At 38.8% G+C, this 72,089-nt stretch overlaps 2 protein-coding genes across 5 annotated transcripts; one reads left to right on the top strand and one right to left on the bottom strand.

Annotated features, from left to right (window-relative positions):
* The first annotated feature begins 1,248 nt into the window (after positions 1 to 1,248).
* On the top strand, positions 1,249 to 17,050 carry dgke (diacylglycerol kinase, epsilon). Its single transcript, XM_036571404.1, has 11 exons — positions 1,249 to 2,567; positions 5,499 to 5,658; positions 7,563 to 7,682; positions 8,469 to 8,612; positions 9,715 to 9,872; positions 10,468 to 10,516; positions 10,605 to 10,718; positions 11,710 to 11,781; positions 12,859 to 12,986; positions 14,204 to 14,315; positions 15,047 to 17,050. Exons 1-11 carry the CDS (start codon positions 2,146 to 2,148, stop codon positions 15,272 to 15,274), a joined length of 1,707 nt encoding a protein of 568 aa, XP_036427297.1. The 5' UTR covers positions 1,249 to 2,145; the 3' UTR covers positions 15,275 to 17,050.
* Positions 17,051 to 26,236: 9,186 nt separating this feature from the next.
* trim25 (tripartite motif containing 25) lies at positions 26,237 to 38,373 on the bottom strand. Of its 4 annotated transcripts, XM_036571405.1 has the most exons (12): positions 38,291 to 38,373; positions 36,084 to 36,792; positions 35,285 to 35,380; positions 34,911 to 35,144; positions 33,946 to 34,114; positions 31,990 to 32,016; positions 31,695 to 31,736; positions 29,948 to 30,031; positions 29,639 to 29,755; positions 29,215 to 29,343; positions 28,908 to 28,955; positions 26,238 to 27,345 (listed from the first exon to the last, which is right to left on the bottom strand). In XM_036571405.1, exons 2-12 carry the CDS (start codon positions 36,702 to 36,704, stop codon positions 26,810 to 26,812), a joined length of 2,103 nt encoding a protein of 700 aa, XP_036427298.1. In that variant the 5' UTR covers positions 36,705 to 36,792; positions 38,291 to 38,373; the 3' UTR covers positions 26,238 to 26,809. The 4 variants fall into 4 exon arrangements, with proteins under 4 accessions (XP_036427299.1, XP_036427300.1, XP_036427301.1 ...); XM_036571406.1 differs by lacking the exon at positions 31,990 to 32,016 and having other exon boundaries at positions 26,237 to 27,345; XM_036571407.1 differs by lacking the exon at positions 31,695 to 31,736 and having other exon boundaries at positions 26,237 to 27,345.
* Between the last annotated feature and the right edge of the window lie 33,716 nt (positions 38,374 to 72,089).

A 72,089-nucleotide genomic window follows, 5' to 3' on the forward strand; every position in this document is an offset into this window, starting at 1 on the left:
GGGTTCCTTTTAACAGGCAGTGTTCTCTTTAACAGACAGGGTTCCCTTTGACAGCAGTGTTCTCTTTAACAGACCATGTTCCCTTTAACAGTCAGGGTTCTCTTTAACTGACAGGGTTCTCTTTTACAGTCAGGGTTCCCTTTGACAGCAGTGTTCTCTTTAACAGATCGTGTTCCCTTTAACAGTCAGGGTTCTCTTTAACTGACAGTGTTCTCTTTAACAGTCAGGGTTCCTTTTAACAGGCAGTGTTCTCTTTAACAGTCAGGGTTCCCTTTAACAGCAGCGTTCCCTTCAACAGGCAGTGTTGTCTTTAACAGACAGGGTTCTCTTTAACAGTCAGGGTTCCCTTTAACAGGAAGTGTTCTCTTTAACAGGCAGGGTTCTCTTTAACAGGCAGGGTTCCCTTTAACAGTCAGGGTTCCCTTTAACAGGCAGTGTTCTCTTTAACAGGCAGTGTTCTCTTTAACAGTCAGGGTTCTCTTTAACAGACAGGGTTCTCTTTAACAGACAATGTTCTCTTTAACAGACAGGGTTCTCTTTTACAGTCAGGGTTCTCTTTAACAGACAATGTTCTCTTTAACAGGCAGGGTTTAAAAGACAGAGTTCCCTTTAACAAACAGGGCTCTCTGTAACAGTCAGGGTTCTCTTTAACAGACAGGGTTCTCTGTAACAGTCAGGGTTCTCTTTAACAGACAGGGCTCTCTGTAACAGTCAGGGTTCTCTTTAACAGACAGGGCTCTCTGTAACAGACAGGGTTCCCTTTAACAGACAGGGCTCTCTGTAACAGACAGGGTTCTCTTTAACAGACAGGGTCCTCTTTAACAGACAGGGTTCCCTTTAACAGACAGGGCTCTCTTTAACAGACAGGGTTCTCTTTAACAGACAGGGTTCCCTTTAACAGACAGGGCTCTCTGTAACAGACAGGGTTCTCTTTAACAGACAGGGTTCTCTTTAACAGACAGGGTTCTCTTTAGCAATATAATAGAAATCCATTTGATTGTGAATAAAAGTGTGAAAAGTAAATCAAAACAGTTCAAGCTGCTTCTTAACTGTTGAAGGTAAAAATGCTCATCATCCGCCTCCTCAGACCAGTCAGAACCGATTTTCCTCATTATAATGAACGTACTTGGTCATGAGGGGGTTAATCCTGCATCCTCTGTAGCCACGCCCCTTTCCGGTCTTGTCGGTCCTCATTCGTCAAACTGAAGAGGTTGGTCGGAAGCGCGCTCACGTCGTGCGTCATTTCTTCCGGATCTGAGATCCGATGGAGAAGAGCTGAGTTGAGGAGCTCACAGACGGTTAAAGAACAGCTGCTTAACAGCTTTGTTCAGCGTTTTCCGCGCATATGGTGGTTTATATTGCGGTATCCAGCTCTAAAGGCTTTCTCCTTGGTGTTAAACGTGAACGCAGCCGGCTGTAGAGTTCAGTAGGAGCTCCAGCTGTGGGTCAGAGTGAGGCTGAGGTTTGTTTTGAGATGCTGGAGTTGATGAAGATGTCTGGCTGAAGGGCTACAGGAGGAGGAAGTGGAGTTAAATTGTTTTCCAGATGCAGGTTGGTGTTCTGTTGTGACTTGCATAGATAATATGTTCATAACGTTGACCTTGGGATGGTTTCTGCTCACCAGTGGCTTGGAGAACTTTCATTCATTTTGTCTAAAGGCAGTGTGGAAGCTCTGAGCTCAGATCCCAGCAGATCATGCAGATCATGCAGATGAGCTCATTCCTGATGGTAAGGTACTGAGCCAAGTTGATACAGATGCAGTTTAGGCAGTTTAGTGTTGTGATCTGCAGTTTAGTGTTGTGATCTGCACTTGTAAAATGTTCTAAGCCAGGATGGTTGGAGTTTGATGCATTTTGGTTGATGGCGTGTTCAAATGTAATGATCCATACAGATGATCTGAGCACTCTGGCATGCTTATGTGATCTGTGTGTAACCTGGCGTGGTTGCTGCTGATTTGGAGCTTGGAATTTGATGCATGTTGTTGGACAGCTATCTAGAAGGCTTGTGTAGGCTACAAGCAGTGATCTGATGATATGGGCTCCTTCAGATGTGGTACTTTCAGCTCTTACTGACAAACTGCTCTAAACCGTTTGTTCTGCATTAGTAATTAGTTAGTCAACCCCCTTTCTCCAACCGTCTCCGACCATGGAGGATTCCCGGGAGGACTGGACCCTGCTCCTCTGGACTGGCCTTGCCGTGCTGCTGCCCGTCCTCATCACCCTGTGGTGCAGTTTCCAGCGCCCCAAGCGTAAGGTGCAGCTCAAGGACCTCTTCCGCAGGAGTAAGCATGGCTGGCACTACACAGACCTCTTCAACAAGCCCACCTATTGCTGCGTGTGCACCCAGCCCATCTTGCAGGGGGCCTTCTGCGAGTGCTGCGGGATCTGCTCCGATGAGCTCTGCGTCCGGAGGGCCGATCACACACTGCCCTGTAAAGAGATCATGGCTCCGGTGCAGGCAGACGGCAGCTTCCTTCACCGCTGGGTTCGGGGGAACGTTCCTCTGGCCAGCTACTGCACCGTCTGCAAACAGCAGTGCGGGACGCAGCCTAAACTCTGCGACTACAGGTAGGTACAGAATGTGCCAAGGTAATCTTGCTTTAGTGAAGAACCTAAGGAATCTGTGGCTGAAAATCTCTGATTGATTCTTTAGAAAACTATTCAGTGCATAATTTAGCCTCACAAGACTCTTAGTACACAAACGTGACTGGACAAACAGTTTGCACCAGTGGTCACAAACCCAGTGGAGATCTAGTTTCTGCCACCACCCAGCAGGTGTGACAGATTGTGGTTGGAACTGGGGATGCGTAATATGGTACAAGTGATGTATCACGATATTTCAAAACATTTTCACAACACACAGTTCATGATATGAGATGCATTGTAGGTTTGTGGATAATGACACATTTTCAATATAGAAGTAAAAAATTAGGAGCGTTTTTTTGTTTTTGTGTTTATTTTTTGTTTTTTTTGTTTATCAAAGTCTACGTGCCAAAACAGTGCAGTATCTGGTTCAACTTCAATTAACAGAAACAGAAATTTTTGCATGAGACCAAGACAAATTGATTTTAAAACAAGTGTAAATAGTTAGGTTGCGGCACAGAAGGTTTTCTTTCTTACTAAAATGGAAGGTATAAAGTGGTAATCAATATACGGTGCATGACAGAACAACCCAGTGGAAAAATTAATATTAATATGTGCATCATAACACCCCAATAGCCTCATAGCTGTAACTAAAGAAGCAATCTTTAGACACCAAACATGTCTCTGCTGTTCAAAAATATTTGAAGTAAGAGTGGGAAACTGTAAATGAGATTTTTTTTTGTTAAATAGCTGCACTATATAAGTTTTGGGGATTTGGAGACCTCTTTGGTGGAAATGCGTAATTGCACGCAGCATGCAGAAAAACATTTTGTAACATGGGTTGTGCTTCAATCTCCTTCACTGATGATTGAAAGAGAATTCAAAGAGAACTCGGTCAAAACTTGGTGAAGGACGCATCTTCAGAGGATGTGTGCAAATTATCTATCATTTTCATCATATCTTCATCAGTATAATGTTGATTTTGAGATCATTTGAGACCTAAACATTGAGCTGGACCTTCTTTTCAAGCCTGTCTGTGTGACGTTTATGTGTAAAGACATACGGCGTGGTGGGAAAAACACAACCCTACGCCCTTGACTTTTAAATGATTATTTCAGGCTTTACACAGCGGCTTACAGCAGCACATGTTCACCATAGTTTAGTTTTTATTCTCCTCACTCAGTAATGATACTTTTTTCCCTTTTAACAAAACAAGTCATACATACTGCGGCTTTAAACCTGTCCTAGTAACAAATCTTTGCAATGTCTGTTTTAATGAAGCACACCCTGCAGGCCCAGCATTCTCTAGTCAAACAGAACAGATCCAGTGTTATCAGATCAGCAGTAAAAGCGCATCTGTCCCAGTTTACGTTTAATCTTCTTGCTAATGAGGAGCTGACGCGTAATTTGATTAAAAAGCAGATTTGATCTGTCAGGGGCAGCTGCTCCCTCCAAAACAGTGCAGAGGGTCAGAGCAGCTGTAACAGACAGCGTAAAGCAAAGAGCAGTGCTGCTGAGTCACCTGCTGAGCCTGTGATTGCAGTCGGGACCAGATTGTATGTATGTGAGTCTAAAACAAGATTGTGTCTGCCAAACTGCACTGCTCATCACACTATTTGCTGTGCTGTTATAACAAAGGTTATTTTTAGGGATGCACCAATATGGGCCTATCTGTGATATTTTTCATGTACATTTCTGCTGATTCCAAAACTTACACACTTGTAAAATTTTAAAATTGGGACTAGGGGTGGGGTAATATGATGATATTTTATTGTATCATATATATTACATCCCAGTAAGGCTGGAGAATATGACAGTATTTATCATTATTGGGATAAATTGCATCTCAAGATGCGGTGCGATGGGTAGCGCTGTCTCTTCACAGCAAGAAGGGCCTGGGTTCGATTCCTAGCCAGGCGACCAGGGTCCTTTCTGAGTGGAGTTTGCATGTTCTCCCTGTGTCTGCATGTGTTTCCTCCCACAGTTCAAAGACATGTAGTCTGGCTAGTTGGACGTGCTAAATTGCCCCAGGTGTGATTATGTGTGTGTGAATGTGTGTGTCTGTCTGTCTGCCCTGCGATGGACTGGCGACCCGTCCAGGGTGAATCCTGCCTTCCACCCAATGACAGCTGGGATAGGCTCCAGCACCCCCCCACGACCCAGAAGGATAAGAAGTTTAGATGGTGTGTGTGTATGTGGTTTTGCCATATCACCCACCCCTAATTGGGATCTGCTTGATCAGAGAAATGTAAAATCATTTCTGTAGGGTTACAAATACAGTAGCATGAAAAAAATGCAGAGGTTTGAGTGAATTTAGCTATTTTAAAGGGAATCCCACCAATTTCTCAAACTGTCTGCATAATTAAATGGTTAATATGTAAACAAAGTCATTCAGAGTGGTTTGTTGTGAAATTCATCGTTCTAGAGAAACTTACCAGAGTCAGAATTGTTCATAGTGGTTGTAATAGGAACCAGACATCCACCTCTAAAAGCTCCCTCACAGAAAGTTATTACATTAAATGAATATGCTGTCTGATGTCTGATACACTGTTTCAAGATGGTTTTAGCCTAAAATTTGTTTTTAAAGTCCATTCATGGTGATGGGGCTAGAGGCATGGTGCAAAATGGTCCATAAAGAAGACTTATTATTTCATGTTTTGCACTATTTTCCCATCATCAACCTTTCATATAAAACTCAGAAGACATGTGTATGTTCAATCTTTCACACCAAACCACTCTGAATGATTCTGTTTACGTTCATACTGTTGAATTAAGCAGAACTTTTGAAAAATCATTGGGACTCCTATTGCTGATACAGATGTTCAATAGAATGGGACACTGAAGCAGCTGCACGTGAGCCTGAGGTCAACATGTCCAAATGCAGCACGTAAATGACGTGTGCGGTTGTGTTTGCAGGTGTGTGTGGTGTCAGATCACAGTGCATGATGACTGTAAGTCCGGCCTGAGTGGAGGAGAACAGTGTGATTTGGGAGAGTTTCGGTCCGTCATCATCCCTCCACAGTACCTGTACCAGGTGAACAAACTGAGGCGCAGGCACCCGGACGAGTACTGCAAGGTAATGCAATAGCATCACTAAATACTGATCTGGAATCACCTTTATGAATGTGGTCTGCTTGAAGAGGGGCCATCCACTGATCCAGGACCTGGTTTTAGATCTAGGATTGCAGTAAAGACAGGATGTATCTGCCTTGGGTCTATTTCTGACTTGTGCCTCATGCAGCATGCCAGCAGTTTCTATGCAGAAGGTTTCTTCAACCTAGGGCTGAACAAATTGGGGGCCAATATTGCGATTTAAATGCAGTTATTTTCTATAAATTAATTTTCAGAAATGTTTTTTTGGCCAAGAAGATCAGTATGTCCACTTTTTCTGGAATGAAACTTGCCCGCTGATGGCATCAGACTACCAGTTAGTTGAGATGGTTTTGATGTCACATACAGAATGTGGGTGTTTTGTTGTTTCTGATTGGTCCAACTCATCTACAGGCAGTTCACAGGCTCTGCGTTATTAGGTTAAACTTTCTTTGAAAGTTTATGAAAGACAATGTGAAAGACAACGTTGTTGATAATGTACTCTATAATAAAGATTGCAGTTCTTGCAGTTTAAAAATTGCTATTTCATATTTCAATTTTGATATATAAAAAATGTAATTTTCAGCCCAACTTCAGCACTCAGCCTCACGTCCATACAAGTGATAATTTAGGTAATATAATGATGTAATAATGCTAACCCTAATAACTGATCAGTTTTTCCAAACTGTTGATAAAAGCTCATATTGAAACTCTTTTGGCCCAAAGGTGGTTTAAACCCCCGATAGGTCTGAGTGCTGACATCACAAAAAAGGTGATCAGATGGGTGTGGCCTTTGGTTGTATGCCCACTAATATTGGTGTAAATATTTAGATGTGTGTTATTGTTTTCCTCTAAATAAATCTGCTCTAACACGTTAAACCGATAAGGGGAGTGTGCTTATTTATTGAAAATACACGTCTCCAAATTTATTCGGATGGGATTAGTTTTCCATGAGCAGGTGGTGATGCAAATAATGTAAGACAGGACGTCTGTAATGTTTATGACCAATTCACATGCAATAAGAAATCTCAGTATAAATGACAGAGATAGGATGTTTGCTCTAGTGAAGAGCACAAAACATGTCAAAACATTTAATGTAGCTGTTATGTTGTTTACCCTACACATCTGTATTACTCTCTTAAGTGAATGCAGTGTGTCATTAGCATTCATTAGCATTGGGAATTCACAGCCAACAGTCAACATCACTGCTTAAAATAAAGTATTTTTTCATGTTTTAATGTTCTGAGTGGTTTACTTAGGACAGTACATATCGGTTTGATTGTAGTCACAGAGAACATGATTAAACACTTCTTTGAGCCTCCATACTTAAGAAACTCCTTTTCCACGGAATATGATTCTAAATTCTTACTCAGCACGCACTCAGTACAAATAACTGACAGTGCATTCAGATGGGTCTAAAACCACTGAAAACAGCAGTAATTACCCACACACTCATGGAAAACAAATCCTGTTTGAATAGTGCTTAATGTACTTTTTGATGGAGAAGATCTCAGTAATGATTAGAAATCAGTACATTTCCAATTAGATGTAATAATTTCCAAAAAACATATTGTCACAAAAACATTGTATCTCCATTTTTCCAGCTGCCCTTCACATTGTGTGAAAATTTTGTGATGAACAGTCTAATAGAAATTATCTAAATTTACTTGGAAAAAAATCTTTGTACATTACCTTCATTATGAGCTAAAGTTTTTTCATTTTCCTGTAGTTACTCTTTGGTGATGATTTGCTTCTTTCTATGTAAGTGTCCTGAGTGGCCATGTTCCAGCAGCTGGACTCACTATTTTAATAACAGTAATTAGTGAGAGTTAATTATAGAGATGTACTGTTGATCTGTCTGTTGTCCTGACTGGTGTGTCTTTGCTGCAGCTCGCCGCAGCGTGTGGGAGTGCGTGGAGCCCCCTGCTGGTGCTGGCCAACACGCGCAGTGGAAACAACATGGGAGAAGTGCTGCTGGGGGAGTTTCGCACCCTCCTCAACCCAGTACAGGTATCTGCCTCTGTGCATCAGCAGAAAGATAGATCATAAACTTTAAAATGTCAAAACAAATGCATTAAGAGAAGAAACAAATGCTGAAATATGGTATTGTTGCTTGTGGGTCTGTTTAACTGTTAGTATCCACTACTATATTTACAAAAAGGTGTTAATCTATTAAAGCAACAGTTCACTCAAAAGTCTGATTTACACAGTGTTCCCCCGTACCCCAATATGGTCAGCCAATACATGTTTGGTGCCTGAACTTTGCTTTTTTAGTTTTATCGCTGGATCACACTACAGGATAATCAGGCCAATTTTGAGGCTGATTTGCTCCGTCCAACAATTGCAAAAGGTCTCCAGATATCAGGGTGATCTTAAACAATGATCTTCCCAGATTATCCTGTGCTGTGGAGCATCCATAACCCAATCTTTACTCATCCGATCAGCTCCCAGTCCAGTCTGGGCTCTGATTGTGCATTGTAAATATTAAACATGTTAATATTTACAGCTCAGACCTGGATTCAGCAGGTCTGGCAGCCTGCCTGGGTGTGGCTGGTGAAATTGAACCCAATAGTCAATTGAATTTGGTTAATTCAATGCACCATTAGGGCCCAAGTTATCCAGAATTGGTTTGAGAAGCATTCTGGAGAGTCCCGGTGAATGATGTGGGCTGCACGTTTGCATCAGTCGAGTATTTATGGGATGTGGTAGAGAGGTCCATTTGCACCTCCAAACATATATATATGATGAAGATGCTCCCAGTGCGAAGTGAGTAACTGAACGTGTGGTGTGGTGCAGGTGTTTGATCTGTCAGAGATAGCTCCAGCTAAAGCTCTGCAGCTGTGCACTCTGCTGCCCCCTGGCGCTGTTCGCGTGTTGGTGTGTGGAGGAGACGGTACGGTGGGCTGGGTGCTGGACGCCATCGACACCATGAAACTGAAGGTGCTCACACACAACTTCATTACATCAATACTCAAACCTCAAACTGTAGGTACAACCTGCAGCTGACAAAACCCAACGCCAGCTCCTCAAACTTGTTTAGAGCGCTATAAGATTTTTGACTGTAATTATGTAACTTTATGTAATTACACTGTAATTCTTCTATGGCTGGGCAATATTACAATATATATGTTGTTATTGTGATTTGAAATTAGGCTACATTACAAAGTAGAAAGCTTCATGTATACTGTTTTCTGCATGCATGTTTTATTACAATGAGAGCAAAATTAGTTCTGTTGAACTGGATTTAGTGCATCACAATATGCCAAATATTGAATAAAAATCATTCACAGTTTTTGATAGTATTTTTTTTTAATGTAGCACTACTGGTTCCTTTTTAAGTTACAATCAAATATGCGAAAAAATAAATACTGTCACATCATGTATTGTAAAAATGTCTTGAAGTACCGCAATATTGGATTTTTGCCATATTGGCCACCTCTAAAATTTCTAAAGAATTATATTGTTAATATTTCTGTAATTTGTATTTATAAATTATGGGTTTTTAGTATATATAGAACCATGAACATTTAATAAACCCTTTGCATGATTGAGTGGCTCTTTGCATCATAAAAGGGTTCTTCATATTGATGGAAAATATGCATAAATGTGCTGTAGATGGTTCTATTTAGAACCTTTCTGAAAAGCATTCTATATACCCAAAAGGGTTCTTCTGTTGTTAAAAGCTTGACACCGTAACAATAGAAAAACCTTTTATTTTAATGCACAATTACTGTCTATGTGAGTTTAACATATTGGAAAAAAATAAAACATAAAATGTGATTTGTGCAAAAGTTATGGTACATGTTTTATATTTTATGGTTTATTTTTGTCCAAGATCTTAAACTTGTGCACTAAAATGATCAAATAATATCATATATCAGTCTCTCTAGAGCATGTGTTAACATATTTTCACTTAGAAAATAAACAAAACAAATTTGATCAGGGGGTGTTAAAACGTGCATGTAATATATTTAATGTAGTATTCTCTCTCTCTCTCTCTCTCTCTCTCTCTCTCTCTCTCTCTCTCCCCTGTCTTTCTCAGGGTCAGGATCAGTTTATTCCTCGTGTCACCATCCTGCCGCTGGGGACGGGCAATGATCTGTCTAACTCTCTGGGCTGGGGTTCGGGCTACGCCGGGGAGATTCCCATCGAGCAGGTCATCAGGAGCGTCCTGGAGGCCGAGGTGGTCAAGATGGACAGGTCAGTTTACACTGCTGATCAGTATATAATCTATAATGTAGAATTAAAGCTCTGTAGGTTCATTTTAAGACATAAAATAGCAAAAATCAAATTGAATCTTGACCTCAGAAATGTATCAAACCTGAAAACAGTGTGTCTAGGGATAGGGTCAGCACATTTATAAGTTTTGCTGATAAGTTGATCCCTATATATGATTAAAGGGTTCTTTGCATCGTAAAAGCGTTCTTCAGATTGATGGAGAATGTGCTATAGATGGTTCTATATAGCACCTTTTTGAACATGGTTCTATATAGCAGCAAAAAGGTTCTTCTTTTGTTATGATCTCAAGCTTGTAGGAATAGAAGAACCCTATTTGGTGCTATATAGAAGCCTTTTCAAATAGGTTCTATATAGAACTGTCTATCACATTTATGCACATTTTTCATCAATCTGAAGAACCCGTTCATGATGCAAAGAACCATTTAAGCATGCAGATGGTTGTTTGAGTGTTCATGGTTCTATAGAGAACCATTGTCTTTACTAAAGAACCCTTGAAGAACTGTCTTTTTTAAGGGTGTAGCTAACTCCTGCACTTGTGTTTCTTCTAATCTTCCAGGTGGAAAGTTCAAGTCGCCTCCAAAGGAAACTACTTCCGCAAGCCAAAGGTCAGAGCAGCCACCATTGAGACGAATAGTTTAGGATTTGTTTATTTATTAATTTGAGTTTGTCTGATTTTATTTGATCTCTCTGCAGGTTTTGTCCATGAATAATTATTTCTCTGTGGGTCCAGACGCTCTGATGGCCCTGAACTTCCACGCTCACCGCGAAAAAACGCCATCCTTCTTCTCCAGCCGCATCATCAACAAGGTCTGAGTATGACTGCAAGTCTACTGATATTACAATACAGTATCATAAACAAGATAACACTGTGTAATGATACAGTATTTTAACTGGAGCTGCAGAATTAACGATATTTTTATCGTGTGTCCATGATGAGCACATTTATTAAGGACTGCAATGCTGCAATGACAGACCAGATCAAATTACAGTACATGCATTAGAGTGACACTCGTGGGAATGTACTGTTAGTAGGGAGATTTTTCTTGCTTAAGTGTTTCAAATGTACGAAGCGGTAATGGCTCAACAAACCTGCTGTCACAACAAACCTGCATCACCATAAGGAGCTTTTTACAGAAGAATGCCACCAATTTTTCAAAATTGTTGCACAATTAAATGGTTAAGATGTAAACAGAGTCATTCAGAGTGGTTTGGTGTGAAATGCTCCATTCTAGAGAAGCATACGGACTGTTCAAAGTGGTGGTGATAGGAACTGGACGTCCACCTCTAAAAGCTCCCTCACAGAAGATTATTGCATGAGATGGTTATGAGTACACTGTTTGATTTTAGAGACACTGTTCTGCACAATGGTGAATTTTGTACTTTTGATTAAAAAATTTTAATAATTATTTATTATTAATTAATGAGAAATTGAATCTATCTTTTCTCGTATAGTAGCCACAATATCCAGCAGCTTTAAGGCACATCACGTTTTATGTCCATATAGATCAGCCCTAATTTTAACATATAGTTGTAATATAAAAAAATACATTATCATTACCGTTGTAATGTAATTATTTCAAAATGTCTAAGGTTTGTAATAATTGAAGGGTAAGCCATACCTATGTGATTTATAATGCTTTTAAAAAAATACATAAAAATACAAAACAGCACAGCTCCTTACTGCCAAAGCAATGGACTCTGGACGCAGGTCCACCGCTGTGTGTACATGGTCTTTGTTTATTCTTTTCCCAAAGTTGTGGTTATGTTATTCACTGTGCTGTAATCTGTCGTCCTGCAGGCGGTGTATTTCCTCTACGGTACCAAAGACTGTCTAGTGCAGGAGTGCAAAGACTTGGACAAAAGAATTGAGGTGAATATTTTAACCCTTTTAGCCACCCAGGTTTCAGCTGAAAGACGCAGCCGCTGTTTTGTGACAGCAGTTAACAGCTACCTCTGTTGACCCAGGTTTACATATGACAAAGCTGTGATTATTCTCCTTCACATGCACATGAAAGTGTAGCGTTTATAACAAAGATGAGAAGTCGTCAAGCAGCTGATTTTTTTTTAAGAGGAAAATGTAATTAGGGATGCACCAAAATTTTGTCCACTGTGCGTGGACTATGCACTAATACTATTAGTGACACATTCTGCAGCTACATATTGTTATTATACTGTTGTTATTTACTATCAGCTCAGTTGTCTCTCATTGAGTGTGTTTACATGCACTTAATAATCTGATAACTGGAGAAAACCAGATTTTGCCAGTAAAAGTTTCAGTGTGTTTACATGCATTGAAAGCAGGTTTTATCAGCAATAAAAAGTCTTTCTTTATTACCTCATATGGTTCTTGCTAAAAAATCAAAAGCATAAATAAAACCTTTTTTGGTGTGTTTTGAATTTAGGTGTCGGAGAGCAGTTCAGTTTCAGTCCAGTGGCACAGTGGCAGTGGAGACAGAGCTGTTTTTGAAAAATATTTTTAAATATTTAATAAATATTTTTTTAATTTATTAAATATTTAAAACTGTTTTTTAAAAGCAGCTCTGTCTCCACTGCCACTGTGCTCTTTGGAGTAATCGCTGCTTTTGGTATCTATGTGCTATGATTTCTTTCCTCCAATGAAATGTGATATTTTTCATGCCACAAACGTCACAAAGTAAAAATACTAAGCTGAAAAAGCCCTGAAGGGCCACCTCTGTCAGAGGACTGTCCCTGATTGGTCCAAGAGCTGTTTACGATCCTAAATTACCCGACACTGGACCGGTTTAGGCATGCAGCATATGTGCTGCCATGATAATGTATCCGGGTAAGAAGTGATTAACTGTCAGGAGACTGAAAATCCAGAGTCAGAAGCTCACAGTAACCTGGCTAAGTAAGAGCACCTGCTTTCTGAGACAGACCCTGGACTGCTGTCATACTAAAATGTTTGTGTTGTGTGTCTGTTCTGCAGCTGGAGCTGGATGGCGAGCGGGTGGCTTTGCCCAGTCTAGAGGGAATCATCGTGTGTAACATTGGTTACTGGGGCGGAGGCTGCCGGCTGTGGGAGGGGATGGGGGACGAGCCGTGCCCCCCAACACGGTGAGATACTTAAAGGGTGCATATGGAAAAATTCATTTGTTTTTTTGAAAACAAAACACTCTCAGTGGTAAATAAACATTGTTAACATTGCTTGTGATGTCATGTTTGACTCCTCATTCCTCCAATGCTGCTTCGGCCCCACCCATTTCCATTGAAGTGATGTGTTGTTCTTCAAAATGCATCATCGCAGTCTTTCAAAGGATCCACACATCAAAAATGAGCAGCTGAAATTGCTTTATCTCATCTCTGTGGATTGCAGTCCCATCTTAAGTTTGTTCTACATTCCAGCAACCTGGATTGCTTTTGAACAAAGCACAAAACAGGGCGGCCAATCTGAACATTCACATCATTTACATATATCAGTCTTAAAGACGCAGTATCCAAAACAGCCTGTTTAATACTAAAGGGATGAAGAAATGAGGAATTGGAAAAATGTTAGGAAAATGTAGAGTATGGGTTTTTTAAGGGTCCACAACTTCACTGTGAGTACCCTAAAGGGCCCATGTAGTATTTTTTTTTTTTTTCTCCTGAGGACCACTTATACCATTTTTGTGGTTTAATGTACCAAAAACAGTGCTGATTATTTCTGTGCCTGATGTATAATGATATGTAAATGACTTCTGTTCTGATTCGCTACCCTGTATTGTGCCTTACCCCAGTGTGAATGGGTGGAGCTAACCTACTGAATGCTGAATAGGTGGGTATATGTAAATTAATTGGTTCTTGGGACATCACAGAAACAGTGAAATTCAAAACAGGCAGTGTCATTTCCATGATTGGCATAACTTTAACAACGTTTGCATTTTATTTAAAAAAAAATGTAAAAATGAGGGTAATTTGGTTTTTTACACTTTTAAAGATGGTTCTTCAAAGGTTTTTAGTGAAGAAAATGGTTCTATATAGAACCATGAACACTCAAAGAACTCTTTGCATGGTGAAGTGTTCTTTAGATTGATGGGGAATGTGCTGTAGATTGTTCTATATAGAACCTTTTTGAAAAGGTTCTAACAGTTTTGAAAAGCTAACAGTGGAAACTCATCCCGAGTGCTGTGTTCACAGAGTCGTTTCAGTGTGGAATGCGGTTCAGTGAGTCTTTCAGCTTCATCTGGAGCTTCATCTTAAAAATCTTGTTTTCAGCGTGAAGAGTTACTCCTGCTGTTCTGCTCTCTTTGTAATAATTTAGTCATGTGTGTCTGTTTATCTGTGTGGTTCTCTAGGCTGGACGACGGTCTGCTGGAGGTAGTCGGAGTGTTTGGCTCATTCCACTGCGCTCAGATCCAGGTTAAACTCGCCAACCCTGTCAGACTGGGCCAGGCACACACAGTGAGGGTGAGAAATAACTGAGTGTGTTAGGGGTGGGCGATATGGCAAAAATATAAATTGTGTGATACTTACATTTTCTCGATAAACAATGTGTATTATATTTTTTGAGTCACTGCAGTACTTAGGATACTTACGATAATATTTTATCATTATTCTGATCATTTTTGTTTTTGTGATGCACAGTATGCTTTTCTGAACATATCAATGATTACAGAACACTGACCACCTGCTTGTCTCATTAAAAAGAGGCCATAATTTGCCCTGTTGAATAGGATTGCATGCAGTGTAGTATGTGAAGGGCTGAATAATCATTGTATTCATAGTTTTGATAGCAAGTTTTAAGTGTTACATTGCTAGCACATTTTATTGTGTCTAAAAATGATCATGCGCATCATGTATCGTGATTTTCTGTTTTGCCCACCCACAGCACTAGTAATAATAATAATTATATAATGGATTGTTCAAAGGGCTCGTTTGCATATTGCAGTCCTCTGCCATATCATTATTGCAAAGACCAAAATTACAATTAAATGATTAACAAATGAGATACTGTGCAGCCCTAGTAAGTCAACACACTTTTGATGTGATTCTGGTGATTTTTTTTTTATTATTATTTTTTATTTATTTTTTTTTATTATTGGTAAGTCTTCATTTTGGGTTAAAGTTCCAGCTCTGCTCTGAAAGTTAGCTTTGTAAAGTTATAGTTGTGTCCTTTTTGTCTGTGTGTGGTTCCTCAGCTGGTCCTGAAGAGTTCCCGCATGCCGATGCAGGTTGACGGAGAGCCGTGGGCGCAGGGCCCCTGCACCATCACCATTACCCATAAAACCCAGGCACTCATGCTGTACCACAGCGCTGAGCACACCGACGATGACGATGAAGACTCCAGCGCCTCTGAGGCTGAAGGGCACACAGCTAACCGCACCACAAAGTGCAGTGATACGGAGAAAAGCGCACAGTCACTGTAAGGCTTTAGCTGCACCTCTTTATAATCTGCAGCCATTTACAATTTACACAGCCAGCATGGAGAACAGAAGCCTCTCTCAGAGCTACTGTGGTATTCCCAGTTATAGAGACTCAATATAGTATTGTTTAAGGCTATATAACTGGGGGAACACACACGTGACACAATATTGGGGCTAAATAACTGGATTAAGCCTAGCCTTTGATCAAACTGCATTGCTAAGAGTATTTAAATTCCTTTTAGTCTAGACTTGATCTGTGGAAAGTGGCCCTGTATTAGTGCTGTATGGTTGGGAATAATACATAGCTCTCACCAACTTTTCCACAGCACTTACATTTCTTCAGCTGTCCACAAGGGGTCGCTGGCGTCAAATAACCCTCAAATCTAGGAAAAACAAAGCAGGTTTTCTCAGATAGCCCGATAACTTTAGGCCAAATTGAAGCCTGTCCAACAGGAGGAGAGGTTAAGAGACGTCTGTATTGGACAGTCTTCATTTTGGGCTTATGTTCCAGCCATACTAAGATAAATAGCTTTGTTAACTTACATTTACACCTTCAGCGAATACAAAGCATATTAAAAGCCACAGTGTGTGATTTTAGAGCACCAAATCATACAGTGTGGCTAACTGTGACTGTGACTGTAACTGAATCTAGCACTGAAGGTCTTTTCAGTGGCATGCTGTATGAATGATGAAAATATGCACTGATACTGTGTCCCATTCTGGACCGTCTTATGAAAACTCACTGCAAAATTCTTACTTGAGTTTTGTGCAATAACTTTGTGTTTTTGGCCATAAATCTGTAGGTTAGTTGGGAGGTCGGTCGGATGTATATATTTATTACATATATCCACTTTTCCTTTGTGTTTATGGACGATCCTGACTAATATTTGCTTCTTAAATATGAAGTAGATTGTAGACCTATGCGAATGATGTTCCATTGACTTTGCTTTACCGGCCTCCAGCTTTTCTTGTTCAGATCTTTTTGTTAAAATTTTTGGTCTTGAAGAAGCTAAAGGTGAGATTTGTACACTGAAAAAAAACAATTTTTTTAATGATAAAAATGTTCACAACAGATTTTACACATTATTAAAGGGTCAGTACCCAGCATGTGTGTAACTACACACACAATACATACATTATAAACCTCTATAGAGAGCTCTTCAAGCAAATGCACTATAAACATGTTTACTCTCACCTGCAGCTTCAAATCACAGGACCAAAAAAGCACCTCAGAGTTATTTTCATATCTTTTCCACTTATATTTATTTTGCCTTTTTTCCATTCCTTAATGCACTGGTATTCTGTGTCTTAAGTTACGTCTTATATTTAAAGCCTAGTTCACACTGAATATATTCCTAAACATTGCTTGGTTAAAATGTCTTTCCAGTACATGTGAGGTTGGTTAAACCCAAAGCCCACGACTTGCCAATCCACCACACGTAGTGTTCAGAAAGAGAACTGATGAGCCAAATGTTCCTGTGTGAATGCAGGAGAATATTTTAGAGATTATCGTACAGAAGGGCTGCACGATATGGACAAAATATGATTATTGTGATTATATTGCTACATATTGCAATTGCTATTTGCCTTGTAGTTTATTTAAAACCCACTGATAATTATTAGACTAAAAGGCTTTTCTGGATTGAATCCTGACCTGATCACTTTTGTACTGTTGCAGTTTGTGAACTTCATGATGTCATTTGTTTTAAAAGAGGAAGAAATCCAAGTTTAACATAGACTGAAAACGGTAATGTTTTGAATTCACTTGATTCAGATATGCACAGCACTTTTACATGAAAATGTGTGTGCATATATATATATATGTGTATATATATATATATATATATATATATATATATATATATATATATATATATATAATGTATGTAAATCCACATAGTTGTAAATAGTCTTGTTGTAGTAGTCTTGTAAATTTTGAAACATTTTTTTTGGTCACTGTTCAAATTGAAGCAAATTTGTAAAACTTGATGGTGTAAATTTTTATAACATGCTGTTACAACTAAGACCTTACAAGTAAACAATGACAGAACTCTATATCCCACCATATATATTCATAACTGTTATGTACGTATGGACGTTCTTTTGCACAGATTGATCAAAAGCAAAAAGTAATACAGATATAATGTAAATAAAATATAATCGGTATTCTTTTGCTGATATTTGCTGTTCTACTTTGTGGTCAGGAATAAATTTGCTGGTGTCTAATACAGCTTAATGGTTTATCTTATTAAATATTTTTACAACAAAGAATTGTATTGAATAGTCCTTGCAGTGTTTTACCAGACTTTACAGTGATGGTTACAAACTCGCCCCTCAGTCTGTTACGGTTAACCCCGACTGTGCACTGAAAGAAAAAAAATACAGCTTTTAAAAAATGTAAAAGCTAAGTAAGCAAGTTAATTTGAAATATTGGGGGGAGGGGGGCTGTTGGGGAACTCATTACACATGGAAATGATGTGCACATTTGAATCAAGCAAATTCCATCCATTCCTTCTTTCAATGTAGGAAAAATTGTCTTCCACAGTGTCTTATTCAAAAACACGTTTATTTTCATCAGTTGCCCATTGATATTGCATTGCCAATATTTATATTAATGTTCTGGTTGTATTAAAAAGCAGCTCTAGGTTAAGCCATAGAATTGTCAAGAGATTTTATAACAAAAACTGATGCCTGTTTGTACAGAGAAATACAAGAGATGTTTATTTTAGAAGTCAGGTTGTTTACCAGTGTGACGTGTCAAAACCACTGAGCGGAGCACCATACATCTGCATTTTTCTGTTTTGATTATGTTTCTGTCATGCTTTGCTTTGCTGCCGGGAGAAAACGTCTCTCGATCTGTTTACCGAGCATTGATCCCATAACAAAAATGGAATATATTGAAAATACATTATATTTCATTCATAGATTGTAATATAATGATGATACATTATGATATGTTTCATTTGTGTTGTTACATATTGAAAATACATTACAATAGAGTTTGTTTATGTTGTTACATAATATAATGACAATACATTACAGCGTATTTAATATATATCTCGATATGTAATGTAATGAAAATACAACACATTATATTTAAAATCATGGAGAATTTTTCTCAAAATAGTTTGATGCAAAAACACTTTTTTGAACTCATAGCTTTTATGATGTCACAAAAATCAACTTATTCATATATACACACATATATATATATATATATATGCGCTTATTCAGCCTACAGCAGTTCAGCTCCACCCACTTATGTTGAAGTTATAAAAAGTGTTTCAGCCCAGATTAAGCAGACCACAGGCAGGAAAAATAAAATACATAAAATGTAGAATATGGGCCCTTTAATTTTTATATAAAGTAGTATATTGACAATGCATTACATTTTTTACTTATATGTTGCGATGTAATGATATATTACAGTATATTCTCATATGTTCCATTTTCATATGGGGGGAAAGTGACAGGGCCTCTGAGCTGAATGAATGAATGTATGGACGAGTGAATTTTATGAATTAGAAATGTGGTTAATCTGCCCTGTTATTTTGAATCATTTGTTATGGGGTTTTTGATTTGATTGTGTTCGGTCGTGGGTGCTGTTTGATGTTGAGACTGTGAAAATGATTATATACTGTGTTGTGGCGATTCCATTCATAAAGTCAGTATTTATTATTATAGTTATAGAACCGTTCCATGTAGTAACTCCTACAAAATCTGACTACTGTACAAAAATGGAGGTTGTAAATGAAGTGGTTTTGCTGTTCACAGGTTATATTTATGGTGAAAGGATCATTTGAATGAAATTGCTTCATATTCTCATAATTATTATTACAGAATAAAGGAGAATGTAAAAGCTTATAGAGCTTAAATGAGAATATTGTTTTTAACTGTTAGATGAAGTGAATTTGCTTCTCCAAAGCAACATTTTTCATTAAGCTGGAAAAATAAAGTCAGAAATCAACATTAAATCCTGTCCTGCTTGACTTCTAGGCTTGTGGCTGAGAAATATCAGAAATATCGCAGTTTTGCTTCACAAAACCCCCAAAGCAACCTTAAAATCACTCTTGAATTCACATACGCTTGAAGGCAATCGTTTTCCATGTGCTAAATACTAACTGTGTTGGATATGCCTGAGGAGATGAGTGTGAAATTTTGGTGTGGAAGTGAATGTAAAGCTCAAGTTTTAGAACTGAACCCATAATAAATATTTTTACATACACCTCTGATCTCTGGCTGTGTGATTATAATACACCTCAGACACTTTATTTACAGCGATCAGCCATAACCTTATGACCACCTCCTTGTTTCTACAGTCATTGTCCATTTTATCAGCTCCACTTACTATATAGGTGCACTTTGTAGTTCTACAACTACAGACAGCAGTCCGTTTGTTTCTCTGCATACTTTGTTACCCCCCCTCTCACTGTTCCTCAGTGGTCAGGACCCCCAGAGGACCACCAGAAAGCAGGAATTATTTGGGTGGTGGATCATTCTCAGCACTGTAGTGTTAGTGTGTGTTGTGCTGGTATGAGTGGATCAGACACAGCAGTGCTGCTGGAGTTTTTAAACACCTCAGTGTCACTGCTGGACTGAGAATAGTCCACCAACCAAAAATATCCAGCCAACAGTGTCCTGTGGGCAGCATCCTGTGACCACTGATAAAGGACTAGAGGATGACCAACACAAACTGTGCAGCAACAGATGAGCTATCGTCTCTAACTTTACATCTAGGTGGACCAACAAGGTAGGAGTGTCTAATAGAGTGGACAATGAGTGTTTCAGACCAGACTGCTGTCTGAATGAGGCGCAACACCATCCATCCAATCAGAACTCATTTACATTTATCAGTAGTCAAGGCACAGCAACATAAAGAGATTAATTCTAAGGGATAAGGAGAGGTTGGAAGATTAATTGCGACTACATAAACATCATGAGCAGACCGAAGGCGGGAAGAATAAAACATAAAATGTGGGAAATGGGCCCTTTTATTTTTATATGGTGTAGTATATTGAAAAGACATTACATTTTTCATTTGTATGTTGTGATATGCAACCCCAATTCCAAAAAACACTGTTTTTGGGACGCGGTGTAAAATAAATGTAAATAAAAACAGAATGCAATGATTTGCAAATGACATAGGCCCATATTTAATTCACAATAGAACATAGAACATATATCAGTTGTTGAAAGTGAGACAATTTTACCATTTCATGAAAAACATTACCTCATTTAGAACTTGACGGCAGCAACACATCTCAAAAAAGTTGAGTGAAAAAGAACAGCTGGAAGAGCAATTTGCAACTAACTCACATGGCTGGGTATAAAAAGAGCATTTTAGAGAGGCAGAGTCTTTCAGAAGCAAAGATGGGCAGAGGATCACCAATCTGTGAAAAATTGTGTCTAAAAAATGTGGAACCATTTCAGAAAAATGTTCCTCAACGTAAAATTGCAAAGACTTTGGATATCACACCATCTACAGTACATAAAATCATCAAAATATTCAGAGAATCTGGAGAAATCCCTGTACGCAGCGGACAAGGCAGACCGTCAATATTGCATGCTTGTGATCTTTGGGCCCTCAGACGGCTCTGTATTGAAAATAGGCATGATTCTGTACTGGAAATCACTACACGGTCTCAGGAAACTTCCAGAAATCACTGTCTGTGAACACAGTTCGCCGTGCAATCTACATGCAAGTTGCAAGTTTAAGCTGTATCATGCAAAGAAGAAGCCATATGTCAACACGATCGAGAAACGTCGCCGTCTTCTCTGGGCCAAAGCTCATTTAAAATGGACTGAGGCAAAGTGGAAAACTGTTTTGTGGTCAGATTAATTAAAATTTTAAGTTCTTTTTGGAAACCACAAACACTGTGTCCTGCAGACTCGAGAGGAGAGGGACCATCCAGCTTCTTATCAGTGCACAGTTCAAAAGCCTGCATCTCTGATGGTATGGGTTTGCATTAGTGCTTATGGTGTGGGCAGCTTACACATCTGGAGAGGCACTATCAATGCTGAACAGTATATAGAGGTGTTAGAACAACATATGCTCCCATCCAGACAGCCTCTCTTTCATGGAAGGCCTTGCATATTTCAGCAAGACAATGCTAAACCACATACTGCATCCATCACAACAGCATGGATTTGTAGAAGAAGAGTCCGGGTGCTGAACTGGCCTGCCTACAGTCCAGACCTTTACCCATAGAAAACATTTGGCACATCATGAAACTAAAAATCCAGCAAAGAAGACTCAGGACTGTTGAGCAGCTAGAATCCTACATCAGAGAAGAATGGGGCAACATTCCTCTCCTAAAACTCCAGCAATTGGTCTCCTCACTTCCCAGACATTTACAGATGCTACACAATGGTAGATATTGACCTGTCCAAACTTTTTTGAGATGCGTTGCTGCCATCAAGTTCTAAATGAGTTAATGTTTTTCATGAAATGGTAAAATGTCTCACTTTCAACATCTGATGTGTTCTATGTTCTATTGTGAATAACATATGGGTCTATGAGATTTGCAAAAGATTGCATTCTGTTTTTACTTACATTTATTTACATTTTACACGGGGAGGTGTACAGCGTCCCAACTTTTTTGGAATTGGGGTTGTAATAAAAACATATTACAGTATATTCTAATACGTTCCCTTTCAGTAGCATAAACATTTAGGAAGATTCAGAAAGCAGACACTTTATTTATTGCAGAAAAAATAGGCAAGCATTTTGTAGATGATTTGATTTTGGTTTAATGAAGAATTCATTGACAAAAGTGGGGAAACTATTTTCATTTTGAATGGGCAAAATAGAAAATTAACAACAAACACAAAAAATGAAACTACGTCAGTAAAGCAGAGTATTCCTGATAAAGGCAGTCAAATGTCATTTATCACTATGCAATATTACATTTTACTGAGGGGGAATGTAGATTTATACACTGCGCTGAAGCTTTGCAGTTTAGCTGTTTAACTATCTGAATTTGTTTACAAACCTCAGAAAAACAGAATATTGTGAAACATCAAAAATGTCTTCAGATATCTTCACATTAAATTTTTTGCTGTCACTCACCTCTAATATATACTTGCTATTTTCATGTGCACACAGGAAAATAAGAATAAGAATATAAAGTATTTGACAGTATGTGTTACTTTCAGTTAACAAGTCTGGGAACAAATGACAATCTGATCTGATACAGCCTGCACACGCATTACCTTAAAGCATGAAACACCCAAACAAACCATGTTAGTCAATGAGTTTAGCCTGAGTTCTGCTTCTGAACAGTGCCAGTAGACAAAGCCCCCCTTTTTTATTGATCTGATACCAGTTATCCAGTCTCTCTCATAATATTTGAGATCATTATGTATGTGGAGCTGGTCCTAGATCAGCGTAAAAGGGGTTTGCTCTTATTATCCAGAGTTTAACACATCAGTCGCTGTCCTAAACGGAATTATCAGCCATGTCTGATGTGACGAAGCCGAAGCAAGCCTGGGCTCAAATGAAGTAAAAGTAATTCATTCTTACTTTCATTGCCCAGGGCAGCCAAACAGAGTCCTGACCACTTCCATTTGGGTGTTCTGGCTCTGCATGCACCCTTGAATTGCACCATTATGGTGGACTTCAAATGGATGCCATGGTTATAAATAGCAGGATGTGAGAGGTGGGAGCAAACACGATACGATATAGGATTGCGATACTATGGGTACCGATATACCAAATGACTGATATTTTCTTATTAATATTTTTAACATCTATTAAGCCGACTAAATACCAAATACTAATGTTTTCTTAGTCCACAAGAGGGCGCCAAGGAGTCCCCCCCATATCTAAATGTCATATTGCAATGCTGGTAACACTTTACTATAGGGTGCTGTTCAGACTTCATGACACCAACATAACCTTGTCATGACAAATGACATTACCTGACATAAATGTTTATAAATGCTCACATTTGCCAATTTTGATCAGTTAGCTAAAGTAGCTTTTATGACAGATGATGCCGATAGAAACATTTATAAACATTTATGTAAGGTTATGTCAGTTGTCATGTATCCCTGTGAACACTACAGTAAAATGTTAACAATGCTTAACATATAACAAATCTTTAATAATATCAAGATAATATCATATCATAAAGCCCCACCCCTACTGGATACGCCAGTGAAGTTTTTTTATACACTACGTCTTATTATTGTGACGTCACTCTTTCCCAATCCACTGCTTTGGTATATGAGGTTAATTATGCCTCCAGTGGAAGGAAAGAAAACGGCACAATCCACAAACACTTTCGACTTCAAGGTCCGTTTTTTGCCTCAACATCAAGTTCAAGGCTGTTGTTTCTTTATTTGTTTGAGCAGTGAGATGCCCAACGAGCAAACTGAATATATTTTATATTGCAGTTTAAAAAAGGTATGAAAAACCATGAAAGGCACCTCACTACAGCTTTTCTCACGGGACAAGACGTGATCTCTAGGGACAACCTTGAGCAGTTTTGGGCTAAATGTGGGTGGGAACAAACTAGGTGTGAATTTTTTTATGCTTTGTGAAGGCAGAACACATAGTAGGGGGCGCTGGTGCGCTTGTCATTACAAGACTCCAAAGCCTCCAATTTATCATGCACAGTCATGTGTGCAGTGAACACATTACATACGGCAAAAAAGAACCGAAAACAGTTCCGTTAGCTAATGATTTGACTAGCTAGCTTGTTTAGCTCATGTTATTATTGTGTATCGGGCCCTTAAACAAGCCTGGGCCAGGGAACTGGGGGCAGGTTTTAGAGGGGGCAAAGTCTTGTTTGTGCTGGTTTTCACCAGAATCCAGCACTGATTTTAACAAACTGTCCCGAGACATGTATTGTCGTTACGAGTTCACATCTGGCCACACTACAGGTAGCATAGTGCACTCGGAAAGTTCGTCAGGAGTCGCTTTTATTGGCCTCTCCTCTGGTTAAAATGCTGTGGCTGTGGACTTTGCCCACATTTGCCTACTGGCAGTAAAACCTGTACAAGGTGGAGCTGATAAGTCAACACTCTATAAATAAACAGGAGCTGTTTGTCAGCATGAAACTGCAGGCAATTGACTGATAAAGTAATACTAAGCTAATGCATTCGACTAATGCTTCCTATCTTATTCACAGCTACAAGGCTAATGTTGCTAAAGTAGTGAAAGCTTACACCCCACCAATTAGCATGGAGCTACCTGCATACCAAAATCATTTTTGACACTTGCCTCAAACCATGTGGAGTTGTCAAGTAATCTCTAATAGACTCACAAAAATCAGAAAGCACCTTTCATTTATTTAAATTCAAGTCAAAACAGCCATTAAGTACGTTATTTATTTTTCAGATATTTCTGTTTAAGGAGATTAGATGCAAGATAATCCACTTGCATAAGGAAGGAGAAAGTCAAAGGAAAATAAGTCAGCTTCCAAAACTGGAGCGCGAAAAATCATTAAAAGCTACAGAGAAAACGGGATTCCTAACAACCACCTGGAAGATCTGGTAGACACCAAACCTGCCCCATCAGATGAACTTAAAGCTTTCATCTTTGAAAGAGAGGAGAAAATCAAGCTGCTTCAGATCTGAAAACATCCACGGGTGTTTCTATCCATCCATCCACTGTGAGAAGACAACTCAGTGCTAAGGGTTTGAAAGGATGTGTAGCTGTTCAAGAAGCCTCACTGAGAAAAGGAGACAGACACATCAAACAAAGAAGCTGAACAATGGACTGACCACTCCAGAGCCCAGATCTTAACATCACTGAATGTGTTTGATTACTTCAGAAAACGATCAACCAACGTCTAAGACTGAACTTTGGAGGTGTGTCTGCAGATTTCTATGAGAAACTGAAAGTGAGTCTCCTGAAAACAATGGAAGCTGTAATAAAGTGTGTCGCACTGAACACTGTAAAAAAGCTGATATAAATTAATAACTTGTACTCAGTGGCTGTTTTGACCAGAAAATAAATACATGAAAAGGGTTCTAACGTTTACACAGTAGCAGAAAACAGTAGAAGCAATCTTGAAGCCTGAACGTTATACTTTTCACTGTTCCTTTTGGGTGTGTTACACTTTGGGAGGAGAAGATTAGAGTCACATCACTCCTTTGTGAATAAGAATTTGTCCCCTACCACGTTTCACTCATCAAAATCAGCAAATAATCAAGAACTCATTAGCCTAATAGAACTAATGACACAATATTGCAAATCACTGATATGATTACCACTAAAAAGTTGACGTTTTACTGTATTACACTGCTGTCATGAGAAAACGTGAATTTTTTTTTTTTAAAGCAACTTTTCATGCCAACAATAATAAATAAAGGCATTATTGTTTGTCATATTAAGGCCTTTAGGTCCAAAGCGACTTATTTTCATGAAAAAAATACAAAAGCAGAGACTTTGATTGTGGTAGTTTGACTACTATAAAAAAGTAAAGTGTTCAGAATGGATTATTTGGTTCTTTGGAGTTTTAACTAGAAGGATGTTTTCAACTTATAGAAATTTAATGAATTTGTATCCTATGGTGAATATCATCATAGCTGTCATGTTTTTTTCATGACAACATATATGTTGTGTTGCTTTTAACCCTTGTGTGGTGGTCATGTTTTTGTTACTCAGTGGTCTGGTGGACCCACTGCATTATTGTTTTTTTTATCAATACAATAATTTTTCAATACAGCCATAACAATTTATGTAAAAATGCCAGATGTTTAAAATATCACAAGTAGTCAGCGTAGGGTTCTCCTTTAGTAGCTGTAGCCAGTCAGCAGCCTGTCCATGTTGTCCACCCTCACACACACAAACACACACACACTGACAGCAGGCCATGTAGGAGGAGAAGAGTGAAGGGACACAGCACCTCCACACTTTTATTCCCACAGGTTCACCCAACACCACATGTGTAATATAAATGTGTAGGGGGTGTACAGTGTGAAGTTATTGGAAATGTGTTATTTTATGAAAAATGTTATTTTATGGAAATATGTTATTCACAGAAAATGAGCAAAAGCCAAGGACTCTGGGATTGAAATAATAATAAATAGCATAATTTTTTCTTTTGGTAAACATTGAAAATGGGTCCCACAGACCTGAACACCACACAAGGCTAAATTAACATGAATTTAAGCAAAGAAGACCCCAAAAACATATCATTGCTGTTGGAACACAACCAGTAATTTTGGACCATTTCGGTTGCCACATTCATCATGAAATACTGACACAACATAAAGGACAACAGGCCTTTTCAAATTATTAGAAAAAACTAAGAATGACAAAAATGGAGATAAAACAGTGACAGTATATTGTTGTTGCTTAGCAACCACTAGACAGCAGTCTGGTAATAAAAATAAAGTATTGTTATCAGATATGGCAACATGAGTGGAACAACTCTTGGACAAAAGAGGTTTTCTCAACAACAATTATTAATCATGCAGAAATAAGCTCATAGTTTCTCATGGCAGCAGTGATTTGTTAATGAACTGTATGATAACAGAATCACCTGATCCTCATTATCGCATATGAGTGATCATTTACAAGAGCCATTAATTATTGAGCTTACACAGGGTGACGGAGGACCCAGTGGAGAAGATCCAGAAAGCAGGGTAAACTGGCTCAGAGAAGGGGAAAACGAACGTGTGGAATGCATATGCACGGTCGGCCATCACGTTATAAAGCGTGGCAGATCCCCCACCACAGTCGAGCAGCACCCCCACCCGGCTAGGGTTTGGGTTATTAAGCACCGTCTCGCTGCTGTTGTGCCAGGCGGACAGCTTCACGTTGAACCACTCGACGCACCAGGACTGGGCGTTCCGACCCAAGCGACTGGACGGACCTTTGCGGTCGATGCTGCCGTAGGCCAGGCCGATGCCGCAGAAATTATTGCTGCTCATTTTAACCTCCCAGTAGTGGTAGCCCTGAGAGAAACCCTTGGAGCAGAGCACCTGCGAGCACACAGTGAATCGGGTCGGGAGGTCCGGATAGGCAGACGGCTCATCCGATACGGACGCTTTGGTGTTGTTCTCTGAGAGGACCACCCGTCTGTGGGCCGTCCTCTGGTCAAACATGAGAATTGTGGCATCTAGATAAAAAGAAATATACACGTTTTCAGTCAGGCATGTTCTAAGCAACCAAAAGTATCCACACACCCACTCTTCAAACATTTCTGACAAAATTAAGAGTTTTAGGGAAGGCAAGTTTTCTAAGAGGTCTTTCCACTAGATGTACCAAAGGTGCTCATCAGTTCAGCTCCCTCCAAAGAAGTTCAAAAGAGCTTCATCACTCAAACTCTTGTCTAAGGTGTTAGACACCTAAGTTGTTGAATGGAACTTCATAACTCCAGCTCATTCCAAAGGAGGTCAATGGAGCTTCATCACTCAAACTGATCCATAAGATGTTCAGCAGAGCTTCATCACTCAGATTCATCCAAATGTATTTAATTCAGCTTCGTAACTCTAACACATTGGTGTTCAGCAGTGTGTCGTCACTCCAACTCATCCCAAAGGAGTTCAATGGAGCTTCATCAATCAGACTTATCTAAAAGAGGTACAGCTGAGCTTAATGACTCAAGCTCATCCCAAGGAGTTCAATGAAGCATCATCACTTCAACTCACCCCAAATGTTGTGTTCAATGGAGCTTGATCACACCAACTTTTTCCAATTCTGAGCTCCATCACTCAAATTCACCCTAAAGGCATTTAATGGACCTCTATAACGGCAATGCATCCCAAAGTTCAGTGAAGCTTCCTCACTCTGACTCATCCCAAATGGGTATAGTAGAGCTTCTTCACACTCCCAAAGGTGTTCAAAGGACCTCCATAACTACAACTCAACCCAAAGGTGTTCAATGGAGCTTCATCACACCAACTCATCCCATAGGTGTTCAATGAAGCTTCATCACACCAACTCATCCCAAAGATGTTCAGTGAAGCCTAATTAGACCAACTCATCCCAAAGATGTTCAATGAAGCTTAATTAGACCAACTCATCCCAAAGGTGTTCAACAAAGCTTCATCACACCAACTCATCCCAAAGGTGTTCAAATTGAGCTTCATCACACCAACTCATCCCAAAGGTGTTCAGTGAAGCCTAATTAGACCAACTCATCCCAAAGATGTTCAATGAAGCTTAATTAGACCAACTCATCCCAAAGGTGTTCAACAAAGCTTCATCACACCAACTCATCCCAAAGGTGTTCAAATTGAGCTTCATCACACCAACTCATCCCAAAGGTGTTCAAATTGAGCTTCATCACACCAACTCATCCCAAAGGAGTTCAGTGAAGCATCATCACTTCAACTCATCCCAAAGGCATTCAATGAAGTTTCATTAGACCAACTCATCCCATAGTTGTTCAAAGGACCTTCATAACTGCAACTCATCCCAAATGTGTTCAAAGGACCTTCATAACTGCAACTCATCCCAAAGGTGTTCAATGGAGCTTCATCACCACTAAATGTCCCATTCAACTGCCAATGTTTTTTGATGAAGATTAATTTGTGTGCATTCGGTTTAACACTTGTGCCACCAGTGGGTGCACCAATTTTTGTTCATTAAAAGGGGTGTCTGGATACTTGTGGACATTTAGTATCTCTATGTTCATTAGGAATAACAAGCATGAACTGTTTTTCTAGGATGACTTACACCGCAGGAGATCACTCCTTCTCACAGCTACGCCCATATCAACTGAAGCTGAGCAGAAAAAGACAGAAACAGCGTCAAATCAAAGCATTAATTTTAACACTCATATGGGTCTACATTCAATTCAGGCCTGTGTCTGCTGTCAGATTTTGAGATGGAAATTCTCCTTAGTGTATATTTAACCTTATTTTAACTTAACTGGACCTGCATAACTATTGTTGCAGTGTTGTTTTGGCCTGGCTGAGCATATTATGGTGTGGATTATAATGGTTAATGCAGGAAAAGAGTAGTAAAGTAAAAAATGACCTACCAAAATCAGGAGCATATCCAGCGAAATTCATACCACCAGCGAAATTCATACCACCAGTGAAATTCATACCACCATCCATTCTGTTGGAGAATGGAGGGGCCATTCCTTTGTTAGGAAACTTCTTGGCTCCTGGAAAGAAAGAAAAATGATTGTTATTTAAAATCATAATTATACTACACAGCTACACTGAAAAGTGCTGCAGTAAATCTAAAAGCTGAATAATCTGGTAATTAGAAATTTGACACTTTTCATTTTTTTTAATTTTTTTTCTTTCACAGCATATAGATGACAGCAGACTAGGTTGTTTTTTTCACTCACTACTGGAATCGAGTCATTTGTTTTCTCCATGTAATGATGGAGAAAGTGTGATAATGTGTAAATGTGATAATGTGCAAAGCAAAATAACAGGGTTTTAACGACTTACTCTCTCCTTTGTATTCTTTGCGCTCTTTCTGATCTTTGTTCTCCTTTTTCTCTCCTCTGTTGTCCTTTTTCTCTCCTTTGTTCTCCTTCTTCTCTCCTTTGTTCTCCTTTTTCTCTCCTTTGAAACAGAAACGTTAAACAAATAACATGCTGCAGGAACACAGGATTTCTTTTCAGGCAAAATATACACTATAAAAGTAGGTCTCTATAAAGAAAGATGATTGATACATGAGCTTTTGAGGACTGCTTTATAAATGTCTCTTCCAATAAATGAGTGAGAAAAAGAGTGAAAATGTTCCTTGTGTCTTACGTGGTGGTTTCTTTTTGGTTCCTCCAGGTGCACCTTTAGCCTGAGATGGACTGGTGGGCCTGGGGTCTTCACTGGGGGCAGAACCTGTAATATAAGAGCAAATAGATAAAGATATAGACTGTGGGATGGAGGCATGGATGTATGGATGGATGAATGAATGGAAGGAGGGATGGATGGGTGGATGAATGGAAGAATAGAACAGTGAATAAATGAGTGAATGAATGAATGATTGAATAGATTTACAGGTGGATGGATGGATGGATGGGTAGAGGGATGGAAGAATGGATGGAGGGATGGATGGATGGATGGATGGGTTGACGGAAAGATGGATAAATGGATGAATGAATAAATGATGGATGGATGTATAGATGGATGGAAAGATAGATAGGAAGTTTAAAACAACAAACACAATATAAACTGCAAAAATAGGACTATGATGCAGTTTTTTGTCTTATTATTTAAATTGATTCATCAGTTCATTACCAGGCTCTGCATAAACTGAATGGAAAAATGTGCATATCTATATTGACACACACAGTTATTCTAACAGACTGCATTATAGTACAGGAAGCATAGGCAGCTGAATTGCTTCTACTGTACCATAAAAGAACAACTGTATTATTCTGTATTAATGAGCTAAAAACCACTGTGCTGTGAATGAATGGCTGCTGCTTGCATGGAGCACAGAGTGTATGAATAAATTAATTAAACCTGGTTTTGTTTAAACTGAGAAGCTGAGAACATATTTTCTTAGCAACAAGGCTAAAATATAGCAGTGACCTATTTATTGAACAATTCACTGTGCAACTGAAAAAAGTAAAAATATGTTATTTGAAGGTCTTACACACTTAAACTGTTTATGGTTTATGTCTGCCTTAAGTAACATTAGTATTAAACCCAGAGTGGGAAAACGAATGTGTTAGCTTTAGCTTTAGCATCATTAGCTTGATGCTAAGACAATACAAGAGTCACCAGCATAAATGAGCATTATGATTTTGGTGATAATTTGGTAAGTAAAAACTACTTATAAGGCAAACGCTTCGGTATTAAACACTGAGTGCGTTTTCATGCACTCAATAATCCGATCATAACAGGATTTCTGCAGTTATCCAATCATTAAAATGGTGATGTAAACACCATACTTTGATCTAGAAATCTGATCAAGAAATATGATAAAGAGAACTAGATTTTAGTTCAGTAATCAGGTTTCTCAGTGCATGTAAACTCTTACTTTGATTTCTTTCAGATTTCTCAGTCTGTGCATGCGCGAGAACAGACGGTGGTACCACAAAACACTTTTGGAGCGGCGCTGAAACCAAACACCAAATCACGATATGTTTACGTCACATCTTCTTCTGTGAGTTTATTGGCCAGTTGCAAAGCAGAAATCTGATTACTGCCTGACTCATGTAGATCTGGAGTTTCCCATTATCTGATTACTCGAGTGCATGTAAACGTGTTGATCGAATTACTGACAAAATCTGATTTTCTGCAGTACTGGATTATTAAGTGTATGTCAAAGTACTCATTGCTATGCCATGATATTTTATCATTATATTACACTCACTCACTCAGGACTTCAATATAGGCTACAGTAACGGGAGACTGAATGTTCTTGTCCTCCTTCAGCAGCCCCTGGCTGCTTGGCAACAACAGCATACTGTAAAACTAACTACATTTCTGGGTGGAAGAAAATTTTACTGTGATTTGCTATTAATTATTTTAAATAAGGCATTACAGCACTCACCCTCCCTCGGGTTTGGTAACGTAGTGGGAGCGTTACCAGCACCTAAACAAAGAAGGATTTAGTTTAGCTCAACTGCATCACCTCTGATTACATTAGAATGATTATTAATTATAGGGAAAACAGCCCCATCCACCAGAATGGAGTTAGTGTTAGAAAGCTGTAATCAAAAGCAGATTAACCTCCGTTCAGAAGCCCCTCAGATTCCACTGTTCATTCAAGCTGAGCTGGGTTGAATTAAACCACAAAACCGATTATCTGTGTGTTTGTTTGTTTATCATTTTGTGTTCTGTCTCACCTTCGTTAGCAAGAGGATTTCCCAGTTCTGTAAAAAATTTACGCATACACAGACTTTTCAATTTACTGTAATCACACAACATTTTACACAAGTCCATAGACACATAGTACAAAACTATACTTTAATAAGACTACTGTAGTATGGCCTGTGCTACCCCAGGTGGAGGAAGGACCCTTGAGGCAGGAGAGACGGATGCAGCGTGCATTTTGACCTTATTTTACACTCACAAACAAAATCAGAAATGAAACCTAAAGTTGGCCACACTTCAGTGGCTTCCAAGCTTTCATTAAGGGCAGCATAAGGGCATGAGCCAAGAGAGAAAGAAAGTTTGCTGGCCCTGCCCCCATTCCACAGCGCCCCCTGGGATCAAACATAAGGTCTATTAAAGGGGTCTTGCTGCGGGACTGGAGGCGTTGCCCAGGAGGCCGTCCCCTCAAGTCCTTGCGGTTATCATCCAATCTCGAGGTTCACGCCCTGCCTTCCTGCCGGCTCTCGCCAAGCTAATTTGTGTTTACTGTGAGACCAAATATTCCCTATAGGGTTTAGATCTGGACTTTGACCAGCCCAAAGGCATTAATAAAAAACATTATATTTTGTATGAGAGTGTATACATACACATATTAGTGAACAGTGAAACAGCAGTTAAATTGCTCCTTAGAAACAAAAATCCTAAGAAAAGAATACATTCATTTCAGTTTTTTAAAAAAATATGCACAGCTTCTCTTATCAAAAGCTAACAGGCTCCTCTAATAACACTCACAGTTTCGCTTTAAGTTCAAGTATTTACTAATGGGGTAACTGAAAAACTGCAGTATATAAATTGGAAATATGTCACATGCAGCTCCAAGCTCGAGCCGTGTGGTATTAAACTCAATGTGAAAAAGTGAATGTACACCACCATTAGCTTGGTGCTAACATGTCACTGCAAATGCCATAGAGACTGAATCCCACAGCTAGCTGAAATTAGCATTATCATAGTAGTGGTGATCAGATACATGTAAATATAAAGGATAACCAGCATAAGTTTATTCATTAAATTCTGATGTATAATGACATATATGAATATCACATGCCTCATTATTTTGATAAAGGATAATATCACAATATTAGATAGCTAGCTAGGCTAATGCTAACTAACTTTACCATAAGTTAACTACAAATGTGTTGCATTAACTCTGCTTCACAGATATTAATGCAGCTCAGCAGCTCTGTAACATTTAACGTTTGCTTTTTTAAACATCATTTTTAAGCATATTAACTGCATATTTCTGAGTTTATTGCCTTGATTTTGTGATAACAAATAAAAGCTGAAATCTGAATGGCTGAGATGGTTGTAGCTGCTGTAACAGTGATGAGACAAGCTCTTTCAGAGCACAGTCAGAGCTACAGCTCGCCTGCCAACATGGCGATGTGGTTTTCTTAATGACGCAATCGAATACTATGAATTTCCGTCCACTATGCAGTACTTTAAACAGATTTGCTTCATTGTACTGTAATCTAAACAGTAAAACCAGTGAAATACACCACAGAGTCTATCTGCAGACATACACTCTCAGCCCCAGTGACGTCACGTGCAAATGCACTCTCTGCCACAATGGCAGAAGCGGCCCAACGGCACGGTAACGTTTGTCTGCTTCAGAAGAATCTTAAAACAGTATCACATCATCATATTTTTCTTTTTCTATCTCATTAATTATATCACTTAATCCATTTGCCATACATACACACATTCATAGCTAGAGAATTCCATTTGATGTATTTTTTATGCATTTCAACAGTAGCCTGGTTGCTTTTTCTGCTAATAAACCCAGTATAATGTCTTATCGTAATGTTGTGTGCACTGCAATTAACGCTTTTCCACTGTAGTGACTGCTTTTCAATCTGGCACGAATTCCTTCTCATATGAACAGAAATTACAGAAAAAATATACAGTGTATGTTACATGTATACACCCACCTGGTTTGAGGAAAGAGAGCCTGTTCTCCACTGGCTGCTGCAGGACCTTAGATATCTGCTCCTTCAGATTAACGATGCAGGCGTGGTGCGCTATGACACATTTGGAGTCAAGGTTGATTCGAGGGGCGTATGGGTCAAAGGTCACCACAGAAGGCAAGTCCACAGTTGCCTAGAGGAGGCAAAAAGGACCAGATATCAAAAACAAGCGATTATAGAATTAATTGAAAGAGAATTAAAATATTTACAAAAAGTCAGCATTTACACCAGATTTAAAGGGCCCCATCATGTACAATTTTCAAAATGAAAGTGTTTGTATGTGAAAAAAATTCTAAATATATAATTCCCTCCTTAGTCCGTATATGGAAACTACGCTGCAAGAACAGCCCATTCGGAATTCACTGTTTTTGTGATGTCAAAAAAATCAATGCGTTGTACACACATCCATCTACTCTAGCCTACAGGAGTAAAACTAAACTCCTGTAGGCATGTTTCAGCCTTTGGAATGGAGTTTTCAGCCTTTGGAATGAGGCTCGCTTCAGGGCAGCCAATCAAAACAAGGGGCATTTACATATTTACATACATATAGGCACAGTGACAAAAATAGCCTGTTTAATTCTATAGGATAATTATGAATGTTTTTGGTACATGAACACACACATTTAGCATCTAAGCCACTCCTGGGTCACAAAGGACCCTGGTCGCCTGGCTGGGGAATCAAACCCAGGCCCTTCTTGCTTTGAGGCAGCAGCGTCACTATGCAGCCGTATTGTAGAGGTATTTGTGTGTTAAAAAACAGTCCAGTCCCAGCCCTGAGGTGTGTTTCCCGAAAGCATCATTGAACAGCTACCATCGTTAACTGATGGAGAGACTATCGTGTTGAACACTCTCTCTCCACAGTTACTACGGTGGTTGCTCAACATTGCTTCCAGGAAATGCTGTCCTGGTCAGAGATACCCGCTGTTAACCTGTAAGAAGTCCAGAGAGTGGGACTGGACCAGCAGCCTGTTGATTTCGTCCTTGGTTCCGCTCATCTTCTCAATGTTCTGGTTGAACTTCTTCATGAGTGTGCTGAGTTTGCTCAGGCCGGTCTCCAGGTCCTTTTCCAGAGCCATCATGGCCTCCTTCTCATCCTTCTGCAGCATGTCTCTGAGCTGCTGATACTCGGCCTCCAGAGCACGCTTACGGACCGCCGCTACATCCTGAGGAGGAATGTTAGATCAAGACCAAAACCACAATAAGAGCGGGTCAGTAAAGAGCTACCTTTAAAAACACAACAACACATAAATCACTCACTCTACACACACTTCACCTCTTTATGCACACACAGACACACTCTGACCTTGAGCTTGGCCTGCTGTTCCCTCATCTGGGAGATGACCAACTGGTTCTTTTCAATTTTGCCATCGAGAGTGCCCATCTTTTCCTTCAGTTCAGACTTAAAGCACAAAACATAGTTCATAGAATTCATTAATTATTTAATCTAATAATTTTATTTTAATTTTTATTTGAATTTTACATTTAAAAATTAAACAATAAAGTTATTTTTTTAACTTTTTATTTTCATTTTCGAAATAATTTTTAATTGAAACTTAATTGAATTTAATTGAATTTTTTTTAATCACACAGGCATAGAAAAACGTTATTTTTATTTACTTAGTTTATTTTAAAGAAAATAAAATGAAAAATTATTTAAAATGCTGATTTATTATACAACTTATTTGTACACATGCTGTATTGAAGTTTCAGTTATAACTTTTAAACAATTTAAAATTTGATTTTTTTTGTTTTTACTGATTTTTTAAAGCTATTTTTGATTGTTTGACATTTACATTTATTTACATTTAAAAGATTTTTAAAAAATAAAATAAAATTAAAGTTACATTTTATTTGTTACACATACGCAGCATTTTTTCAATGTCAATTTTACTTTTAAGCTAAATTTAAAATTTGACCCCAAATTCAAATAAATTGACATTTTTTTCATTGTAATTGATTTAAGTTATTTTGACATTTGCATGTATTAAATTTGCATTACATGATTTAATTTATAAAAAATAAGATCAAAATGTAATTAAGTGACATTTTAGTTTTTACACGTAAACCTTTTTATTTCTCTATGTCACACACTGCTCGTGCACCTCTTTCTTCTCGCGCTGCTCGTCCACCGTGTAGAAGCTGCAGCCCCTGTGCTGCTCCTGCAGGCAGCCGCTGCAGATGGAGCGCTCGTGCGGCGCGCAGTAGAACTCTAGCAGCTTCGCGTGCTCGGCGCACAGGCGGTTCTGCAGGTCCGCGAGCGGCGGCTCGACCAGGCGGTGCGCGCGGTATACCGGGTTCTCGCGGTGGGGCCGCACGTGCTCGCTGCAGAAGGAGGCAGCGCACGTCATGCACGTGCTCTCCGCCTTCGCCTGCATGCAGGTGTCGCAGAGCACGGGCTTGGGTTCGGGTCTGGGCTTCGGTTCCTCGCGCTCGCTGCTGCTCGTCCTCCTTCCCGCGCCCTCGCTCGGCGGCGCGCCGGCGTCGCTCGCGAACCTGATGGTGTCCACCACAGCGCTCAGCACGGTGTTCCGCTTCAGTACGGGCCGCACCGCGTAGAGCGTGCGGCAGTGCGGGCAGCTCACGGGCCCCGCGTCCTTCCACGCGGCCTCCAGGCACTGCTGGCAGAAGCTGTGGCCGCACGCGAGGCTCACCGGCCCGTCGAACGGACACAGGCAGATGCTGCACGTGAGGTCCTCCTCCAGGTTCAGCAGTGACGTCGCCATGGTCGCTCGCCCAGAAGGGACTTCAAATTTGCCGCCCAAATGGAGAGAAACGAAACCTAAAGCGCTGCTGAGAAAACGAAATCAGCCCCTGCAGCACAGAGGAAACAGAGCAGGAGGAGGTCAGCAGCAAACTACAGTAAACCTCAATAAACTACACGAAACTACAGTAAACTACAGTAGAGTATAGTAAACTATAGCAAACTACAATAGACTACAGTAACTACAGCAAACAACAGTAAACATCAATAAACTACAGTAGACTGAAGTAAACTACAGCAAAACTACAAGAAAGTACAGTAAACTACAGCAAACTATGGCAGGCTACAGTAAAGCTCAATAAACTACGGTAGACTGTGGCAAATGACAGTAAACTACAAAAAAGTACAGTAAACTACAATAAATGGAACTGATTTTTTGGAACACAGCTAACAGCTAACACACACTCTGTAAAAAGATGGTTCTTCAAGGGTTCTTTGGTAAAGGCAATACTTCTATTTAGAACCGTGAGTTCTATAGAGAACCATTTGCATGCATAAATGGTTCTCTGCATGGTGAAATGGTTCTTTAAATTAATGGAGAATGTGCTGTATATGGTTTGTTCCATATGGCACCAAAAAGTGTTCTTCCAAAGTTACAACCTTGACATCGTAACAATACCAGAACCATTTTGGTGCTATATAGAACTTTTCAATAAGGTTCTGTATAGAACCATAAACACATCATTTGTCAATGTGAAGAACCATTTAATCATGCAAATGGTTCTTTAAGTGTTCATAGTTCTGTGTAGAACCACTGTAATTACTAAGGAACCTCCTGAAGAACCATCTTTTTTAAGAGTGTATGTAGCACCAAAAAGGGTTCTTCTGCTGTTGCAAGTTTGACACCATAACAAAAGAAGAACCCATTTGGAGGCAATACAGAGCCATTTTCAAAAAGGTTCTGTATAGAACCATATACAGCACATTCTCCATCAGTCTGAAGAACCCTTTCATGATGCAAAAAGCCCTTTAATCATACAGAGGGTTCTCTGAGTGTTCACGGTTCTATATAGAACCATTTTCTTTACTGAAGAACTCTTGAAGCACCATCTTTGTAAGAGTGTACACTTAGAATGACATCAGGAAGTAGCCAAAATTCACCAACTGGACTTTCAGCCTCCTAATCAGGTTCACACAGATAAACAGCTAAATCAGTGACCTTATGAAGGCACCATACGTCCGTTATCCTTCTCATAACCTCGTGATAAAAGCTCAGTTCGTGTGTTTGTAGCGGTGGCTGAGAGATTAGCGAGCGTCGGTTTATTGAGAAAACGAAACTAAGACAGCAGCTCCACAGCCCCGCTCCACAGCGCAAATGAGCACAACCTGACAGCTAAATATCGTTTTAAACGATCTTTTAAACAAACTGCTCACTATTTCTTATAACGGCAGACCTATATGGGTAACAGAGAGTTAAACTTTAGTCTTTTAGGTGCGAATCTGTGTCTAAAACTACAAATCGAGGCGTATGATTCGGTGTAAATGCACATAAAAGCACATGACAGTTTACTCAGATCAGGTTAGGGTCGTTAAATTAAGTCTACTTACTGAGTCCACAGGTGTAAATATCCTCTAGATACAGTGCGCCGTCAGACGAGTGCTCGACTACAAGCCCTTCTTCCTCCCACCCGCATTCCGGAAAGCCCCGCCCTCCTGCACTCTGATTGGCTACTGGACCCACTGCCTGTGCTAGGATTGGACGTTGTCTGAATGGGGAAACAAAAACCTCACACCACCCATTTTCAATCAGCTGATGTTATGTTGTTTTTACAGCTTATGGGCCAATGACGAAGAGACAGATAGATTTAGCTTACAACTCATCCTACCAGCCTTTCAGGTCTATTAGGTAACTCCGTATATGATTCAGCTGAGATGAGGATATGTATTATTAATAAATTCAGAGAGTTATGAAGTAAAATATTAATTAATTAAGAGGGTATAGTGTCACTATTGCTTTTTAATAGCATTTCTAAGTTTTCTAAGCTACAAAAATGGCACAATAGAGGTTTAACAGACAGTAGTATTTTCAGTTTGCCACCAGATGGCGCCCAAATACAGGTTTCCTATTTTAAAGAGGCGTTAGGAGACTAATAAATAAGATTAATGTCTGTTTCTTTCACCATACTTTTACTTTTCTAAAAAAAAAGTTTCAAGGACTGTAATTTAAATATTTAAGCACTATGATCATACATCTACAATAATAATAACAATAAATAATAGTAGTAATAATAATAATAATAATAATAGTCTGTAGGTCTAATATCTGTATCAATTATGTATACTTATATAGTTGTTAATGTATATGTGAATTCTAAGGGGAAAGCCATATCTGTGTCCTGAGCACAAAATTATGTAAACAACAAAAACAACAGTCTAAAACAGGAGTTTGTGTCTGTACTGTGGGTTTAAAAGTGTGCAGACCTTTTAACCCAAACTAGAAAGTAGTAATTTATTACAGTGTTTTTCTGTATCTTATTACATTTTATCACATAAAAACATAGTAAAGAATCTAAAATTATCCCTGAATACATTTAAAATGTGTAATTTCTTTCAGTTACTACGGTTTTCACACTTTTAAAGGGCACATATCATCTTGTATTTCTATTTATTTCTTTGTTTATTGTTTAGGTCAACGTGTAACATTTGTGTTGGTTTATGTACCGAAAACAGTAATAATTCATTCTTGCATAGCTATTTTCCAGCCTCTCTTTATCCCATACTCTCTTAAAAATGATGGCTCTTCAGGGTTCTTTAGTAAAGAAAATGGTTCTATATAAAATCATGAACACTCAAAAAACCCTTTGCATGATTAAAGGGTTCTTTGCATCATGAAATGGTTCTTCAGATTGATGAAGAATGTGCTGTAGATGGTTCTATAAAGAAGATTTTTGAAAAGGGTTCTATATAGCACCAAAAAGGGTTTTTCTATTATTACAAGCTAGACATCATCACAATACAACAGAAGAACACTTTTTGATGATATAAAGAACCCTGTAATTATACAAAGAGTTCATTGAGTGTTCATGGTTCTACATAGAACCATTTTCTTTTCTAAAGAACCCTTGAAGAACCATCATTTTAAGAATGTAGAATTAAACAGGCAGGACTTGTTATGGTGCTTTTAAGACTTATAAGACATATCATATGTAAATGACCTCTGTTCTGATTGGCTGCTCAAAAGCAGTCCAGGCAGAAACACTTCAGTGTGAATGGGCGGAGCTAAACCTCTGTAGACTGAATGGGCAGATATGTGTAAATGTGTGTCAGCTTTTGTGACATCACAAAAACAGCATATTTAAATGCAGTTCATGGACTGGGGAGTGAATTTTAGCTGTGTTTACATACCACATCAAAGACGTTTATTTGCAAAAAAAGTGATATTGGCTCTTCAAATTGTGGATTGCCTCAGAATATTGTAGCTAATAAATAGAGAATACGATCAGTTCTCCAGAGTTTGGAGCTCCAGCCTGATTTCCACCTACCCTGGACAGGTGTGTGTTTTTCCTGATTCACCTAATTCAGCTCCTGAAGACCTGATGTTGAAAAGATCACAAACCAGTGCAGGTGGACTACAGAACTGGGCTGTACGACAGAAACTTCTAATGTTTTTGATGTAAGTCTGACAGGTCAAGATAAGATTTTTCACAAATTCGTATCACAAAAGCAGACATTGTAATATCTAATTTAGGAGTCTTATCTTACAGCATCTTAAGTCCAGTAAGGAAATCTTAACCTACTCGATCAAAGTCGACAATCAACTGTCATGTCTGTTACCTAGCAACCGACATTTGTCAACACGTTATCAAAATAATCAAGTTAGTTAGCTAGCCAGCTAACGTTAGCTACTGTTTTTGATGTAAATGATATAAAAAGATCAAACAAAACTAAAGCAGAGCTGCTTTATGAGGAGCCTGGCCACTTCCTATTTCCCCTGTTACAACAAAAACATGACTGCAAAATGGCAGAGGAGCCTGTGAGCAACTCCTCAATGAATGGGAGGAAATAGAGCTAAATGGCTAAAAGCAAAAAGTTAAAATAGTTTCTAATCACTCGCCCAGAACTTTCTTTTAATTTTAGAAAGTAGAAGAATGTATTTCACTAAAAAAGCAAAGAAAACTTACCTGTATGTTTCCTTTTTTCTACAGCAAACAAGTTTTAGGCAGCAGGATGCTAACATTACTGCTACTGAGTGCATTACTGTTACTGAGCGCTGATTGGTTGGTGAGCGGAGCAGCTCATTGGCTGTTTGCGCTCACAGACGTCATGAACGTACATGAGGCGCCCTTTTAAACTTGAGTTTAAAAGCTCTTAAAAATATAACAGCAGTGTTTAAATGTTTTATGCTATTCAGTGTTCAGGAAAAGATTGTAATATTTTACATTAAAAATGTTTAAGCATTTATAAACTATGACTTTTCTCAAATTCTCCATCTTAACCCATTCATTTTGGACTCGCTCCGGAGCGCCCTCTAGAGTTTGAGAAACCTGGAAGACATTACAGAGTGGTAATTCTCCTCTCTACAAGTAATAGCAATAATACTGTGAGAGCGCCCGCTGCTGTTTATCAGAGCGTCGCCGCTCCCCAGTTTCAGTCTCCATTTCCCAAACGCTTTAGCCGAGCGCGCTAACGTTATTCCTCCTAATAAACAGAAACACGTTCAGCTCTGTCTCCTCATTATTCATCACCAAGCAGCATTTTACAGTATAAATATAGAATATAAAATGAAAGGAACGGAAAGACAGAAAGAAAAAAAATGACAAAGAAAAAAGATGGTTTGTGTGCAAGTATTTATTAAATAACTCTAATAACAATCACTTCAAAAAGGAAAGCATACATAAACAAATAAAACTTTGAAATGTGCAGTTTCTTGGGCCGTCCTTTTGGCAACTGCACTGAAATAAACTGAGTAGCTGAAAAAAATAAAATAAAAAATAAAATAAAGTAAAATAAATTTAGTGATCAATACCAAATACAAATCATTTCACTGTTTATGAAATCATTTCACTGTTTAATTTAGTGATCAATGCCAAATACAAATCATTTCACTGTTTATGATGACAGCAAAAGGGTCACATTGCAGAAATGGAAATCTCCACATTACAGCGCCTGTCTTTGCCGCTCCGCATCGACAGGTGGCGACATTGACTAAATGATTGACCTCATCAGAGCAGCCTTCCAGAGCCAAACGCAGCACCTGTGAAATCAACCACCACAGAAACTCTCTGAAACTTGTACTTATTAAATAAAGGCTGGAGCTTTTCTGTCCGTCTCTAAAGCGGGTAAGAATCAAGGCTCAGTTCTGAGACTTTTATTCTATATTTGACAAACACTGTGTTCATTTACATTTACATTCATATCACTGACTAACCTAAACTAAACCTCTCAGCTCTGTTTCCTGATGAAGAAAAACCTGAAAACATGTTTACAAGGGTTTATTTGGAGAGGAGGTTGTTTTATTTTTTGTGACGTTTTGTAATAAATTAATAAATTACTTTCGCTACACAACGAAAACAACAACAAGGACAACAGATACAACAATAAAATACAAACACAAATACAACACAAAAAAGGATGGTTCTTCAAGGATTCTTTAGTAAAACAATGGTTCTATAGGGAACCATGAACACTTAAAGAACCATTTGCATGCTTAAAGGGTTCTTCGCATAGTAAAATGGTTCTTCAGATTGATGGAGAATGTGTTTATGGTTCTATGTAGAACCTTTTTGAAAATGGTTCTGTATGGCACCAAAAAGGGTTCTGCTATTTTTACAAGCTTGGCATTGTCACTTTTAGTGCTACACAGAACCATATACAACACATTCTCCATCAGTCTGAAGAAGCATCTCACAATGCATGCAGATGGTTCCTTGAGTGTTCATATTTGTATATAGAACCACTGTCTTTACTAAAGAACCATTGCAGAACCATCTGTTTTAAGAGTGTACTTTATAGGCAGAATAAAACACTATAAATAATTATAAAACCATTTGAGAATTAGATCAAATAAATTAGCCAAAACATTATAAAGTACAAATTAAGCAGTTGCACTGTGTATTAGAGAGAGTTGGTCAAGTTAGGTTACATTGCACATTATTGAAGGTACTGGTGTCAAAATTTAGAGCTATTAAAAGGACATTCCAGCCTAAAATTAGAGATTAATGTGTTATCTGTCGTGTCATGCAGGTTCCCTCGGCCTCAATTTGGCAAAATTCCTGATTTTAGATCGTTTATATTTCTGTTCATCAGTGTTCTCTCACTACAGCGATCAGTACTCATGATCTAGAGCCTGGTACATATAACCAAGCCAGCATTAGTGTAACTTACACTCTTAAAAAAGATGTTTTTTTTTAAGGGTTCGTTAGGAAGGAAAATGGTTCTGTATAGAACCATGAACACTCAAAGAACCCTTTGCATGATTAAAGAGTCCTTTAAATAGTGCAATGGTTCTTCAGATTGATGGAAAATGTTCATGAATGTGCTATAGAAGGTTCTATATGGACCTTTTGAAAATGATTTTTTACAGCACCCAAAAGCGTTGACATTGTAGCAATAGAAGAACTCTTTTGGGTGCCATATAGAACTATAGAGCTATTGAATGGTTCTTTGCATGGTGAAATTGTTCTTCAGACTGATGGAGAATGTGCTGTATATGGTTCTATATAGCACCTTGTATATACAACCATATACAACACATCCATCTCTGCATCAATCTGAAGAACAATTTTACGATGCAAAGAACCCTTTAATCATGCTAAGGGTTCTATATAGAACCATTTTCTTTACTAAAAAACCCTTGAAGAACTTGTTTGTGTGTACCTCAGTCTTCAAAGAGCAGCTGTATCTTAATTCAAAATTAATTAAGAAATAAAATGCTTTTGGTATATAATTTTAATGAACACTTGGTTTTGGTATAAATTTGGTAATAATTGATCAACTTATTGTACATTTCTTGGTTTGGATTTGCTAACAAATCGTTAGATTTGGAGAAAATTATTATTATTATTATTATTATTATTATTGTTATTGCACCCTTAGATTGTTTCTTTAAAGGTGCCACTAAGTGGCGCTGTTTCTCAATTCTCTGAGCAAATTTTGTTAAGTTGAGTGTATTTCTTGGTCTCCACTGAATTCAGGTTATGTCACAAATCAGGATTTCTCAGTTAGTCAGATAACTTAAACTGGATAAGGGACAATCCTAGTGGCCAGTAACCACTAATATGACCGACTGATATCATTAATAATGATGGCACTTGAACACATTCATGTCCAACAGCTAAATATAGTGTGACAGATGTTATAAAATGTCACAGAACTTGTTCTGATAAGTCTGAAGTGATGGAATTTGTGTAGCTACATCTGTGTGTATCTTGGATGGAAATCTAACAGTGTTGGAATTTTTATTGCATGTAATTTTATTCACAATCAGATTTGGAATTTCTAATATTTTGTTAGTAAACTGTACCCCCAGTGACCCAGAAGACTGAACATAAAACTACTTTTTAACAATATGTTTTGGTCAGAATTAAAAGTTGAGTATTAATTGATTAAGACAAAATTATTCCACATGGAAAATACTGGTCCGTTCATTTACTCAGCATAAGAGGCAAATGATAATAGCTTAGTTTAAATCGACAACATGAATTTCTTCAACTCTAAATTGTTTGCTATTTTATTTTTCTCTTCAGATCTGTGTTCCATGGCCAGCAGGCCCTTTTGAAAAATTCAAGCATGTAATGTGATACACCGCCACTGTGCAGCATTCGGGGAGCTGTAAGGCGATCTCAACACAAACTTTTCAAGTCTTTAGCACAGGCCGTCTGTAACGTTCCCGAAGAAAACTGCTTTCTGAAACATGATCGCTATCTCAGGCCACATCAGAAAGAGCAAAACCACAGAGGTGTACGTTTAAGGTAATTATTTACAGGAACCAATTCAACTTTATTTTTAAAATTCTGATGATTCTTCGTTTTTAGCTCTGTTGACAGATAATGATGAAGTTAATCTGGTTCAGCAGGTTAAAAGGCTGGTAGATGGTGCCTTCAGAATGCTCTTATTACCAAAGCAAAGAAGACAGAGGAGATTATTTTTGGTCTCCGTCCTGATTCAGCAGGTTATATTCTATAGATAGACAGACAGATAGTTAGATAGATAGATAGATAGACAGACAGGCAGGCAGGCAGGCAGGCAGACAGATAGATAGATAGATAGATAGATAGATAGATAGACAGATAGATAGACAGATAGATAGATAGACAGATAGACAGACAGACAGATAGACAGACAGATAGATACACTATATTGCCAAAAGTATTCGCTCGTCTGCTTTCACAAGCATATGAACTTGACTGACATCCCATTTTTAATCCATAGAGTTTAATATGATATCAGCCCACCCTTTGCAGCTATAACAGCCTCAACTCTTCTGGGAAGGCTTTCCACAAGGTTTAGGAAAATTTTTAACCATTCTTCCAGAAGCGCATTTGTGAGGCTGGACACTGATGTTGGACGAGAAGGCCTGGCTCACAGTCTCCACTCTAATTTATCCCAATGTTCTGTCGGGTTGAAGTCAGGACTCTGTGCAGGCCAGTCAAGTTCTTCCACACCAAACTCGCTCATCCATGTCTTTATGGACCTTGCTTTGTGCACTGGTGCGCAGTCATGTTGGAACAGGAAGTGGCCATCCCCAAACTGTTCCCACAAAGTTGTCCAAAATCTCTTGTTCTGCTGAAGCGTTAAGGGGCCGAGCCCAACTCCTGAAAGACAACCCCACACCATAATCCCCCCTCCACCAAAATTTACACTTGGCACAATGCACTCAGACAAGTACCGTTCTCCTGACAACCGCTAAAACCCAGACTCGTCCATCAGATTGCCAGACAGAGAAGCGTGATTCGTCACTCCAGAGAACACCTCTCCACTGCTGTAGAGTCCAGTGGCGGCGCTTTACACCACTGCATTCGACACTTTGCATTGCGCTTCGTGATGTAAGGCTTGGATGCAGCTGCTCGGCCATGGAAACCCATTCCATGAAGCTCTCTACGCTGTTCTTGAGTGAATCTGGAGGCAACATGAAATTTGGAGGTCTGTAGCGATTGACTGCAGAAAGTTGGCGACCTCTTCGCACTATGCGCCTCAGCATCCGCTGACCCTGCTCTGTCATTTTACGAGTCGCTGTTGTTCCCGATCGCTTCCACTTTGTTATAATACCACTGACAGTTGACTGTGGAATATTTAGTACCGAGGAAATTTCATGACTGGACCTGTTGTACAGGTGGCATCCTATCACGGTACCACGCTGGAATTCACTGAGCTCCTGAGAGCGACCCATTCTTTCACAAATGTTTGTAGAAGCAGTCTGCATGCCTAGGTGCTTAGTTTTATACACCTGAGGCCCATGGAAGTGATTGGAACACCTGAATTCAATGATTTAGGATGGGTGAGTGAATACTTTTGGCAATACAGTATGGATAGATGGCTAGATGGCTAGACGGATAGACAGAGACAGATAGATAGATAGATAGATAGATAGATAGATGTGCAATATGCCTGGGTATATAAAGTTGTGGCTGTGTAGTATGCAATATTTATGGATGTATAAACAAAGTGGCAGTGCATAGTAAAGAGTAGAGACATAATATCCAGTTGGTGCTCAATATACTTTGGTGTACATATAGATGCAGCACTATGACATCATTGAATAGTCATAGTGATTATGTCTGCAGTGAGGTACAGCAATGTACTCCTTCACAGGTTAAGATCTTTAGAGGCCAATAATCAGATTTTATTTTTGTTTAATACTACAGTAATTCAGAGTGTGATGTAATACTGTGTATCGGCATGGTGTAGTTGTGATTTGGTGAAATTGAGGACCCAGTTGTTTAGACTGATACAAATTTGTTCAAAGATTGTAGGATGGTGTTACAACAGCTGGTTCACTCTTAAAAAGATGGTTCTTCAAGGGTTCTATAGTAAAGAAAATGATTCTAAATAGAACCATGAACACTCAAAGAACCATCTGCATGATTAAAGCGTTCTTCAGATTGGTGGAGAATGTGCTGTAGATGGTTCTATATAGAACTTTTTTGAAAAAGGGTTCTATATACCACCAAAAAGGGTTCTTCTATGGTAACAAGCTTAATATCGTAACAGTAGAAGAACCCTTTTTTTAGACTGCAGTCCACACTCATAGCTGTCTCTGTTGCAATAATGCAGCTTTAGTTTTCGTGCTTGGTGCCCCTTTGAGGTTTGTGTTGTTGAAACTGCTGAGGCTGAAGAGGAAGAGGTGCGACGCAGTGAATATTCTTCCTGTCTATACGTGATTGCGTTATTTTATTATTGTGTAGACTGACATTGTTGGTTTTGCTGCTGTGGGAATTGTGCCTCGGGTGTTTTAGTTTTCTGGGTGGTGTTTAGGATATAGTCTGATGTTCATCACACTGTGTTTAAAACAAATACAACACAGCATAACATTTATCACATTGTGTATAAAATAAATACAATAAAACCTAATGTTCATCATACTGTGTTAAAATACAATATAGCCTGATGTTCATTATACCGTTTAAAAATACAACAATACTGTTGAAGGCAAAAGCAAGCCTAATGTTTGCCACAATGAGTTTAAAGCAAACACAATGTAATCTAACATTTATCACACTGAGTTTATAGAAAGTTTGATATAATCTTGCGTTTTCACATTGATTTTAAAGAAAACACAATATAGCTTAAAAACAAATGCAGTATAGTCATTTAGCACACTGTGTTTAAACCAAATAAAAAATAGGTTATATCTTATGCTGACTGTTTGCTGAGCCATAAGGCGACATTTGCTATTGAATTAAACTCTAATGAGTGAATCTATGCAAATCTCTGTCAAAAAAGTTTGATTGATCTACAGAATGCAACAGAACACAATGTCAGTGTTAGCCTATTCAAGAAGAGAACTGTATGTATTGAAATTTAAAAGTTGTTTACCACGCTGCAGTACAGAAAAAGCACTGAACATGTGATACTTTGTTCAACACTCTTCTGAACTTCCTCCTCTGCTGAAATGGTTAGTTATAATTTTACAGAGAGAATGGCTTGGGTGGTGTGTGCACTGTGTCTTTAAAGAGCGCTCTCATGCAGGTTGGGTTGCTTAATTTTCTCTGTTTACCTTGTGGAGGAAGTAGCTGAACCAAACAGAATCAGAATGGGAACTTGACCTTCTGCAGTCAGACTTGTTTTATGTTGTTTTTTTTGTCCTGTAGTCTGAGCTGTACTGTGTTTGTTTGTGTGTGTGTGTGTGTGTGTGTGTGTGTGTGTGTTAATGAGTGTCAAGGGATGTACTGGCATACTGGAAAAGTACATGTGCGTGTGTTAATGAGTGTGCAAAAGTATTACTGTCTGTGTATCGATGTATGTGTGATAGATATAGTCCTGATGGTGATAATGATGAAAATAGTGATGGTGATCTGGTTGTGATATTGTTAATGGTTGTAATAATGGTTATGATGGTGATAGTGATGTGATAATGGTGGTGATAGTGGTTGTGATTGTGATCAGGTCGTGATGTTAATAGTGGTTATGATTGTGATAGTGATGTAATAGTGGATATGATGGTGATAGTGATGGTGGTAATGGTAGTGATAATGGCCATCATAGTGATGGTGATAGTGGTTATTATGATGATCAGGTTGTGATGTGATAGTAATCGTTACAGTTGTTATAATGGTGATAATGTGGTAAAGGCGGTGATAGTGATCATAATAGTGTTTATGGTTGTGATAGTGATGTTACTAGCGGTTATGATGGTGAAAGTGATGTGATAATGGTGGTGAAAGTAATCCAAGTAGTGGTTATGATGATGACGACAGTGATGTGATAAAGGTGGTGATAGTGATAGTAATAGTGGTTGTGATGGTGATCAGGTTGTGATATTAATAGTGGTTATGATGGTGGTAATGATAGTGATTATGGTGATAATGGTGGTGGTGATAGTGATGGTAATAGTGGTTATAATAGTGTTTAGGTTGTTAAGTGATAGTGATCCTAATGGTGGTTATGATGGTGATAGTGATGTGATAATAGTGGTGAAAGTGTTCCTAAAAGTGGGAAAGATGGCGATTAGGGGTGGGAATCTCTAGGCACCTCACGATTTGATTCTGACAATAATAAACATAACAGCAGCTGAAAATCAACACTACGCCTGGACTGATGTTCGTGACAGTGACAGTGAAGTGGGACACTGACTTCAGCCCTCATTAAACGGGCCACTGCCCGCTCCGCTCCACCCGACGTCTCTGAACTGTTAGCGCTTCTGTTAGAGGGATGTGCAGCTGACAGAGGGTCTAAACTGCTTTAGAGATAATAAAGATTGTGTTCACCATGCACAGTGAGAGAGACTCTTATCTCACTGCAGAGGCCGCAAGCTTTGATGTTATCTTTTGTGCATAACAGAAGCTGATTAGAACACTGATTAATTTGCATTTTACTTTTACCGACTTTTTGTAAATTCACCTCACATTTGAGAAGCGTTTGAATGTAAACCACGTCAGTGAAACTGGACAGGAGTTTATTTGAATGTAGAACAGCAGCAGGACTGAAAGTTAGTTGAACTTTTAGTGACCGTAGTGTCCTTAACTGTCATAACACTGTGTGTGTGTGTTTACTGGGCAGCCAAGTGACCCCTGACTGTGTAGGGGAGAGTGTAGCGGTCAAACCTGCCAGGAGCATCTGGACACAATCTCTCTTTCTCTCTCTCTGTTTCTTTCTTTCTTTCTCTCTCTCTCTCTCTCTCTCTCTCTCTCTCTTTCTCACTTTCACATTCTCTCATCTCTTTTTTCTTTCTTTCTCTCAACCTCTCTTTCACTCTCTTTTCTAATCTCTCTCTTTCTCTCACTCTCTCTTTTTCTTTCTTTTTTCTCTACCTCCCTCCCTCTTTCTTTCTTTTTCTTTCCCTCCCCCTTTCTTTCTTTCTCTTTACATTTCTTTTTTCTCTCCCTCACTCCCTTCCTCCCTCACTCTTGTTTGCTTTCTTTCTTTCTTTTTCTCTTTTTCTCTCCCTCCCTCTTTCTTCCTTTTTCTTTATTTTTTCTTAGTTTGTCTCTCTTGCTCATTCTCTTTTTTATTCTCTCACTTTTCTCTTTTTCTGTCATTTCTTTTCTCTTTCTTTCTCTTTACATTAGCTCATCTCTCTTTCTCTTTCTCTCACCCTCTCTTTTGCTCTCTCTTACTCTCCTTTTCCTTCTTTCTTTCTTTCTTTTTCTGTCTTTTTTTCTTACTTTCTCACTTTTCTTTCTCTCGTTCTCTTTTTATTCTCTTTCCCCTCTCTCTCTCTCTCTCTCTCTCTCTCTCTCTCTCTCTCTCTCTCTCTCTCTCTCTCAGTACTGGTTGAGTTGTAATATCTTTCACAGTTTAAACAATGTGTGTAACTGAAAGAGGGGAAAAAAAACAAAGAAAATGAAGAGAGAAGATGAAAGGAGAAATGGCAGACCGCTCTTCCTCTTCATCGTTTATTTCTGTGTGTTCCTGTTTGCTGCCCGGACCGCTGTCACGCGGACCCTGCGCAGGTTTCTAAACCAACTGTTTGTTTGTTCACTTCCTCACAGTCATTAAGCCTCAGGCTGATTCATTTCACTACTGTACAAAAGGAGGTGAGGACTCGAGCTCGTTTACCTGCTTTACTAAAGGACAGCTGTGTTTGCTAGAGAACCTACAGTTAAAGGTGCAGCCTGCAATTTCTTTAGTGCTATATTTCAGTTAAAGGTGCACTCTTTATTTTATTTAGTTATTTAGTTATTTAATTTCTTTAGTGCTACACTTCATTTAAAGGTGCAGTATGCATTTTCTTTAGTGCTATATTTTAGTTAAAGGTGCAGACTACATTTTCATTAGTGCTACATTTCAGTTAAAAGTGAAATCTGTTATTTCTTTCTGCTACATTTCAGTTAAAGGTGCATTCTTCAATTTTTTAGTGCTACATTTCAGTTAAAGATGTAGTCTGCATTTTCTTTAGTGCAACATTTCAGTCAAAAGTGAAATCTGCATTTTACTTAGGGATACGTTTCAGTTAAAGGTTAAATCCGCAATTTTTTTGTGCTAAATTTCAGTTAAAGGTGTAGTTTGCATTTTCTTTAGTGCAACATTTCAGTTAAAGGTGCAACCTTCATTTTCTTTAGTGCTATATTTCAGTTAAAGATGCAATCTGAATTTTCTTTAGCGCTATATTTCAATTAAAGGTGAAATCTTAATTTTCTTTAGTGATACATTTTAGTTAAAAGTGAAATCTGCAATTTCGTTATGCTACATTTCAGTTAAAGGTGCAGCCTGCATTTTCTTTGGTGCTGTATTTCAATTAAAGGTACAATCTGCATTTTCTTTAGTGCTATATTTCAGTGAAAGGGGCAGCCTGCATTTTCTTTGGTGCTGTATTTCAATTAAAGGTACAATCTGCATTTTCTTTAGTGCTTCATTTCAGTTAAAAGTGAAGTCTGCAATTTCTTTGTGCTACATTTCAGCTAAAAGTTCAGTTTCTTCAGGGTTGTGTTATAGTTAAAGATGCATTCTGGTCTTTCTTTACTGCAGAATTCAGTTAAAGATACAATCTGTGATTTCTTTAGCATTAAATTGCTGCTAAATAAAAATTGGCTGTTGTAAAAAATAACTTTTCTCCTGAAGGGTCACACCTGCAAAACTAACTAGAGTAGATCAGAGTCAGACTTAATAATAATAATAATAATAATAATAATAAAAATAACAATAATGTTTTATAAAGGATCTTTTATAAATTGGTATACAATCTAAATATAATAAATATACTGTAGAAATAATAACCCTGTACACATTGACTGCACTCTGATAGTGTTTGGTGTTGCCAAATGTACATTTATTTTCTGTCTATTTTCTGTTTTGTCTTATTTTCTGATTTTTCAAAATTGCTGCATAATTCAGTGTTTGAGATGTAAACAGTGATTCAGAGTGGTTTGGTGTGAAATGGTTCAGATTTCTTTACAGTGGTGGTGATAGGAACCAGGGGTCACCATGACTACAAGACAAATACAGACATTTTATTTACTATCTAAAACCACCAGTAAACCTACACACGTCTTCTGATTTTTATATGGGAATTTTCTTTGGGAATTATTTTGCCTCACAACACCCTGCATGTATCCATTTGCATTTAATGCAAATGTAATTGTTTTTAAAAATACTTGTTGGCACCAAATTTAATCAAAACTATAATAAAACAATGTCTCAGACATCAGGCAGCGTATTCATAACTTCATAAAGGCTGAGTCTGGTGAGAGCGGCTTCTGCTTCTCTCCGTCTTTATCTTCCAGCAGCAGTCTGGCCTGGTGGGCATGTTTACAGCAGGTGGGCACTGAGAGCTCTTCACTCATGACTCAGCACTTCCTTCTCCTCTCTGTTTCGCACTGCCACACTTGTTCGCTCGGGGCTACCCTTATTTTCTTTCTTCTCTTCTCCCTCATTCATCCCTCCAGCCAACCACTTCGTGGTGTGCTGTGCTGTTACTTTTTTAGTTTTATCACTAGCACTCTCTCTCGCTCTCTCTCTCTCTCTCTCTTTACCTTTTTCTCCTTATCTCTCTCATCACATTCTTTCTCTCTCATCACATTGTCTTTCTACTCTCTTCTCTCTCTCTCTATGTCTGTCTCTTTCTCTCCTTTCTCTTGGCTCTCTCTCTCCCATCCTCTCATGACATTCTCTCTTCCACTTTTTCTTTCTCTTTCTCTCTTATGCTCCCTTTTTTCTCTAGTGTTCTCTTATTCTGCCTTCCTCTTCTTTTCTCTCTTTCTCTTTCTCTTTCTTGCTCTTTTCTCTGTCATGTTGAGTTCAGAATAGCATGTTCTCTCTGTTTTCTTTCTTTCTCTCTGTTCTGTCTCCTTCTCTCTGCACTCTCTCTGTTTTCACCCTCTGTTCTCTTTCTGTAGTCTCTCCCTCACTCTCTGTACTGTTTTCCTTCTCTTTCTGTCTCTCTGTATCTGTACACTCTCTGCACTCTCTGTATGTTCTCTCTCCCTCGCTGTACTTTCTCTCTCTGCGCTGTCTCTCAATACTCACTGTTCTTCTCTCGCCCTCTTTCTCTCTCTCTCTCTCTCTCTCTCTCTCTCTCTCTCTCTCTGTGTGTGTAATTAGGTCTGAGTTGGTGTGTGTGATCAGGTTCAGTGGGAGCTGAGCTGTCATATAGACTCAGTTCTGGCCTACTGAACACATACTCACTCTCTCCTCAGCGGTATAATTGATTGCTCTGGGACACCAGCGCGCTCTCCTGTGTGTGTGTGTTTTGTACTTTTCTCTCTCAGTGGGTTATTAAACTGTATGTAGGTTCCGGGGTGTGTGTGTGTGTGAGAAAGATGAGGTAGTAGCTGCTCTGCGTCTGAGAGCGAGTTGATGTTGAAGAGTTTGAGAAACTACCACAGGAAAAGACTTGCAGGCTGATCTGAGACAGACGGCTGCTGCTGGGGTTGTGCAGGTGCACTGAGCCACTCATACAGTCATATGCAAAAGTTTGCACACCCCTGGTCAAATCACATTAGTTTCTAAGTGTAAATAATGTGGTGTCAGTGTAGAGTAAGACACAAGGGAGGCCATGATTTCCACCACGAGAAGCGCTCTTTATTAAACACCAGGGCAGAGAGGAACACACAAAGCACCAAACCCATGGGGGAGATCACCACTAACCACAGGATTCACCCTGAAGGTGACCAACCCCCAACACAAAACACGCTAACTAAACCTGCACCCAGACACAAAATAACACACCACACATACACAGCTTTACACTAAGAAACAACAATATTTGAACAACATTAAAATCCATTTTTAGGAGGGTGTGCACCTACCATGAGACTCTGCCCGTGGCCGCTCGCATGGCCATGCCTCCTGAGCTTCTCAGAGCCAGCGCCAACCAGTTGCCATAGAATGTGGCCTGTGCAAAAATTGTGGCACATTTTGTATTTTATGTTTGACTTTTTTCCAGTATTAAACTCATAAAACAAGTAGAAGTTGTGGGCTAAAATTTGCAGAAAAAAATAATATTTAAGTCTGATAAATGGTAATATATGGGTTTCAAATATATTCATATATATGGATTTTCTTATATCTTATGTATTGTCATCTTATGTATGAACACAGGATACATATTCCAGCTTATTTGAAACTGGCCATTTTCAAACATGGGACAAATATTTTAGCTATATATCAATATAGCAAACATCTATGTGTAACCCATTTATTTAACAATATAAGACTGAAAACATTATATCTGGATGGCATATATGTCATGTAAGCTAAGATTTCTATGTATTTTCTTTGTTTTTTCCACATACATCCGAATGAAGTACAAATTAGTATAATAGCTACATAACCAAACTCTAAAACCATGCACATTGTAGACTATGTAATAAAGTCTTTAACGCATGATATAAATGAAAATATTGTTCCCTGACAGATTTGAATAATTCAATATTTAAAAGCAAACATAACATAACTGCACTGGGATGTCTGCGACTATGTATGAATATATTGTTGTTGTGCAAAGAAAGACACATACCTCCAAAATAGTAAGTTTACAGGAGAGAGCAAAAACATTCTTAACTTTCAATGTAATTAATGTAAAGAGATTTTATTCCAGGCAGTTTTGCAGTATTTCTGTTGGTTCATTCATCATGAAATTTTCACACAGTGTAAAGGAGATCTGCTGTGCTCAAGTGATACAGAAAAGTAAAAATGGAAAAAAGTGGAGATATGTTTTTTTTAGTATATGCATCATCCATATATTATGCATATATGTCCAGTATTTTTAATTTAAAGTGTATGCCTGACCCTTATATATATATATATATATATATATATATATATATATATATATATATATATATATATATATATATGAATCTATGGACATATATCAGATTTCCGTATGGGCCGATCTAACACGCTAACCACAAGCTGCTATGCCAGCCTCAGGCAAACACATTAGCCACGATACGAGGAAATGATACAATACAGCATGCTATCTTGTTCTGCTACACTGATAATTATACTGTATCTGGACTGCTGATGTCAGTACTGAGTCTGTGTAACAGTGAGTGAAGGTTTTCCCCTCAGTATTGTGGAATAAACACCTGACGCCTGTTTCTAATGATGAAATGGGACGTTTTTAAGCTGGTGTTTTCCAGCATTAGGCAAAGAATGAGGTAGTCATGGAGGAACCGCTGGTTTGGTCAGAGGCAGAACCTAGTAGGAAATGAAAATCAATTTTAAAAAAAAAAAAACAGATGAGGAGGTTTCCAGTCATTATTAAAGGATTTGTGCCCTTTAACACAACTTGATCTACAAGCTGTGATGACTATTAAAACATTTTACTGACAATCACCAAATAGTAAAATAAAATGTTTTGCCATGTTTTGATACTTTTCTGAAAAAAAAATGTATAAAGTAGAAAGGGGGGTGTTAGGTCAAAGGTCACTAGTGACCTGAGTTGAGCATTTAAGGGTTAAATTAATACATTTTAAAAGGGTCTGAAATGTGTACAGAAGGAATTCATCCATCGCTCAGCCTTTCAGACCCTCTATTGAACTCTTGTCTGTCTCCTCAGTGTCTGATCGGTTGAGTGATCAATCATTAGGTCATTAATTATCTGTCACTCATCGGTCAGGTTGGTCAGCACAATCTCCCCCTTCTTCCCCCAACTCTTTAATGTTTATTTTCAAAAGCACTAATTAGAAACCTTTAGAAATGGAGTGACCCCAGGCTGTGTGTATCGACACCTCACTGAACATTCATTTACAGTTAATACATCCTCTGTAGAGAACACACTTCTGCACATTTTAATACACAGTTACTGTGTATGTGCTGAATTTAATGTAAAACATAAAATGAGGCCAGTGCAAACATTACAGCACATGTAGAGCAATGTAAGATTATCATGTTAAAATTATAAGAAGTGTCATTACAGAGTCAGGAGAATGAAAACTGGCCAAAATAGGGTGAATGTGTGCTGCTGCGAGTCACCTTGTAAAGCCTAAAATAATCATTTAAAAGTCAGAGGCATCAGGTTAGATGTTTTTCATACCACGTCATACGTCTTTACATATTAGTGTCACACACAGGCTCAAAAGGAAGGTCTGGCTCAATGTTTAGGTCACAAATGATCTCAAAATCAACATTATACTGATGAAGATGTGATGACAATAGTAGATATTTCAGTCATATTCTCAGAAATCGTGAATTCTCTTTGAATTCTCTCTCAATCATCAGATACCCCCACTTGGGGAAAGGGGCCAAACGCTACTACAAAATGTTTCCGCACACTACGTGCAATTACACATTTCCACCAGAGAGGTCTTCAAATCCCCCAAACTTATTAAGAGTAGCTTGAAAATCAGCAACAAAATAGAAATTGCGCACTTAAATTCGATGAAAAAGCTCATATTTAATTGTGTTCTCTGTGAAGAATTATTAGTAATTATTAAAATGTAAACTTTGAAACTTTTTAACTTCAACTAATTACATGTTTTAATATTAATATTGTTAATATTGTGCTATCTTAGGGGCTAAGCACCTAAGATTTTCACTTAGCTTCACACTTGTGTATTTTGTATGTGATAAAATGGTCTGATTTTGATTTGTTTTTAATTGAAGAAGAGTTAAGGAACACTCCCATTGATCAGTCCTCAATGCTTTAGTTATTCAGCTTACTGAGAAATCTCGCTTTTTGAAAATCCCCCAGCTGTGTTCAAACTTACGCATATATCTGATGTTCATGTTTAAGAGGGTGTTGATCTGTATTGTACTCTTTATTACTGTTATTGCTGCACTAATACTGTTATTTACAAAAATTGGCTAAATTTTGTTGAATTCCTAAAGCGCTAGCAGTGGCATTAAACGCCTGAATTTAGTCCATAAATAAGTGTATTATACAGTGTCAGAAACCACATAAGCATTTCTATTGGAGATTAACGTTACTGAACAACTCCACGCAGTTTGTGATGATTTTGTTGTGCAGTTAGCACCATGCTTATTGGTGGAGTATGAGCTTCCAGGACTAGCTACATTAGCCTCATAGCTCCAGTGCTAAAGCTAAACTTCAGACACTAAACACGTCTTTACTGATCAACTCACACCAGCACGCAGAACTCTGGACCTGCAGCCAAATGTGTTGCAAAGAGACTTGATGAATACTTGATGTGTTTGTGTTTTCTGTTGTTGGGATAGTTGCACTAATCCTCCAGTTATGGCTTGCATACTTTAGGTGTCCTTCAAAAACTAGAACTGACCCATCTGCTCGAAAGACAGAATCATTTATAGCAGCCACATGATTAACAATTTAATGGTCATTTTGACCATTTTATATCACTCTGAAACATTTAACTAGGCTAATTAGCTACGTTACTTGCCAGTTAGCTTATTGGTAGCTTCTTATAGCTTGTGTTGAACTCTATACAAAGTAATAATTCTAAAGATACAATCAACGCATCAACATACTGTCCTACTTTGTCGTGGTGCTCTTATTATCATATAATAGTGCTGGACAATTTTATTTTAAGAGTAAAGGATTCACTATACTGTTGTTATCTTTAGCTGCAGGTGTTAGCAAACACAGAGGATCCTCAGTGGGGTTAATACTTACAGCAGCTACCAGCCTTTGAAAGCTGGAAAACAGGAAAAGATGTAAAATCCATTACATACCTGATTGCATTTGACTTTTTTTTTCTTTTTTTTTTGTACTGTTATTGACTATATTTGTATTCATTGCACATTGTGTCATTAATTGAGCTGCTTCCATGCTGACTGGATGCGAGTTACTAGAAGGAAGTATAGCCACCCTTTATGTTTACAAGCATTCTGATTTGGTCTTTACAGAACTATTAAAATCAATTGATGGTCTATTGATATTGTAGCAGCGGGGGGTGGTCTCCATGCCTAGTTTGCATGCAAATGCATACAGACCATAAAGACCTAAGAGAGTTCGGTTTTAGTAGCGTTTAGTAGCAATGCTGTGATTGTTGGAAGGCAATCAAGTGATTTGGAGAGTTTTGGTTTGCTTACCATAATAGAATTTACTAGCCAGCATGATGATTATGTGCAGTTGTTGGGGTAAGAGGTGAGACTTAATCAAGACTAGCTTAAATGAGTGTTCTCACTGTTCAGTAAGTGCCTTTCTTTCATTATGAGCTTTTTTGTGTGCCTGCAACAGTATTTTATCAAATAATAACATATTCAGACAGAGATTAGATTTGACATTTAATGTTTTATGTTTTTGGGAGCAACAAGATCAATAAATGTATTGGTAAAAGATGCACTGTAATTACCTATTTATCACCAGTAATTTCTCATCAAGATTTGATCACCACTTAGCAAAAACTGGATATACAGGCCATTTGTTTTATTAGAACTTCAATGTGGATGTTAAATTTATTATATCTTCATTCTTGATTTACAGCTTCCTCGTTTGTTTTGGAATCTTCTACAGCTGTATTGATCATTCCTGTCACATTTCACTTTATTTACAGCTTTCTACCCTTGCTTTGAATGCTGTGAAGTTGTGCTGAACTTTCAGCATATTAGAATCATGTTGTGTATTTATGTATGTGCAGCAAAATTGGTTTTATTTTATTGAAAATAGTGATTCCTTTCAAACGGAAGTGTGTGTGGGTGTAGTTTGTGTTGTGGCTTTGATGTGAGTCTGAGATCAATACGTCCACTGTAACAGCGGAATGGTGTCCCTCAGTAATCAATGCTTAACTAATGAGTAGCATGGACGCTGCCTGGAGGGAGGAACTGACCTGCTGACCTGCTTTAGACTGGATGTTGTAGGTGCACTTTGTTGGGTCAAGCTTTAACAGGGTTCTCGCTATAGGCCAACAGTGCAGGTGTGATCAGGTTACATGACATTGATGTTTTTGATTTGAGTTTTCATGCGCGTCAGTGTCTCTGCTAGGTTGAGAGCGGTCCACCACTCAAAATCTGTCCAGCGTAGTGGTGGTTGGGGCCCATGACACATAATTTATTGCTTTTTATGACATTACATTTTTATCAAAATTGGCAAATATGCAGTATTTTTAAAACAAATTAAAGAGCCCACAACTTAACTCTACTGAAAACAGTCATAGAAACCATTAAAAGTTTCTGCTGGTTCCTGATGGTGTACGATAGTCACTAATGTTGTTCTGTGTTTTCCTAATGTTGATATCACAGTGTAAAGGACTCTAATGGTTTAACAGGCATTCTGACTCCAAATGCATTTGTTGATTAACCATTAAGTCAATTCCCTTTAGAAAGCAAAACAGGTCTTGATCCTAATGGTTCTTATGGCCTTTTTTCAGCAGGGTCTGCCCCTTTACATACAGTGTAACTGAAAATTTTATGGCTGGAGCTTCAGCATTAGAAAACATTGCTAAGTTAGCCTAGTTAGCTCTGATTGGCTCAAGTTAGCTCTAATTAGCCCTAGTTAGCTTTACTTAGCTTTACTTAGCTTTACTTAGCTCTACTTAGCTCTAGTTAGCTCTAATTAGCTCTAGTTAGCTCTAGCTGACGTTCAGTATTTTTAAATTAAGCAAATTTGGAACCCAAAAACATGATTTGCACCTTTACAGATGGGTCCTTGAGAGCTCGAGGGCTAATTAGCCGTAGCTGGGTAACAGTTTCTATGTTAGCCTATTTAGCTTTAGTAGCCTTAACTAATGATTTATTGGCCTTTAGTTCATATTTTAAATCAAGCAGATAATGACACCCACAACTAACTGGATTTACCCTTCACATACACACAGATATGAAGAGGACAGTGGGCCACTGTTGACGACAAAGGCAGCTCACTGGCTTTTTGCCCAGCGGTTTCTGGGCGGCCCGCTGGCGGTTAAGTGTTAGACGTATGCTACACATAGTATTAGACAAAATGCCACTTTTCATCGTTTTCGACTCACAGTCCAATTGGCTTATTTTTCCTTCATTTCTTTTCTTTATATCCTTTGTAAATTAGTTTAGTAAATACATTTTAACAGCAATATCATAAAATAAAGCTGGTAATACAGCTGTAACCAGCCTAGCACAGTGTCAGCAACAACATTTTCAACTAAATCATTTTACATTAGACCTGAGCATTAAGTTGTTTGTAATATTTGTCTTAGTTTATTTTCCAAAATAAAAGTCTGTGTGAATTTAAAATCTATTTGAAGAGATTAAAAACTAGTTAGATCTTGTATGCAGGACAGTAGTCTGGGTAGTCTGAGGGGACCAGCAGTGGCATACTGTCAGTGGGGTGCTGACCTTATCAAACCAGCAGACTGATATGCTTGCTATCTATGCAGTGTCCTCGTGAACTTTAAGCCTTCAGCTAAAGCTAAGTAACTGTTGTTAGCCTAATGAGCTATCGTAGCCTTAACCGACTGATAGGCAAACATATAGTTTAGAACACAATGGAACACAAAAATTGCTGGATTTGGCCCCTTTCACAAAGTGTCCTTGTGGCTGGAGCTTTAGCATTACCTAGATAACAAGCTAATTAGCCTAGTTAGCTAGCCTTAAACTGTAGTTGATGGTGCTAAATAACGTAGCATGCTGTTAGGCCAACCGCAATGGAGAAGTTTTACTTCACATCGTAACTTCTTTTTTTTTGGGTATCCATTCTGAAAGTGCTTTGTCTAAAGTGGCACACCATAGTGCTTTTATGAGTGCAGTGCACTCTTTAAAAAAGATTGTTCTTCTAGGGTTCTTTAATAAAGGGAATGATTCTGTATAGCATGGTGAAATGGTTCTTCGACATGATGGAAAATGTGGTGTTCTTGAAAATGGTTCTGTATAGCACCAAAAAGTGTTCTCCTATTGTTACAATGTCAACCTTGTAACAATAGAAGCCTTTTTGGTGCTATATAGAACCATTTTCAAAAAGGTTCTATATAGAACCTTATGCAACACATTCTCCTTTAATCTGAAGAACCATTTCTCCATGCAGAGAACCATTGAAACCTGAAATGGTTCTATATAGAATTCATGGTTCTACATAGAACTATTCGTTTGACTAAAGAACCCTTGAAGAACCATCTTTTTAAGAGTGTAGCGCTGAAGCAGAGAGTGGGCTAGTTTAGATTTGTGTGGAAGATGCAGGAGAAGCTTTTGTCTTCTTGACCTGCTTTCTTCTAAAGCGGCTGCGGAAGCTTTGGCCGCTGCCGGCTGTATTAATGTTGAACCTTTGTTGCTGCTGCTGTTGTTTTTTTTCTCTTTTTAAAAGCCCTGTCAGTAAGCAGCTCATTTTTTTCTGCCCACAGAGGTGTTTTTGTCCACTGTGGAAACGTTAGCTTGGCTGATATGTGGGCTACCAGATGGTACTCCCACAGCACGTTCAGACAGGCTGAATAAAACCCTCTCAAAGAAAAAAGGACAGATCTTCAGCTGAGACGCTCTGTGTCTGTGTTAGATTCAGTAAATCTTACTTATATCTGTATCTGCCTTGTTTAGTTTACTGTACATCACAGTGCATTAATGCATTGTGATTAATGTAATTTTGAAACATTAATCAATTTACCCATCCTCCTTCGCCCACCAACGTGTTCTTTCACAGCTACTGTTGTGAGGTTAGGCAAGCTTTATGAAACAGTTAAAATGCTGGAAAAAAACTAATTCAACTTAAAGGGGAATTCCACCAGATTTTTTCAAAATTTTACATAATTTAGTGTTTAAGATGTAAACAGAGTCATTCAGAGTGGTTTGGTGTGAAACGGTTGATTGTAGAGATTTCTTTTCAGTGGTGGTGATAGGAACCAGGGGTCACCACACACTTAAAAAAAAAAAGAGGGTTTTTCAAGAGTTCTTTAGTAAAGTTGATAAAGACCATGGTTCTATTTTGGACCATGAGTTCCATATAGAACCATTTGCATGCTAAAATGGTTCTTTGCATAGTGAAATCGTTCTTCAGACTGATGGAGAATGTATTATATATGGTTCTATATAGAACCTTTTTTTAAAAAAAAAGGTAGAACTCTTATCAAAACAAAAGCAGAACCCTTTTTATTGCTATATAGAACCATATACAGGACATTCTCCATCAATCTGAAGAATAGTTTCACAGTGCAAAGAACCATTTAAGCATGTAAATGGTTGTATACAGAAATCATGATTCTAAATAGAACAGTTGCCTTTACTGAAGAACCCATGAAGAACCAAGTGTGCATGGCTACAGCACAAACATAGCCATTTTTCAAAACCATCACTGATCCTACATTGACAGCTCATTCAGTAAGAGTCTAGTTATGGTCCTAAATCACAAGAAAGAGAGAAAAAAAATGGAATTAATCAAGATCGTCCGATAAACCATCTCCCGTTTCAGTTTCTTGTTAAAATCAACTGTTTAACATGATGTAGATGTGATCACATGGTGCATTATCTGTGTTTTGATTGGCTGTTTCGTTAAACTTCATGAAGACTGTTGCAACTTCATGGGCTGAGTTGCAGGATGCATGTAATACATTTTGCATTACATGTTTCATTAAGTTGCATTACAATTTCACCACATAACGCCTGCCTAAAGAATTGTAGTCATTGTGCTGTCAGAGGTTTGTGCTCCTAATATTGAGCTATTAGCAGTTATGCGGTTATGTTGCCTCATTTTGGTACGCAACCAATAGTGGCCTGTAAACATTGCCATGGTGATAGCGTTACCAGCGTAAATGAACGAATATGAGATGAGAGCTTTAGCAGTATAGACTGATGGTTTTTTTTTTTTTTTAAGGTTTTTGTTTTTTGCAGTTATCATTATACTGGGTGCACCTGGAATTCAACACGGAGACTTTGCCGTCTGTGGCAAATTTGGGAAAAATGAAATTCTTGGCGGAACGTTCCTCTGACTGTTACGGTACACTGTCTTTGATGTAAATGCAGCATTAGCCGGTTTTAACTGAAAGCTCTGTACACACTTAAGAATGGGCACAAGAAAAAGTTCTTCAAGGGTTCTTTAGTAAAGACAGTGGTTCTATTTATAACCATAAGTACTCTACTAACGATTTGCTTGCTTAAATTGTTCTCTGTATGGTGAAATATTTCTTCAGATTGATGGAGAATGTGTTGCATATGGTTCTATATAGAACCTTTTGGAAATGGTTCTATATAGCACCAAAAAGGGTTCTGCTGTTGCAGCGATGTCAAGCTTGTAAAAATAGCAGAACCCTTTTTGTGCTATACAGAACCATTTTTAAAAAGGTTCTATATAGAACCATATGCAACACATTCTTCATCAATCTGAAGAACGATTTCACCATGCAAAGAACCATTTAAGCAAGCAAATGATTCTTTGAATGCTCATGGTTCTATATAGATTGGTTGTCTTTACTAAAAAAAGCTTAAAGAACCATCCTTTTTAAGAGTGTATGTGATGAGCATCTGATGAATATGTAATAAATATTTCACCATGTTTTGAGATTTTGAGGTTCTTAAGCAGTTGGGAGCAACATTTGCAGTCTGGCCAGTGGCAGTGTGGTTATCAAAAAGAGTAAGAGAACTGGGACTTGGACCTGAACTGGACTGGTTCTGGTTGGCCTGTCAGTGCTGAATGTCGAACAGAGAGAAGACTATTTGACTGTTTTCCTGAATTCATGCATCAAACAGATTGAATGTTATGAGCAGAAGTTCACAGCCTGTGTGAATTTAAATTTAATTTATTTTTAATTTCATCCAATTTAGTTTATTTTAAGTGAAATTTAGTTTATTTTAGGCCTCTGCCAGAAACACAGTAGATTAGCATGATTAGCTCGTGGAGCTGTTTGTTACAGAAGCTGTTTGTATTGGATGAATTTCTGATTCTCACATTCATAATTCATAACACTACTGTTTGTGTATGTGTGTGTGTGTGTGTGAGTGTGAGTGTGAGAGAGAGAGAGAGAGAGAAAGAGGTTGCTTGGGTTTAAAGTACAGTTTTTGCATGTTACCTACCATTTGTACCCCCCTGATTATCCGCCTGTCTGTCTATTTGTCTGTCTCTGTTTGTCTGTCTGTTTTTCCATCTGTCTGTTTATCTGTCTGTCTTTCTGCCTGACTCACTGTCAGTCTGTCTCAGTCTCTCTCTTGCTCTCTTTCCCTTCTCTCTCTCTCCCTTTCTCTTTCTCACTTCTCTCTTTCTATCTCTGTCTCTCTCCTTCTCTCTCTCTCTGTCTCTCTCCCTTCTCTCCCTTTTCTTCTCTATCTTCCACTCCCTCTCTTCCTTCTCTATCTGTCTCTTACACTCTCTTTCTCTCTCTCTTCCTTTCTTTGTCTCGCTCTCTCTCGCTCCCTCTCTCTCCTCCACTCCCTCTCTCCCTTCTCTCTCTTCTTTCACTCTTTCTCTCTTTTCCTTTCTTTGTATCTCTCTCTCTCTCTCTCTCTCTCTCTCTCTCTCTCTCTCTCTCTCTCTCTCTCTCTCTCTCTCTCTCTCTCTCTCTCTCTCTCTCTCTCTCATTAGTATTCACTCAGGCTTCATCAGCTCCACTCTTTGTCAGAGTGCTAATTCTCCTTTTTTTTCTCCTCTACTCCAGAATGTTTCTCTCTCTCTCCCTCTATTCTTCCTGTCTTCTCTTTCATCCTTTGTTTCTGTAGGCTGGGCAGTAAAGCTCTGCCAGTGTTAGGGGTGTAAAACAGACCCTTATTTTTGGCTGTTTGTTTGGTTTTGTTTACTTTTACCTTCCTCACTTTTAGGCTCAGGCCTCATTCACACAAACACACACACACGCACACACACACACACACATGCACGCACGCACACACACACACACAGATCAATCTGAAAATGATGTGATGCCTTATTTCAGTACTTACTGCAGTGTATAGACATCAACTATTTATATTTATCTTAAAACAAAGGGGAGTTCCACCAATTTTTCAAAATTCCTCCATAATTCAGTGTTTTAGTTGTAAACAGAGAGATTCAGAGTGGTTTGGTGTGAAATGGTTCAGATTTCTTTACAGTGGTGGTGATAGGAACCAGGGGTTGCCATGACTACAACACAAATAGACATTTTATTTACTATCCAAAACCACCAGTGAACCTAAACGTGTCTTCTGAGATTTAGGTAGAATGTTGATGATGGTAAAATAGTGGAAAATCTGAAATAACACGTTTTCTTTGGGGACTATTTTGCCTGACAGTGTCCTATATATTATGTATCCCTCCACCATGAATGGATTTTAAGACCAAAATCTTCTCAAAACTATCATAAACCAGTGTATCAGACATCAGGCCGTGTATTCATAACCATTTCATGTAATAACTTTCTGTGAGGGAGCTTTTAGAGGTGGACGTCTGGTTCCTATCACCACCACTGTGAGCAGTTCTGACTCAAGTTTCTTTACACTCTTAAAAAAGCTGGTTCTTTAAGGGTTCTATATAGAAAATGGTTCTATATAGAGCCATGAACACTCAAAGAATGCTTTGCATGATTGAAGGGTTCTTTGCCTCATGAAAGGGTTCTTTTAGATTGATGGAGAATGTGCTGGAGATGGTTCTATATAAAACCTTTTTGAAAAGGGTTCTATGTAGCACCCAAAAGGATTCTTCTTCTATTGTTACAAACTTGACATTGTAAGAATAGTCTTTTAGGTGCTATATAGAACCATCTACTGCACATTTTCCATCAGTCTGAGGAACACTTTAATCATGCAAAGGGTTCTTTGAGTCTTCATGGTTCTGAATGACTTTGTTTACCTCTCAACCAGTTAATTATGCTGAAACTTTGAAAAAATCAGTGGACTTCCCCTTTAAGCTCAGTCCTTTGAGAAATGTAGGTTCGGCCTGTCTTTTTGCCCACAGGTCCTGCGGTGAAAGGCTTTTGCGTCGTATCGGTTGGTGTTGGTGCACATTTAGGGCCCAACTGGGTCACGTTATCCTGCACTAGTGGAAGGTTTTCACACACACGCTTTCTCCTGTTTGATTAAAAACACGCAGGCTTTCTTAGATTCTTATTTCCAGAGAAGTCCAGCCCATACTAACCACCTCCTTAAACCCCAGATTGTCTGAATAGGCTCCCTATTGGCCTGTATAAGAAAAGAGGGCAGCAAACAGTCAACAAATTGCATTTAGACGTTTAAACAAATAGCCGGCAGCTCATTGGCTGAGCCGCGGCCAAACTCTCTGGGAGAGGGACTCAGGAGGGAACATTCCTTTCCAGATAATTAGCTTTCTCTCTCTCTCTCTCTCTCTCTCCTCTCTCTCTCCTCTCTCTCTCTCTCTCTCTCTCTCTCTCTCTCTCTCCCTCTCTCTCTCTCTCTCTACCCCCTCCTTCTCTGAACCTTTTCTTCCTGCATACAGTGGCGTGATGTGAAAATCAACGTGCCTTCTAGCAGGGATGCGGGAAGGTGTTGTAAGTTGGGGTGATGAAATTTTAAGCAGTCTATATGTGACATGAATGATGACATCATGCTAAATTAGTTGGCCATTTTCCGTTTTAATGACAACAGAATGTGTCATGCTGCACTGTGAGGTAAAAGATGACAATATATACGTATAACTGAGCACTCAGACCACTGATTCACATCCTCTCTCTACTCTCTCATTCTGGATGAATTTTATGCAAATTAACAGAGTAGCACCCAGTCAGGTTGTTGATACGTGGCACGGTAACACTCCCACAGTCAGGCAGTGAGATTTAACGCTGGAAAGTACATCAAGCAGGAGATATAACATTTAATAAAACATTATTACATTTGATGTTTTTTTTTAATGTGTAAAGGAGAACGCCACCAAATTTTAAAAAAAATTCCACTTAATTAAATGGCTAAGGTGTAAACAGAGTCATTCAGAGTGGTTTGGTGTGGAATGCTTCATTCTAGAGAAACTTACTGAGTCAGAATTGTTCACAGTGGTGGTGACAGGAACCAGACGTCCACCTCTAAAAGCTCCCTTACAGAAAGTTATTACATGAAATGGTTACGAATAACCTGCCTGATTGTTTAAGACACTGTTCTATGATAGTTTTGTAATAAAGTTTTGGCGTAAAAAATCTTGTATTAATACATGTATTTGAATCCTTTCTCAGTGGAGGGATATATGCAAGAAATTTGTGAGGCAAAATAGTCCCCAAAGAAAACCCATTATTTCAGATCTATCACTAGTATCCTCATCATTAACATTCCATATAAAGACACGTGTAGGTTCACTGGTGGTTTTAGATGAAATAAAATGGCTATATTTTTGTTGTAGTCATGGCAACCCATGGTTCCTATTACCACCACTGTAAAGACATCTGAACCATTTCATACCAAACCACTCTGAAAGACTTTGTTTACATCGCAGCGATGGAACTATGGAAGAATAAATAGAAAAATTAATGGAATTCCCCTTTGAAAACAGTATTAGACTGCTTTGGGGTTCAGAACTGGCCTCTATCTATGCACACACTTTCCAGAAGTTGTTGAGTAAAGCGATTTTACTTGCTGTAATAAAAATACAGAGTTGACTTAAACAGTGCAGCTACTGCATCTTTAAAAATGTAAATAAAAATAAAAAAAATACAACCACTCACTGTAGTTCTCTGTATTACTATTATTGTTGTTTTTAGCAGTTGCTGTCCTGAAATCATGGGCTCTGCAGCCCCCTCAGCAGCCCCACCTTGTGCATCCCTGCTTTCCACTATATTAAAGTAAAACTCCAGTGTTTTATAACTTAATCTCTGTCTTCTGCATATGTGATGTGCAGTCAATCACCACAGACAGCAGTTTACATGTTTCTTGACTTAGTAAACAAACAGGAAAGCTACTGTCTCAAAACACAATAGAAGCCACTGAGCAGATACTGAATCATTTACCCATAAGACCTCACTGCACAGGGACATGACTGTTCGTCGTAACTGATCGTATCTTACAGATGCAGCAGCTTCTGATGAAAAGAGGTTGAAAAATTCTGAAATGTTTATTTAATTCAATTACTGTTGTGGCATTTGTACAGACAGCAAATAAGCCCAGTACACCAGCATTCAAAAGTTTGGAAGTGTTTTCAGTAATACATAATGCAATAATATAGAAAGAATGATAGTGTATTAGTAACTTCATGTTCACAGAATTCTTAAAACATCCATCCATCCATCCATCCATCATCTAAACCGCTTATCCTTCTGGGTCGCGGTGGGGTGCTGGAGCCTATCCCAGCTGTCATTGGGCGGAAGGCAGGATACACCCTGGACAGGTCGCCAGTCCATCGTAGAGAATTCTTAAAACATTTAATAAAATATTGAAAAATACCTTTTGTTGAATAGTTTGTAAAATTTAAATGCACATTTTACAAGTTATTACTGTACATAAAATAACCAAAATTGCAAATAAGACAAGTGATTCCTAACTTTTAAACGCTAATGTAATTCAGTGTTGAATAGATAAATATGAGTAAATATGGGTGTTATGTTTGTAATTGCCTAGTGGTAGCCCCCTGCCCCTCCCCCTTCTCTTTTGTGGGTTAGGAGAATCTGCAGGTTCTCTCGTGTTTTCAGGTTTGGTTTTGTGTTGGTCCTGCTGCAGAAGCTCGGCACTGAGGTCTGAGGTGATTGGTTCCTTGTGAAACACTGAAACTCGGACAGAAGCCCAAAGTGGGTCAAACTCCTCAGGCGGAGAAACCAGAGAGGAGCTGAAACCCAACACAGAAACACAGCAGGAACTGACCATAATACACCTGCAGATTACACTGCACACAAACAGCCAGCAGAGAGAGAGAGAGAGAAAGAGAGAGAGAGAGAGAGAGAATGAACAGAGAGAGGGAGAGAGAGAAGCATGAAGAACAGAGAGAGAGAATAGAGAAAGAGAGAACTGAGAGCAGAAAGAATAGGGAGGAAGAGAGAGCAAGAGAAAGACAGAGAGAGAATATAGAGAAGAAAGAATAGAGAGAGGAGAGAGAACACACAGAGAAAGACAGAATAGAGAGAGAATAAAGAGGGAAAGAGAGAGCGAGAGAAAGAGAGACCAGAGAGGGAAGGAGAGAAAATGAAGAAAAGAAAGGAAAGGGAGATGTAAAAAGAGAAAAGGAAATATGGAAAGAAGGGTGGGAAGAAAGAAAAATAAAGAAAGAAAAGGATATCATGGAACTGAAAGAGATGGTAAAAGGAATAAGGAAGAAAATAGAAAAAGGGGGAACGGGGAGAGACAAAGGGAAAGGAGGAAGAAAAAATGAAGTGAGTAAAGAAGAAGAGAAGAGAGGAATGAATGGAAAGAAAGAGGGAAGGGGGAAAGAGAGCTAGGAACAGGAAAAGGAGGGAAAGAAATATAACTTTCATGGTGAAATGAGAGAAACGGAAAGAGCTGAATGAAGGAGTGAGTGAATGAGGGGATAAAGAGCAGCAGAGCTGAAGACCGAAGACTTTAGAGAAAAGCACTTCCGCTGGATTAAGAAGGAAAAAGCACACCGGGATAAGTGTGTGTGGGGGGTGAGCTCTGTATCCATGTAAAGTGGTCTTTATTTGTTAGCTGGTCTCTGGGGTATAGAGGGTAGAGACAGGGTTCATTACCTCCTGCAGTCTTAGCAGGAAAAAGGCCAGAGAGAAACAGACAGACCCCGACTGTGGACCCTCACTTACGTTCAAAACTTTTACACAGTTTCCACACAGTTAACTTCTCTACCATCAAGATTTAAAGGATACTTCAGAAAATCTACACCCTTTTTCCCCACATATTACCCAAACATAGTCGATCAGCCAAGACATGATTGGTTTCTGAAGTTTGCTTTATTAGCTTTAGCACTGGAGCTATGAGGCTAATGTAGCTAATAAGTAGTGGAAGCTAATACCCCACCAGTAGGCCCTTCTCCTATTTCTTCATTTTTTCTGCTTCTACTTGTTGCAGGGTTGACACTGCTTCTGCTAAAGCTACAACAATATCAGTGATGATGAGTTGAGCATGTACAGCTTATTCAAGTGTTCGAATTTAAGGCAAAAACAGCCTTTTCTCAGTTTCAGTGGTTTGTCAGCTGATGATGAGCAGAAGAAAAATGAGTTTGTGCAGTTAACAAAGGAATAAACTTTGTCATGCAAAGTAAAAGAACTTCTGTTTCAGCAGATGCTGCTAACGTTAACGTGCAGTTCATGCTTAATAGTTGCTGTTAAAGCCGCTTTCAGAGGAGCAGTTTTCATTTTCTCTCTCAAAAGCTGTCGGTTTCTGAGAGAGCGAGTGCTCAGCGGGGAGTAGATGTTCGTTGAGTAGAGCCGGTGTTTGTGTAAAATGTCTGCAGTGGCGCTACAGTGGTAGCTGACGTTATTGTACTCTGACACCTGTTAGGGAATTTTTCCACGAAGCATTTATATCCATTATTTAGTTTGGACTCCCACGTTGCTGTGTGTTTGGTTCTCCTATGCAACTATGACAAAGATAAAGTAAGACACTTTTCTGTGTTGAGCTGCAGTGATACGAACGCCTGTGTTTTTGAGGTTTATAACTGTCCTCAGAACTTGTTTTACCCAGCATTTGCACACTTGTGATGTTCAGTAATTTTAATAGACTTGATTAGGTGGTTTCTGACACTGTGACACTGTTCTCTATAAACTAAGGGTGTTTTCTCACTAGAGCTTTTTTCTGGACCCAGGACCACTTCCTCTGCGAGTTCGGTACATTTGGTCGAGTGTGAAAGCTGTTTTCAAGACTGGGAGCGTCCAGAGAACCGATCTCTGGTCTTCTCTGGGGTTCACTTCCAGTGAGCTCTGGTGCGGCCCGCTGCAACATGTGGAATCGCGCAGTAGGACACTTTATACTTCTTTATTGTTTGTTGTATATTAACGAGACGTTTGGTGTCCGTGGCTCCCAAAGAATCAACATTCAGTTTATTTCAGCACTGCGGTTGACAGCAAAAGTTGAAAAAATTGAACTCTTGAAGGAACGTTCCATTCACAGCTGTGGAATGCAGAACGCTGGTGCTAGTGGTGCCAGAGTTTTCCAACATGGCTCCTTTGAAAACAGTGAAACATCTGCTTTGCTGTCGTCCGTCTTCTGCAAACATGTGAATACAGCATAAGCGTTGACCCAATCAGGAGGTTGCAAGATCTACTCCTGGTGATGCCACAGCCATCTGGGAGTCCAAGAGAGCATAACTGTCCTTTCACTCTTTCTGGGTGGGTAGAATGGTCTTCCCCTTCCCCCCAACACTCAGTGCAATGGGCACCTGTTAGCTGATGTAACAGAATTAGCATTTAGCGTTCTCCTCCAAGCGTGTTGAGCCAGTGATGTTGTGTTAGCAGCTTAGTAGCATCGTGTGATGGAGGGATCTAGCAAGCAGGTGGAATTGGACGTCTAAATTGAACCATTTTCAAAATAGCAAGGCTACATTCAAGTCTACTGCTGTGAATAAGAAGCCAACTTTAGCCTCACTCAAGCATTTAATGTTGGTTTGTTTATGAGACCAGTGAATGCTGACTTTGATAAGGGGAAAGTGTCCAGATTCACTGATCTATGTGTTTTACTGTTGTTTAGTAAACGAAATAGCATAGTTTTAATGAGAGTCTATTTAAGCCAGTCATACAATTTCAGACTGTTCCTAACAGGACCCCCACAGGACCCCCACAGAGCGGGTATTACTTGGATGGTGGGTCATTCTCAACACTGTGGTGACACTGACGTGGTTATGGTGTGTTAGTGTGTGTTGTGCTGGTGAGAGTGAGACACAGCAGTGCTGCTTAAACACTGTGTCCACTCACTATCACCTATTTTAGACACTCCTACCTTGTTGGTTCACCTTGTAGATGTAAAGCCAGAGACGATAGCTCATCTGCTGCTGCACAGTTTGTGTTGGTCTTCCTCTATTCCTTTATCAGTGGTCACAGAACGCTGCCCACAGGACGCTGTTGGCTGGATGTTTTTGGTTCTCAGACCAGCAGCAACACTGAGGTGCATTGAGAATGATCCACCACCCAAATAACACCTGCTCTGTGGGGGTCCTGACTGTTGAAGAACAGGGTAACAATGTATGCAGAGAAACAGATGGACTACAGTCTGTAACTGTAGAACTACAAAGTGCTCCTATATGGTCAGTGCAGCTGATAAAATGGACAGTGACTGTAGAAACAAGGTGCTTCATGTCTTCAGCAAGGCTACTTACTTTGTAAAAAGTTATATTTCCAGCGTAAACAGGTGATTTGTTTTCTCTCTGAGATCACCTGCACGTCCTTCAGGTGTGTTTGCTCGAGCCGCTGGAGTGTTTACACTGTAATGGGGGCGGGAAGCCGGAACACTTTAACTCTGAGCTGTCTGGAGTTATTGTTGTCACTGTGCTGTACTGTTTAAATGTTTAATATATCATTGAAAATTATATCATTGATTACATAAGGCATTAAATTGTAAATTACGTTTACATCCGATTTCCACTCTGTATCAACAAGTTTGAGTGTGCCCTTCTGACTTTTTCAAACTGACAAAA

This window comes from Colossoma macropomum, unplaced genomic scaffold, assembly GCF_904425465.1.
Source record: "Colossoma macropomum unplaced genomic scaffold, Colossoma_macropomum, whole genome shotgun sequence".
Taxonomy (NCBI): Eukaryota; Metazoa; Chordata; class Actinopteri; order Characiformes; family Serrasalmidae; genus Colossoma; species Colossoma macropomum.

What these genes read in the sequence shown, in the direction of transcription:
- dgke (XM_036571404.1), top strand. Translation starts at nt 2,146, where the DNA reads ATGGAGGATTCCCGGGAGGACTGGACCCTGCTCCTCTGGACTGGCCTT. An exon ending in ACTTGGACAAAAGAATTGAG is followed by an intron (nt 11,782 to 12,858) that starts GTGAATATTTTA and finishes TCTGTTCTGCAG; the next exon opens with CTGGAGCTGGATGGCGAGCG. An exon ending in GCCAGGCACACACAGTGAGG is followed by an intron (nt 14,316 to 15,046) that starts GTGAGAAATAAC and finishes GTGGTTCCTCAG; the next exon opens with CTGGTCCTGAAGAGTTCCCG.
- trim25 (XM_036571405.1), bottom strand. Translation starts at nt 36,704, where the DNA reads ATGGCGACGTCACTGCTGAACCTGGAGGAGGACCTCACGTGCAGCATC. An exon ending in AACCAAAAAGAAACCACCAC is followed by an intron (nt 29,756 to 29,947) that starts GTAAGACACAAG and finishes TCTGTTTCAAAG; the next exon opens with GAGAGAAAAAGGAGAACAAA. An exon ending in CAAAGAATACAAAGGAGAGA is followed by an intron (nt 29,344 to 29,638) that starts GTAAGTCGTTAA and finishes CTTTCTTTCCAG; the next exon opens with GAGCCAAGAAGTTTCCTAAC.